The sequence below is a fragment of the Erythranthe guttata genome, chromosome 8 (assembly GCF_056151865.1).
Source record: "Erythranthe guttata isolate IM_541 chromosome 8, IM_541, whole genome shotgun sequence".
Lineage (NCBI taxonomy): Eukaryota > Viridiplantae > Streptophyta > Magnoliopsida > Lamiales > Phrymaceae > Erythranthe > Erythranthe guttata.
In genome coordinates, this window is record NC_142540.1 from 13,669,208 (window position 1) to 13,741,296 (window position 72,089).

At 34.8% G+C, this 72,089-nt stretch overlaps 2 protein-coding genes, 3 long non-coding RNA genes and 1 pseudogene across 6 annotated transcripts; 1 reads left to right on the forward strand and 5 right to left on the reverse strand.

Annotated features, from left to right (window-relative positions):
• Positions 1–10,756: 10,756 nt before the first annotated feature.
• Positions 10,757–16,805, reverse strand: LOC148768554 (uncharacterized; annotated as a pseudogene).
• On the reverse strand, positions 12,500–13,322 carry LOC148768555 (uncharacterized). Of its 2 annotated transcripts, none has more exons than XR_016033158.1 (2): positions 13,186–13,294; positions 12,500–12,689 (listed from the first exon to the last, which is right to left on the reverse strand). It is a non-coding gene; the product is annotated as an uncharacterized LOC148768555 (long non-coding RNA). The 2 variants fall into 2 exon arrangements; XR_016033157.1 differs by lacking the exon at positions 12,500–12,689 and adding an exon at positions 12,980–13,037 and having other exon boundaries at positions 13,186–13,322.
• Positions 13,576–15,563, reverse strand: LOC105973811 (uncharacterized). The gene is made up of 5 exons (XR_001174282.2): positions 15,228–15,563; positions 14,624–14,720; positions 14,266–14,356; positions 13,877–13,931; positions 13,576–13,779 (listed from the first exon to the last, which is right to left on the reverse strand). It is a non-coding gene; the product is annotated as an uncharacterized LOC105973811 (long non-coding RNA).
• A 528-nt stretch (positions 16,806–17,333) lies between the features above and the next one.
• LOC105973857 (uncharacterized) lies at positions 17,334–22,069 on the reverse strand. The gene is made up of 7 exons (XM_088821262.1): positions 21,577–22,069; positions 21,256–21,498; positions 18,630–20,333; positions 18,248–18,513; positions 18,027–18,091; positions 17,793–17,945; positions 17,334–17,742 (listed from the first exon to the last, which is right to left on the reverse strand). Exons 1-7 carry the CDS (start codon positions 22,067–22,069, stop codon positions 17,334–17,336), a joined length of 3,333 nt encoding a protein of 1,110 aa, XP_088677388.1.
• Positions 22,070–38,127: 16,058 nt separating this feature from the next.
• Positions 38,128–40,564, reverse strand: LOC105976309 (uncharacterized). The gene is made up of 6 exons (XM_088821919.1): positions 40,327–40,564; positions 40,087–40,219; positions 39,893–39,996; positions 39,581–39,752; positions 39,358–39,492; positions 38,128–39,232 (listed from the first exon to the last, which is right to left on the reverse strand). The coding sequence occupies exons 1-6, from the start codon at positions 40,365–40,367 to the stop codon at positions 38,333–38,335; spliced, it is 1,485 nt and encodes a 494-aa protein (XP_088678045.1). The 5' UTR covers positions 40,368–40,564; the 3' UTR covers positions 38,128–38,332.
• Positions 40,565–49,431: 8,867 nt separating this feature from the next.
• On the forward strand, positions 49,432–50,330 carry LOC148768556 (uncharacterized). Its single transcript, XR_016032863.1, has 2 exons — positions 49,432–49,624; positions 49,711–50,330. It is a non-coding gene; the product is annotated as an uncharacterized LOC148768556 (long non-coding RNA).
• Positions 50,331–72,089: the final 21,759 nt, after the last annotated feature.

Below are 72,089 nucleotides of genomic sequence, written 5' to 3' on the forward strand. Positions count from 1 at the left end.
CTCTCTCCGGTGGTCGGAATTCGATGGTTTAACTACCGTTGGATTCCTCTCGTCGAGCTCTTTCTTTTGGTGGTGATTTCATTCAGTTTCGAGCGCGGATCTGTTTCTGCAATTTTTTTTCATTCGAAGACGGTGGTCTTGCCGGAGCTTTATTTTGTGTTCCACCCGTCGAAATTTGACGGGTCATCCACCGTTGGATTCCTCTCGTCGGATCTATATTTTGATGGTAATTTCGTTTATTTTTATCTTTTCAGATTTATTTCTATATTTTTTTGCATTTTCCAGCAATAACCTCTCTCTCTATCTCTCGATCTCTTAATAATGTTTGGTGATTTTTGAGTGTTTTGATGTTTTTATTCAAATTTGTTGATTTGCACTAAAGTAAATGCAGCTTAATGAAGGCCATTGATCCTTTCCTTGAAGGTGTCAATTTTTTGTTTTTTTTAAGTTACATCAGATCTGTTCAACAGACTGTATACATTACTATAGTAACATGTAGTTACATGTAGTTATATATGCGTATATTTATGTATTTTCGTTTTGTATTTTATTGGTTTTGATGTGATTTATAATAAAAATATTTAAATTTGTAAGTTTTTGTTGGGGTTTTATGAATTTATTTTGTACAAGTCAGTATTCGTGTGTGTGTATACAATTGATTGACTAAAAATATGGGGAAAAAATGAACATAACTATGAATTACTATAGGTAGTTACATGTAGTTATTTTCAGTACTGTAAACATATTGTTTTGAAAATTAAAAAAAAATTAAAAAAAAAAATAAAAATAAAATAATTTTTTTTTATTTAAAAAAAAAATTAAATATATATATATATATATATATATATATATATATATATATATATATATATATATATATATATATATATATATATATATATTTAACAAACAGATTTATAAAAAAAAAAAAAAGAATATAATAATAAATAAATCAGCGAAAATGATAAATGCAGGACCATAAATGCCGAATGCAGTTTGGCCGAAAATTGCACATAAGGGTAGTATAGTACTTTCGCGTCCCCAGGGGGGTATGTCAAAGGATGATTTGGGCTTGGGTTTATCCCTAGTTTATTTGGTGGCTAGGGGGTATGTAAAATAACCCGTTTTTTTATTTTGTTATTAACTTATTTATAAGGGATTTGAATTTTAATACACTTAAACCCCTATAAATTAATACAGTTGGAATTGACAATATTCTATTAATTTAACGAAATATTAAATTATCGAGCTGATAATTTAGTATATTTTTACCGAGTCGGGACATTAAGAAATTATTATTTAAGTCAGGTTATTAATTTATCGAGGTTCTATTGTACCATTTATCTTTTGCACATTCAAATTTACATGTTATTATTAAATTAATCTATTATTTTTTGAATTCAGAAGATACAGTTAGTGTCATACTGTCATTAAATCAGTTTTGGCTATTCATCATTAAAACAGTATATCGCCAAGGGATGGGGGCCTGGAGTGAGGAATTTCACATTTTCGTACAAGTACATCGCCGGTTTAATTTGATTAAACTGCTACCCAAGTCCCTATATATCTTGAGAATGAGACCCCTACCTATTTCGCTGGTACTCAAAAAACGCACACGTTGAGCCTATAATATTGAGATATGATGGCTACTATGAAAATTAAATTGAAACTAATATTAATTGCAAGAAGAATATAAGATAAAATTGAGGAGAGTTTTATGTTGATAGATGGAGATTTGAATGAAATTCTCATTTATTTATTATTCTTTTATATAAAAATTGAAATATATATATGACAATTGAATTTTTGTTTCAGTTTTAACTTTAAAATAACTCCACATCCCCCAAAATTAAACTTATAACATTAATATTACTGACAGTGTGTAATTTTTATTACAGACAAATAAAGTATATATAGTTTTCGATTTCTGTCAATTGTAATCCGAAAAATTCAAAATTTGGAACAATTTTTTGATTTCAATTTCCGATTCTTCCGATTTCTTCTGGAATGAAATATGAATTACCTCTTCACAAAAAAAGAAGTTTTTTTTAAAAATATTAATTTCGAACCGATTGGGTCGAATTTTTTGTTCTTCTTCCAGACGCGCTACACGAACCATAACCTAATAATGGACGAAAATACAAAATAGGAGTGATAAAGGGAAAGAAAAAGAAAAAAAGAGGGAACAATTGGTGGGATGACATTAATGTTACATATATAGGTGGTCATGGTGCTATTTTCAATTTTAGTAAACAATAATTTTATATTACACATGGTTTTTTTCCACATAAAATTAAATGTGTTTGAATGCTTTTCTGCAATTGTAATTACTCCCTCTGTTCCATAATATTTGTCTCTTTTGAGAAATTTTTTTGTTTCATATTATCTGTCACTTTACAATTCCAATGCTGCATTAATTGCTTATTTATCAATTTTACCCTTATTAACTCTATAACACTCTTCCTGCATTAATTAATAAACAAGGGTATTTTGGTCCATCAATATCTATTTTCCTAAAATCAAGACATATTTATTGAGATTCTTAAGATTTGTGCCAAGGTGAAAAACGACACCTATTTAGGAACGGAGGGAGTATTAAATAGAAAATAATAAAATAAAAAATCTTTTATGCCATCATATTTCATGTTATTAGGGAACGAGTCGAGTTTGAGCCAATCTCGAATCAAGCTCGTCTGAGCTTAAGTAAATTTATATGAGTACGAGCTAGCACCTAAGTAATTTTATTTTTTAAACTTTTAAATAATATTATTAATATATTATGAAATATTTATAATAGAAAATAATAAGTATTTTTAGTTAAAATATAAATAATTTTTTTTGTTATATTTTTAAATCTGATAATTATTTAAATATTTTTTTATTATATATTTATATCAAAAAAAATATATAAAAAAGCTCATGAGGCGGGCTCATGAGCTTTCAAACAAAGAAAATAAGCTCAAGTTTGGCAGAAAGCTCAAACTCGAGCTCATGTTTTTCAAGCTTGCACTCGAGCTATTATAAAGTCGGTTCAGCTCATTTACAAATTACACCCTTAATTATATTTTTACTACAACCTGTGATAATTTAAATAACTTAGTATACCAAAATATGCCGTGCATATGTTAGTCTTTCCTTAATTTGCATTTGGATAACAAAAATTTGGGAACATATATTCATATACCGGGATGAGAAAGTGATTGAAGGGGACAACTTCCTGGTGATTTCGACACTTCGAACACGGAACTCATCATCGCTCCCGTTTGGAGCGTTCATTGAAGAAAGTTTAAATATTCCTAGTCATTTTAAAAGTTGTCATTTTGATTTTGTTAAACGTTTGGGAAATTGCTTGGCCCATACCGTTGTTACTCGATATGGTCATACTTGTACTGAATAATTTTCTATCACTTCTGATTTGTCGAATATTGCCCAATAATATTAGTCATCTTTTCCTTCAAAAAAAAAAAAAAAAAGAAATCTATCACATTAACTCGATAAATAAGGGTTAATCTAAAAAAGGCCCATAAAAGGGCACTTAATTACAAATGGACATCTAACTTTTTTGTCTTTTAACTATTTCCAGTTTATTGAAATCCAATTCAACTCCAATTTCATGATTTACACCTCAATTTAGCCCAATTTCACCAATTAAACAATTTTGACCATAATTTCAATTTTCACCCTAATTTCAATTTTCACCCTAATTTTGACCCGCCACCACCGGAGACCGCTGGTCTCCGGCGTAGACTTTTTTTTTTTTTTGAAAAATTTTTTCTTTCTAAAATTTTTTTCCGGTAGGTCAACCACCGTTGACCGATGGGTTTTCAGCGTTGACTTTTTTTTTTTTAATTTTTTTTTCTTACAAAAAATATTTTACTTAATATTATTGTCTTGCCTGCTAAATTACTGTCTCCAACAGTTATTTAACTGTCGGTGACAGTAATCTAAATATTAATTGATTTTTTTTTCTTAAAAATATATTTTACTTAATATTACTGTCTTGGCTACTAAATTACTGTTTCCAGCAGTTACTTAACTGTCGAAAACCGAAATTTAACTGTTAATTGACCTTTTTTTTTTCTTAAAAAAATATTTTAATTAATATTACTGTCTTGTCTGCTAAATTACCGTCTCCAACAGTTATTTAACTGTCGGAGACAGTAATTTAATTGTTAATTGACTTTTTTTTCTTAAAAAAATATTTTAATTAATATTACTGTATTGGCTGCTAAATTATTGTCTCCAACAGTTATTTAACTGTCGTAGATTGTAATTTAACTGTTAATTGACTTTTTTTTTTTTTTATTTCTTAAAAAAAATTATTTTAATTAATATTACTGTTTTGGCTACTAAATTACTGTCTCCGACAGTAATTTAGCTGTCTGGGACAGTAATATTATTGTATTAATTAATTTTGTTGTTTTGGCCTGCATTTTTGCTGTTTTCGACTGCAATATTACTGTCTCCAACCGTAATATTACAGTCTCATGCAATAATATTACTGTTTGGGACAGTAATATTAGTAATATTACTGTTCGAGAAAATAATATTCATAATATTACTGTCCCAAACAGTAATATTACTGTCTAAGACAGTAATGTAATTTAGCAGCCAAGACAGTAATATTAATTAAAATATTTTTTTCTAAGAAAAAACAAAATTTCAAAAAAAAAAATAAAAAAAAAAGTCAACGCCGGAGAACCGCCCGGTCAAAGCGGAAAGTTTGCCGGAAAAAAAAAATCAGAAAAAAAATTATTTTCTGAAAAAAAAAATTCAAAAATGATTAAAAAGGGGGTTAATGCGATATATTTGTTTAAATCCAAGGTCAATGTGTAATATTAAGGAATTTAGAGTATAATGGATGAAATTGATAAAAATTATATTATGGATGGTATTTTAGACTAAAGACATAGGGATTGATTTATTTGAAAGACTGTTTTTTTTTTTGACCAATGTGCATTTAAGTCCCTTAATATGTCTATTTTTGCCATTTGCCCGATAAATGAATCAAACGAGAGTTAAAGGTTGCATATACTGTTAGAATTCTAACATATACATTGTTGGATCCACTCTTTCAAAACCTATTTGGATTGGATGAGAAGATTGGAGAAATGATTTCAAATAACTCAATAAAATGAACTCAAAATGTACTTGAGGTAATTAATTCATCCAACAAAGTTTAATGAATTTGTTTTAGGTCAAATAAAAAATTATATTAGGTACCACTGCAAAAAACAAAGGTAAGGTACACTTTCAGAGTCTTCATTAATCGTAGAGTAAGTTAAAGCATAAGCGAGACAATTGTCTTATCACGTAGCAAATGAAAATGAACAAAACAGAAAAGGTACACTTCAATTAAACAACATTCAATATATGTATTCGTCACGTTTTAAAGCTCTCACCACTTGTAGTAGACAATCACCTGCGACGGCAATCGAGCCCCATCCTTTTGTGCTCATAGCATCAAGAGCTTCAGTCAATTTGTTATCGTTATTACGTAATTTTAGCTCAAATATCAATTTCAGTGAATTTGTTATCATAAATTTGAAATTATACATATTCTTCCATCTAAATAAATACTAACATCATTTAAAAATTTCTAATCGAAAATGTTAATCGATAGTGATGGAAATATCTCAAGAAAAACAAGGGTAAAAAGAAAACCAAAATGGGCCTTTAACATGGATACACGTGTCTGGAACATGGCTCACTTTCGGTGAAGAAATAAAGAATTTTGTAAGATATTTTTGTCCTCAACAACCACCACATAAAAGAAAAAGTCAACCAACATAACTGTGTCTGCGGGAGTCGGTTGGAATAGGCACGTGTCGGTGGTCCACCTGTCACTTCATATAATCATCATTCTTTACTTTAATATTATCTTTTTTTTTTTTTTTTTTTTTTTTTCAGATGGCTCCATATTCCACCCCCTAATTTGCAATATAAAAAAATGGTTACTGTTTTTTTATAAATAAATTGTGTATGACAATATCACAAGAAGACAAATTATATCTTTTTTTTTTTTTTTTAATTGTGTTGAATCCATTTTACCCTTCTACTATCTATGAAACAATTACCCCTTATATTTTAAAAAGTATGCTCGTTTCCTTCAACTTAATTGTCAATCTGTTTTATTACTACCGGTGATAGTATAAAATAAAATTATAATTTTATGGCCAAATTAATTTTATGGTAAAATTTAATATATATATTTTTTAATAATTTTTAAAACTGACACCATGTTTTATTTTAAAAAAATATATATGTTTATTATGGATAAATAGATTAAATAAAATCATTTTGTACGGTTGTAACTTGTATTAGACACGGCCACGGGCCGGTTTTGGGCCCGGAACCGGCCCGTTGACGGCCCAAACCGGCCCGTTGACCGTGTGAACCGGCCCGGAACCGTGAACCGGCCCGTCCTACCCGGGACGGGCCCGGTTCTTAGATTTGGTGAACCGTGAACCGCCGGGCCGGCCCGGCGGTTCACCCGGATTTAAAAAAAAAAAAAAAAAAAAAAAAAAAATTCAAAAAAATTCAAAAAAAAGTGAATAACGGCCGGTGAACCGGCCCGAACCGGCCCGGGTGAACCGGCCCGGTGAACCGGCCCGGGTGAACCGGCCGTTATTTATTTTTTTTTTGAATTTTTTTGAATTTCCCCCCCCCCCCCCCCCAATTTTTCCTATAAATACCCTCACACCCCAATTTTGCTTTTTTTTGAATTTTTTTTACCCCCAAACCCCCCAATTTTTCCTATAAATACCCTCACACCCCAATTTTTCCTATAATTTACTTATTCATCAAATATTTCAAACTTGTTCTTCTAAATTGATTTTTCATTTATTTCCTTTTCCTTTATCTATTTAAAAGTATTTCTTTTAATTTACTTATTCATTAAATATTTCAAAAAAAAAAAAAAAAAAACAAAAAAAAAAAATTTCAAAAATTCCGGGCCGACCCGGAACCGGCCCGGATAGGCCCGTGAACCGGCCCGAACCGGCGGGCCGACCCGGCCCGGTGAACCGTGCACGCCACGGGCCGGTTCCGGTTCCGGAAAATGTGAACCGTGAACCGGTCCGAACCGGCCCGGAACCGGCCCGAACCGGCCCGTGGCCGTGTCTAACTTGTATGTTGAACCATGTCATTTTTTTAAATAATTAATATATTATATATTCTATTATTAACTTAATCGATCGGGCCTTATTTGGATTAAGACATGATAGGCTCAAACTCGGCTCATAAATAAATCAGGTTTAGTAAAATAACTCAAATTTGACTCGACTCAAATATAATTGGCCCAAGTCATCGGGATTCGGTTAGGCCCGACTCAATTGCCGTTCATAGTTGCAAATACATATTAAATATTAATTTACATATTTAATGAATAAACTAATTTCATCCAATACATGATATTTTTTACCAGCTAAAATTTTTATTTGATTTATTCATAGTACAATAGTATATGTTTTTTTTAATAAAAATAAGCTGTTATTTATCAAATTTATTTTATTACTAACATCGCTAATGGTCAAATAAGTTGAACGTTAAATTGAGGGGGCAATTATATTTTTCAATACACGAGGGGATAAATGTTACGGCAAGAAAGTTATGTATGAAAAACTAGTGCATGGTCCATGTTTACTACTAATTATTGATACCGAAATTTATATGAATTCAAAGTTGGACAAGTTCTAAGACCAATTGTTGAGGTTGATTGGGGTAGTTATGGGATGGACAAGTGTCCTCGTTTTATTTATTATTCATGCCCTTTGATTTTGTCAATTATGAAATTTCATATCAATCATTTCATATCATGGATTTTGAAAAATATTACGCGGGGTTGAAAAAAGTGATAGTCCACCAATTAATATTTTGGGCAAACTATATACTAGTAATAGTATGATGAAAAAGCTTTTCTTGGATTGCTCCACCACCAATTAATTTTTCTCATCATAAATAAGTAATCACTTTACATATTCAATATATGTATCTAAAAACCGTCTTCAACAGTGGTGTAGGGGATAAGGGTGTCTAAAGATTCTCGTTCGATTTCTTTACGAATATTTTTAACGTAAATTACGAAAATTCTTCCTAAATTATGAAAAATATCCTCACCTATTATCTTTAATTACCAAAAAATATTATAATATTTGTTTTCGACTTATATCAACCCCTTAAGGTGTGATTGTTTAAATAATTTTTTTAATTTTAGGAAATATTCCCCAAAAAAGGCCGATATAACCTTACAAATGTCGACAAACTGAAGGTAGCCATGCACATTGTTTAAAAAATTGCCTATATACGCTATAATGGTTCATATTAGCAATCGTGGAAGTTTACTGACAATACAATGTGATCTTGAAGAGAAAGAAGTTATCGTAGAAGGTATACCATTGCCACCTATATTTAAGAGGCTCTTATTAGGAGTAGAATTAGGGGTGCAAGTTGGAACGGATTTTCCAATTTCCGCCGGTTCCGATCCGAAAAGTTCCGATTTTGGAACAACTTTTTTCATTCCGACTTCCGAAATTCCGATTTCCAAAATTTTCCGATTTTTTGGATTGGAATTGGAATTATATAAAATAAATTTGGAATTTCCGATTTCCGATCCGATTTAATTCCGAAATTAATTCCGAAAAATTTCGATTTTTTTCCGAAAAATACACCTATAAATAGTATATATTATACAATACTTATTTTCCGAAAAATGCATCTACAAGTTTTGTTTTAGGATTTTGACATAATGAATTGTTGTTAGAAGTTTTATTGGATATTATGATGTGTTTATTTTTATTTATTTTTTTGAACTGAAATTTAGTAGTTATTAGTTTTACTTTTATCGACGTGGATGCTCTTATTTTCGAAAAATTATGAACATTTTAGAAATTTTCGGCTAAGTTTTGAAATTTTAAAGCTTATGTGATTTCCGATTTTTTTCCGAAATTCCGAAATTTCCGGGCCTTTTGGAATTGGAATGAATTTTTAGATTCCGAAAATTTTGGAATTGGAATTGGAATTGATTTTGTAGTTCCGATTTTTTTTGGAAATTTTCCGAAAAGGCTAATTCCGATCCGATCCATCCGACTTTCACCCCTAAGTAGAATCGATATTATTACGGCAAAATTTTACAAAGAAAAAAAGATCACATGAAAAATCACACTGTTAGGGGTCAGTGTAAGAGGGAAGCAAGCGTCAAGGATATTTCGATAATTACGGATGGATGGGTGTATTTTTTTTAATTTAGCCTAACTTTAGCGGAATTTTCGTAATTCACCCATATTTTTACGTCGTGTTACATCTATCATCATAGATAGATAGGATTTGGAAGTTATTATATGATCGAGAACATAATGTAGCCAATGAGGTGATCATAATGCATTTATTAAATACCTAATGAGGTGATCATAATGCATTTATGGTGTGTGTGAAGCAGCTAGAGGATCGTCGAGGGGATTAAACCTCCTATATATCGCAGAAAAAAATGTTAAAATGTTTACAAACGTTCTCGATTAATCATATAATATGGATGCCGAGTCGAATGTTTCTTCGTGTTTTACCGGGTTTTATGGCGACCCCGGCCCGATGATAACTTGTATCATCAATCACGGTGTCTCTTGCAGCAATTATTTATAAGTTATGCTGCACGGACACTTTTAGAAGGTGAAGAGTCCCCGTATCCGACACCTGGACACTCGGATACACCCGGACACTTCTCGGACACCCGTGTCAGACCGTGTCGTAATTTCGCTAAAAGTAGGACACCCGTATCGAGCAGTGTCCACAATTTTAAAAAAGTTGGGACACTTCGCTTACGTTTTAAGAGAATGCCCTAATAAAAAAAATGCGCGTTTTCTATTCTCTCTAATACATATTTCCTCTGTTTTCTTTGTGTGTCCACCCAAAACTCCAAAAGTCTAGCATGTGACGGCGACCAAGAACACGAGCAACAAGGGCGAGCGGTTCTCTTATGCGATGACGACTTATACATATATATTTTTTATAATTTATAAATGTACCCCTATATTTTTATTATTTATAAATATACCCCTATATTTTTTATATTTACACGTATCCCCGCGTGTCCGTATCCTTGTTTTTTGGAAATGCCGTATCACCGTGTCCGTATCCGCGTATCGCCGTGTCCACGTATCCGTGTCCGTGCAACATAGTTTATAAGAGATAATTAATGCTTATAGTTGAGTTAATAAGGTTAAAACAGGAAAAACTTATTCAATGCAGTATTGGAAATGTAACGTAACATATAAAATGGAACAAAAATAATTTTAAAAATAGACGGTTATTGTGGAACATATGGAACAATTGCCTAGGATTTTGGAAGAGTTTATTACATCCGCCATATTGCTGATAGTATAAACTGTGAAACACCTCATTAATAAAATGATCAAAGTTTGGTTCTCAAAAAAAGAATTTATTTATTTACTGAATTTCTTATTATATTACCAATTTATTGAATTTGTAATTATCAAGATTACATTTGTGCAATTTTGTTTTCCTATTAAATTCATTTTTTCGTATTTTAATCAAATTGGCATTTTCCCTTCTCATGACTTCCGTTCTCAACCAAATATAATCAGACGCAACGCTCTGATTCCCATACAAAAAACTTCTATGTCAAATAAAATATACAGAACTATATATATAAATGATCACTGAATTCTGATATTCATCAAATAATGCTATATATTATATAAACATTCCTACAAAAAGAATTTTAATTAATTAAACCGAATGTTTATGCATAGTTCAACTGTTGTTTACGTAGAAGGTTTTCTCTCTTGAGCTCCATGAATTTGGCAACTAGTTCGTCACAATCCGGTAGCTTCTGGCGTATATTTTTACACGGAGAGTTTGATAGTTCAGACGAAAACGATTTTGATCTATTAATGTTTTGTGGAACACTCTTTTTATGCCTCTCGATCGATTCTCTGATTCCCTTTACGCAGCCATCTTTTATGAGCAGTCGACCTCTTTTCCGATTCCCCATAGTATGTTGCGCATTCAACGTCTGCGATATTTTGATCTTCTCGACACAACAATAATCTTCTTCTTGTTCTTGTTCTTCTTTTTCTTGTACTTGCTTTCTTCTTTCTTGCAGGGCTTTTTGACATCAAATTTTCCGAGAAAAGATTTTGGTCTTCAATATTACTGCACTTGATTACGTAATCCATCTTCCCGACTGACTTGAACATGAATAATCTCTTGTCTTGGAGATTCACATCTTTGCTCGCGTGGGATGACTCTATCTCTTCAATTTCGTCATCGACATATACTATTTGGTTCGGCGATCTTGCTGAAGTTTCCGAAGAAGTCTCGTAATTTGGACGAGAAACTGTGAAATTGCAGTATTCAGACAACGCTAGATTCTCTGTACGAGGATCAGAATCTTGTATCTGATTCGAGGGAGTGAGCTCTGTTTCCAGCGAATCGGAATCCGTATAAACAATCTTTTCTTCCGTCTCTCTCTCAATGTAAAGCTCGGATGGATCAGTACCTTTTGTTTCTTCCTGTTTGTCAGTTGAAATAATTTGAACACGTCAGAAAACAAGTAGTGGGGACTGTCCCGATTTTCTTAAATAATATTCAGCAAAAAATACCTCATCTTGTCGGAATTCCGGTTTGTACTCGAGGAGCAACTGGCTTAACCCAAGTAGCAGCTATTTCATCTAGTAATTTGTATTTCACATCATCAGACACATTTTTATTGCAAAGCTTCTCTTTGATCTGCAAGAAGACATGAAATATTATATTGCGACTTCGATATTGAGGCTAATATTTGTTGTAATTGACAATTACACAATTTTTGAGGACCAAATTAAACCTGATTATTGACAAGATTTCCAGGGAGTAATTCAATTGCGTTCGTTACAATTTTTTTTCCATAACGCTTTCCAAACAACTTTCGAATAGGTAGGAGCTCCGGCAACTCTGGGATTCTTGCAGATGAGAAGATCAGACTTGATATTGCTTCATTAATTTTATCATTATTGAGGCAGTCCCTGAAATATTAAAACATTATCAGATTCATATTAACTTGTCCGAAAAACAGTATATATATATATATATATATATATATATATATATATATATATATATAGATTTTAATTGTGACAGGGTCACTACAACATTTAAGGCATTATACGACACGAAAAAACCGTCAGGAAAAGTGAAAAAACCGTCAGGAACATTATTCGTGACGGTTTTTGACCGTCACAAATCCGTCAAGAAAAAGGCCGTCGTATATACTTTCACGTGTAAAAAAACCGTCAGGAATAATATTTCTCGACGCTATGATAACCATCGTAAATACTCATACATATTTTCAAAACCGTCGAGAATACATTTCTCGACTGTTGAAAACCGTCGGGAATACTGGTACATATTTTTTCTATATTTTTTTTTGTAATCAATAAACCTTTACAAAAATTTAAACGCATGCCAAAAATTCGTATAATTTTCCATTACGAATATAAACACATGCTAAAAATCACTCGAATTCCCCAAAACATGAATTCTTGCTTTCCAAAAATATACAATACCAAAGTTCCAAAAATCTATCTTCAAAACAACACTTGAAGTAACCTACACAATACATTTACTTTCAAAGTCTACATATTCTTAGTTCAACAAAATGTCCTTGCTCCCATGCTCCAATGTAAAATGTGTTCCTGAACAATCAAAGAAGAAAAAAAAGTTAGTGTTCCTGAGTAAGCAAAATTCATGTTTTTAAAGCTTATAAAATTTGTTGTATACAACTTCAGATATTACTGGAAGATCGTAAAATAATAGAATCTAAAAAAGGAAATCTTTCAGGCAATCTCAAATTATATCCCATATAGTGTTGCTCAAATATGAATCCCAGTAAAGTAATTTTTGTACAGAAGACCATCAAAATCTGAAACCCCAGAGGTGGTTCGGCACAGATGACAATGAGATATCAAGAAAGTTTTTTTGAGAATTTTTATGATATTCGGCGAAGAATGTTGCAACCCACAATTACGATGCTAAACTACAACCTACAAAATAAGAGACAACAGTGAGCTGCAATGTAAGAACTTGCGCTTGCATTATATCGTAAAAGCTACAGCTTGTACTCTGGATAAAAACACCAACGAAATACTATATGTTATTTTTACCGTGAATAAATTAAGCAAGAACGAATACCTGGATATAAGCATATTGTCACTAGCAATCCAATAACTTTACAAGGTAGAACATTTCGATACAATAGAGCAGGCCATTTATTGCTGCCAATCTTTGATCTTAATCCTCTAATCTGTAAAGTTCATCGTATAGTTTTCACTGCCATAAAAATTTGAAATTAGGTAGAAGGCTGAACAAAATTAACTCATTATATATTTATGAAAAGATATTGAAATGACGTAAGATATATCAAACCATTCCAACAACTGAACCATGGCAAGTCCTCCCTGCACATAATTAATATATGTAAAATGAGTTTAATCAATTTTAAGGGTATAATCAACTCAACCATTTATAATTTGCAGCACAGCTAGGAAGAAAAAGGATTCTTAAAAGGAGAAGTCACCATACCATACCGTTATAATGTTATATTTTTGTGAAAAATATAACATTATAACTAAAATAAATAATATTTTATTAGGTGGCGTCGATGAAGCCTCATTTGCGTCACTATCAGACTCCATAAATTCAGCATCGCCATTAAGTGGAATATGAAAATGAGATGATGATGGTCTTTCTTGCGAGCACGATATCCGAAAGCTTCGCACGGAACTTCTGCAGGGATTCAAGAATGTCACTAACTACACGAATCAAACTCACTAATGACACACTATATTCAAAAAAAATTGACAAAGACAAAAAAATAAGCTACATTCTCCATCTCCCTGTGAGATAGATTTGCGTTGGCGCTTTCCACGATTCATAACCTGTGTGAACGAAATAGATTTCTTAAGAACATTTTTTTACAAATTAGAATTTATAGAAGAAACAAAATAATCAAAATTCATGTGCAGAAAATCTAAAACCCCAAAATTATTGAATCATCTGATGAAGACCTTATTCAGAGAATTAATCATCAAATAGGCAAAAATAATCAGCACGAAACCAAACACTTGAGTTGAAAACTAAAAAGCGCAATTTTGTTGGTAATCAGGCCAAATTTTAAGGATAAAACGATAATGTATCTGTATGAATGATGAAGTTTATAGACTAAGTTTGCCAACTCTTTTAACTCTTCCATTAGATAGAGAAAAATCTTACTCGAAATGGGTTAACTGCCTTATTTTTTATAGCAATTAATAGCCTTATCCTTGACAATGTTCTACATCAATGCTAGCTCACCTGTATGAAACTAAAAGAACCAGAGATTAGATTAAGTTCAACACATTTTGAAAAGAAACAATAATACCCTTTTTTCTATTCATTAAACTCTGACATGTAGTGCACGGACACTTGATTTCATCACCTAAACTCCCATTCCTATATGCAAACTTAAGAAAGGCATTGACACCATTTATGTACTCGGACTGGAGTCGGTTTCGAATTTTAATCCAGCTTTTTATCCATGAATATGCAAGTTGTAAAATAAAGTTCAGTATATATGTTAATGGATTCTCACCATTTTTCAAAACCTCGAAAGATGACTTGAGTTGATTCTTGATATCCTTGAGTTGATTCTGGAAAACTGTTTTAACCTCGCTGATATCGAAACATAACTGCAAAATTTGTAATCAAAATGTTAGAAAGTGGACAATCTAACTATTAAAAAAACACAATATAAACTCATTCAATTGTGATTTATTTGGTCATATATATATATATATATATATATATATATATATATATATATATATATATATATATATATATATATATATATATATATATATATATATATATATATATAACTATGCTTTAATTTCTACCTCTAAATATCTAATGGTTCTACAACAGTACCATATGAATAAATTAATTATAATCATATGCTGGCAGATTGTACAATTAAATATCAGCATTAGAATTAGAAACTTATTTAGAGATTTATATATAATCTGACTTGTTAGTATAAATTCACAAGTATTTTCACTACAGTTTTTTCTATTTTTCTGAACCATATGAATTCCATAACTAATTTGTAGAAAACCCACAATATCAAAACTCAATCAAGCCAAAAAATAACACCAAGCGTAATTGGAAGAGATGTATATGTAATTTTGTCATACCTAATTCCAATTTATGCCTCGAATTCGTAATGGTAGCGTTAGTGGCGCGTCGGAAGCGGTTGTGCGACCATGGAAGCGGATGTGCGACGGTGGAAGTGGATGTGCGTCGGTGGAAGCGATTGTGCGTCGGTGGAAGCAATTGTGCGTCGGCGGCAGCACTCTCGGCACGGTGGTAAAGGTCGCGGTGCAGTCGCAGCAATCGCGCGCAAGTTGAAGCGGGACGGTGGAGGTGTTGTAGCATCGGCGGTGATACTGCTGAAAAAGCCCTAATTGTGTTGTTTAGAGCTGGAGAGTAATTTTTTTTTTTATGTTTTATAATATAAGATTGTGTTGTTTAATTTAAATCATTTAGTTAGCCGTTTTATTTTACTCAAAAAAAAAAAAGTTAGCCGTTTTATAAAACATTAAACGGAGGTATAATCTTAAGTAGCAATTTTATTTTATCAAAAATAAAAAGTACCAATTTTATAAAACTTTATGTGACGCTTATAATTCGTCGAGATTGGATTAAAAAGTGTCAAGATAACCAATATATTTGACGGTTTCTATGCGTCAAGAATCTTATAAAACCGTCAAGAATAACTTTTTTTACGACGGTTATGAAACCGTCTGGTAAAAATTGCGTCGTAAAAGCCCCAAAATGTTGTAGTGGGTGATACATATATACAACAGATACCTGTGCTTTAGGATAGAGCGAATATTAAGTAGTAGTATAAATTCGCAAAACTGGTCGAGAAGATCATATACTTGAACATTACTTTCCTCGATGATAACCTCCTCAACCTGAAAATATAAAGTTTAAAATACGAAAAAAATCAATCAATGAACATGGAAACATAATCTCAAGTAAGTAGAAAAATTAATACGAAAATCGAAGATAAATAACAAATCAGCAAAATATACGACGAGAGTGTAGCGTACCGTTTCGAAGGCAGTATGATGAAGTCCATGTTTAAGAAGCTCAGCCACAGTGTTTCTCTGTTGGAAATGAATAAGCTAGATTCATTAATCAAGTTCGAAGTATTGAAGGTTCTAGAATTCATGAATGTGTCTTTTGGAGAGATTCATGTATAATGCTATGGAGGAAGAATATTATTAATTATGTGTTCATGTATTTGTTTAGATACATGCTAGAAAAATCCTATAAATAGTCTATGTAGTTTTTTATTTGGAGTATGTCAAAAACAAGAAGAAGTATTCTAGAGAGAATCAAAAGAGAGTTCTTGAGTGAGTTTATATATTCGTGTTGATTGAGTGAGTAATATAATTTTATCTCCTCTCCACTACTCCTCCTCTCTATGTTAAGTTATTCCGCTGCGTGTTTTTCACTCTATATTATTAAACCGATCCAACATTCTCAACTGATTCACAACACAAAGTCTTTTGTTTTTGAGTAGCTTGAGCCGACATTGGACCGTTTGGACGAGCTTCTTACTGCGAAAACAGATAACCAAAAACATATATAAGTTTAGATATTGATATATTAATCAGCACTAATAAGAAAGATAGCAAATTTTGTTAATGCAAATATATATACCACTTTGAATCTTTTCCACATCCAAATAGAAAACCAAACATTGTTTCAAGGAAATACGACCGGGTTCGATACTCAGACGACTCGGATCTGTTTTATAATAACATAGAATGGCGGCAAGATATGGTAGGTTTAGTTTCTTTGAGAAACTAAAGCTAGTTTTGTTTTCTAACTTATAAGCCAACTTGTAGTCTTTCCAGCTTATAGCCTTTTTCTCGAAATTGCCTGTTCTTCATCAACAAGGGATCGGAGATTCTCTTTCCGTTGCATGTGATTTAAAAAAGAATAAAAAGTTGCCGGAATTGGGAAAATTATTAATTATTTATAAGTAATATAAGGAGATTTGGTAAGGCCAATTAATTAGAAATTAATAAAAAAAATATTTTTTTGAGAAATTCAGTAACTCCTTAATTAATTGTAAGTAATATAAGGAGATTTGGTAGGTCCAATTATATTAAATACAATAAAAAATAATTTATTTTGTTTTTGTTTTGAGAAAGTAGTTAATTAATTAATTCCTTAATTAGTTTATTGTTAACTAATTTTTTTTTGAGAGTCAAAAAAAACTTCATTTATAAAGCCAATTCGGCAGAAATAATAGAACGGATACTATCTGATAATACTAATATGTCATAAGTTTCCTTTTTCGATAATCTTGCAATCTCGTGCGCCGCCTTATTGCCTTCCCGAGCAATATGCTGGGCTCTGAACACCATTAGCGTAGAACCTATTCGGATAATATCGCTAACAATCGTGCCGTAGTCTGCGTTGCAATTTGATTCTCCGATAGCGGCGATGACAACACTCGAGTCCCTTTCAAGTACAATCCATTGCCAATTGTTATCTCGAGCCAGTTCAATCGCCATTAAAGCTGCTTTAGCTTCAGCCGCGGTTGGTTCAAGATGTTGTGTAATGCATTTTGTACGCCAACCAACACACTCTCCGAACTCCGACCGAGCTATCACTCCAAGACCGCACACACTATCAACGGCATTAACAGAGGCGTCAAAATTCAACTTCACCAAATCTACCTCGGGGGTTGCCAACGAACTTCCTTCCTAATTCTCCTAATATTTGGAGACAATACTTCGGTTGTGGCCGTTTGGAGATCATTCCACATTTTGTTCATAAAGAATATAATTGTCCCCGGGTCTGGAATATTCCCCTCGAACATACATTTGTTCCTTGCATTCCAAATTGCCCAACATTACAATACACATCGATCAATAATCAATGGATCAGATTTACGTTTTATCTCGCGCAACCAGCCAAGGAATTCGGATATCGCCGTATGGTAGACCGAGAATGGGACCTGAGAAAGAGCCCATACCTGATGAGATAATGGACATGCATAGAAACAGTGCATCACATTTTCTTCTCTCTCATTACAAAAAACACACCGATCATCATCCAAGGCTCTTCGCTTAAGTAGGTTTGACCGGGTAGGTAATAGGTTTTTGCATGCCCGCCATAAAAATATCTTAACCTTATTCGGAAGATGTAACCTCCATATCCATTTCCACTCTCCATGTCGTTGGGTATTAGAACTATTACCTACTCTCCCATTAATGTCAGCTTTAATTCTTATTGCAAGATGGTAGGCACTGCGGACTGAAAAGACCCCATTCCGGTTGTAGTGCCAGATATAACGATCATCATTAGAATTACTGCCAAGGGGAATAGAGAGGATGGATTTGCTATCTTCTTCGAAAAAAACTTCACGAATAAGTGTTGCATTCCACTGCCCGGTATCTTCATCAATGAGCTCGTTAACGGATAAATCCCACGGAAAATCTCCTCTGGGGGTAAATATTTGAATGTATTCTCTCGTGGTAGCCATCTATCTCCCCAAACCTTAATCGACTTACCGTTACCCACGCGCCATCTGATGCCCGCCACAAATAATTCTTTCGAGCTCCATATGCTTCTCCATGTGTAGGAAGGGTTTGGACCCAGAGAAGCCCCTAGCACATTTGATGTTGGAAAATATCTGGCCTTGAGTAAATTACCCAAGAGGCTATTTGGATTTTCTAGCAACCTCCATAATTGTTTCGCTAGAAGTGCCTCGTTGAATAATTCTAAATCTCTAAAACCCAGACCGCCTGTGTCTTTACTATCACACATTGTCTTCCATTTAACCCAGTGGACTCCTTTTCCTTTAGAATCCTCCCACCAATATTTAGCCATATGGCTCTCCACTTCCTTGCAAAAATAGTCGGGTAATCTGAAGCAGCTCATAGCAAACGACGGAATAGCTTGAATAACTGATTTTAAAAAGATTTCTTTACCTCCCCTCGAGATCCATTGTTCATTCCAACCCTTTAGACGCGAGGGAACTCTGTCCCGAATGTTGGCAAAGACCTCTCGCTTGGATTTGCCGATAATAGATGGTAAACCGAGGTATTTACCATGTTTCTCCACTATCTCCATGGGAAGCATAACACTGACCATCTCTACCACCTGTCTCCGTGTACTTTTGCTAAAGGCAATACTCGATTTCTGAAAATTAACAACTTGCCCCAACGCTACTTCATAGATCTTGAGAACCCGTTTGACGCTCTCAGCTGATTGAGTACTTGCTCTGCAGAAGATCATTGTATCATCATCAAAAAGTAGATGTGAGACCTTAGGGGCTCCTCGGCACACTGAAAGACCCTGGAGATTTCCTCTACTTTCCTCTCGGCGGAATAAAGCACTCAATGCCTCGGCACAAAAAAGGAATATATATGGTGAGAGAGGATCTCCTTGCCGTAACCCCCTACCCGGTATAAGAGAGCCAAAGGCGCCACCATTAAGAACAAATGAGTAAGTCACTGTGGACACACACTTCATGATAAGCTCGACTACTCGAACATCAAGCCCCAACTTTAGCATCACCTTTTGTAGGAATTTCCATTCTATACGGTCGTAGGCCTTACTCATGTCGAGTTTTATCGCCATATGTTCTCCCTTGCTACGCTTCATATAGTGAGTGATTTCGTAGGCTATAAGGATATTGTCTGTGATTAGCCGCGATGGGACGAAGGCAGATTGAGAATCTGAGATTATTCGGTGCATGAAAGGTTTCAATCGATTGAGAATTGCCTTAAATGCAATTTTGTACACGGCATTGCATAGGCTAATCGGGTGGAAATGAGCCATAGTTTCTGGTTTAGAGCACTTGGGAATAAGAACAATCTGCGTGAGATTACCCATTGACGGAAATTCTTTATGGTTCAGCAGCCTCAAAACCCATTTGGTTACGTTATTCCCTACAATTCTCCAGAATCTTTGATAGAAGATAACGGGAAATCCGTCAGGGCCTGGGGATTTTAAAGGGTGCATACCTTCTAGAGCTCTGTTAATCTCATTTGCCGTATAATCCCTAGTTAACTCGTAATTAATTTTCGGACCAACTCTCAACTCAATTGACTCTAGCACTTCATTTAGCTCATCATCTGATGGGTTACTAGATGTGAAAATATCTCTAAAGTATTCCAAAGCTATGCTCTCAATATCATCATCCTTTTCACGCCAAACCCCAGCCCGGTCCCGAAGACCCGATATAGTATTCACTTTCCTTCTCGACGAGGCTTGATACGAACCCCGTAGAACTTGTTACGAGACCCTAATATCCTACGCGGAAGCAAGATCGAAAACATCCAAAACCAAAGATTCAAAGGGTGGAACCGCGACCCGTTGCCTATAAAGAGACAAGAACCTTGGTATGTGAAGACGCCACAATCGATTGTGAAAGATCGATTGGTAAGTCGGGGTGAACACACGGAATCCACCGATATGTTTGAAGAGTTCTTAAAGAACCAAAGAGAATATTCTCAATTAAATCATTAAAATTCGTCCTATGAAATAAGCCAAATTGGCAACCTATTTATAAGATCTAAAAAGACTCTTTTTTCACAAGGAAAAGGACTCCTACCTAAACTATAATAAGGAAATAAATAAATAAGCAAATCCTAACCATAAAAGACTCCAAAATAAAAAAAAACATAATAAATACTAAATTAAAAACGTGCATAAATAAATTAGATAACTTGATCTTCAAGTCGACTTCTCGATCACCCTTCTTACTCGCGACATTGGGCTGTGCACGTGCATGCAAGTAAAGCTCAATTTCGACACTGTTCCACTTCGAATATCTCTTCGCTCAAAACATGAAAGTTGTAGATCTTTCAGTTAGATTTCCGAATCATTTTGAATCAGCTTAAATGGACTTCAGATGCGAGAGTTATAACTCGAATGGTAAACTCTACCAGAATAGGCGAGAATCTCGGATGCATGGAATTCGACTTGTCCAACGAATTCTTCTCTTTCTTTTCTTCCAATTCCAAACCACGGACTCTTCAAAGGCCTGATTCAAGCCTTTATTCTTCAATCCCAACACGAACGGCTCCATTAATCTCACTCGCTTTCTCTTCTTCCACTTCTTTGTCTTAGAGCTTGTGCGGATCGTATCATTCTCCACCTCTTCAAAAGGATTCGTCCTCGAATCCGAACCTTCAATTTCTTCTTTAAGCGGTGGCCCGGGTTCGCAATTTTCTTCTCCCTTGGACTCGACGTCAACATTCTCACTTAACTTTTCCTCAATCAGCGGTTTATCACTTGCTAGATCGGCTACAATGTTCTGATTCTCAAAAGCTTGACGAGTATCTTCCTTTCCAAGTGACGATAAAGAATCACCCTTCCTCTTCAATTCCTCGTACTCCGGCCGCAAATTCATGAATGGCTTATCCAAACAATCTGAAGCGACATGACCAAAACCCAAACACCAAAAACATTTAGTATTATGAATTGAACGAGATTGAGAAGAATAATAACCTCTTTCTTTAGTCTCATATGGAGGATCGAACGTGGCCTCTCTCGGTATTGATTCCCTATCTCGGTTTGATGAAGAGTTCCACCGTGATTTTCGACTCGGCGATCTCCTTTCTTTTAACTCAGTAGCATAGGATGAATGAACTGAGTACTTACTTGATCTAGGATAATCATCTAACTCTCGCTCGTAATAATCGGAATAACCTCGTCTTGGTCGATCGAACTGAGCCCCTCGCCGCAAATAAACATCTCTTGGTGTTGCTGCAGTGACACCATATCTTACATCACCATAAACCTCCTTATCACGATGAGGTAGAACCGGTTGGTGAACTTCACGTCGTAGGTATGGCCCTCGAACATGTTGATCTTTGTTTAGTTCCTTTAGTTGGGTAACAATTCCTTCCATCCGATCTTGGAGTTCCTGGAATCGTTTTGCCATTGACGACATCCTACGCTGCTCAATTCTTTCTTCTTTATAACCGGCCTTCTCAGACATGATCAAAACAATTTATTTTTTTTGACACTAATAAACCCTAACTTGGGCTGTAAAGAACTCTAAACAAGAACAAAATTCGACTTTTTTTTTTTTTTTTTTGACACGAACAAACCCTAACTTGGCTGAAAAGAAATCTAAAAAAATAAAAAATCGATTTTTTTTTAGCGAAGACTCTAAATAAAACAACTCAAGAAAAGATGAGATATACTAGAAGACACAACAACAAAAATAAAGATAGGTGAAACCTGTTTTGGATGTTGGCTCTGGTTACCAACTGATACGAACCCCGTAGAACTCGTTACGAGACCCAATACCCTACGCGGAAGCAAGATTGAAAACATCCAAAACCAAATATTCAAAGGGTGGAACCGCGACCCGTTGCCTATAAAGAGACAAGAACCTTGGTATGTGAAGACGCCACAATCGATTGTGAAAGATCGATTGGTAAGTCGGGGTGAACAAACGGAATCCACCGATATGTTCGAAGAGTTCTTAAAGAACCAAAGAGAATATTCTCAATTAAATCATTAAAATTCGTCCTATGAAATAAGCCAAATTGGCAACCTAATGACTCCTACCTAAACTATAATAAGGAAATAAATAAATAAGCAAATCCTAACCATAAAAGACTCTCAAATAAAAAAAAACATAATAAATACTAAATTAAAAACGTGCATAAATAAATTAGATAACTTGATCTTCAAGTCGACTTCTCGATCACCCTTCTTAACTCGCGACATTGGGCTGTGCACGTGCATGCAAGTAAAGCTCAATTTCGACACTGTTCCACTTCGAATATCTCTTCGCTCAAAACATAAAAGTTGTAGATCTTTCAGTTATCTTTCCGAATCATTTTGAATCAGCTTAAATGGACTTCAGATGCGAGAGTTATAACTCGAATGGTAAACTCTGCCAGAATAGGCGAGAATCTCGGATGCATGGAATTCGACTTGTCCAACGAATTCTTCTCTTTCTTTTCTTCCAATTCCAAACCACGGACCCTTCAAAGGCCTGATTCAAGCCTTTATTCTTCAATCCCAACACGAACGGCTCCATTAATCTCACTCGCTTTCTCTTCTTCCACTTCTTTGTCTTGGAGCTTGTGCGGATCGTATCAAGGCTTTAGCATGAAAATATTTTGTATTCTTATCCCCCTCCCGCATCCAGTGAGTTTTAGCTCTTTGACGCCACATCATTTCCTCTTTATCGATCAACTCCTCCAATTCGGTAGATAATTCTCGAATTCGCTGTACAGATTCCTCTGTAAGTATCTCTTTCTTCAACTTCAGGATTTGATCTTTTAATATAGAGACCTGTTTGGTGACTCCTTTAAACGAATGGCTGCTCCAATTAATAAGCCCCTGTTTTCATTGTTCCAGTTGAGTCCATAGACCAAGGTTGTCGTTATAATCTAAGTTATTCGTCCATGATTCCTCAATAATTTTCGGGCAATCCTCCGATTTTAGCCATATGGCCTCGAATTTGAAACCTCTCTTCCTTCTGCGGCCTCTACAATTGGGACTATTCTTCATATTGTTGGGAAAATTGGTTAAAAAATTGAGTCATGAACATTTTTTTATCAATGTTATTGTATGGTCTAATTGATTATATAAATCAATTTTTGGATTAGATTAATATAAAATCAATTTTCCGGTGAATGAAAAATTACTAGTCCAAAATATAAGGAAAGTGAGATTTTGAGTTATCCCACACTGGAAAAGTAGAGAAGTACTGAGTTGTATATATATCTAAATGTTGGGACAAAGGGTCACGCCCTTTGGGCATTCAACTTTGTTTGGGAGAAAGACCTATATGTTATGTGTTTCGAATCGTGCCTGTGCGCGCGCCGCCGCCGCCGTCCGACCGGCTCGGCTCGGCTCAGCTCGTTTGTTCGGACGGATCGGATAGGATTGGATTGGATTGGGATTTGGAACCAAATCACTATATTATTTTTCTTGTGCCAAAAACATTAGGTCGTGGGCCGTCAACCCATTGGACTCTCCTTACCCGAAGCCCATCTCGAATGGTCTGACTGGTTTGAATTGGTGCGGCCGAACCAATGCAAACCAATCGGCTCAACTCAAAATGGTGCAACCATTCAGCTAAAAGACTCCTTATGTACCTTTCTTGCTCCAAAGGACACTACTTTTCAAACCCTATAAATAGACCCCTGTCTTTCCCATAATTCCTCAATTCAATCCAAAACAGCCTACTGCATATTTAGCCTACCCTTCACAGATTATCTCAAAAAGTTCTACACAAAGTACAGTTCGTCGTACTTGGGATTTGGAGTGCTCCTATTCCAAGTCTTTGCCGTTGTATCTTGGGAGACGATTTCCGTTCAATCCGTTAGCACCGTTGCAGGGAAATTTCATCTTAAGGACAGAGTCAACTCGCCTCGGCAAACATTCATTAGTAGAAGATTTTTCCAACAATCTTAAGACGAAATCAATCTGCAAAATGGCCGAAGGAGACAACGACGACAACAACAACAACCTGCCGCAAAACCAGATTGTTGTTCCACCAACCCAAGGAGTGCAGCCCCCAAGTGTTCCTGTTCCTCCCTCAAATGGTGCTGTTCCACCTCCGGTTCTTCCACTAACGTTTCATCCAGCCCCATACCCTCCTGTCGTCGCTCATGGATAAAAACCGGAGAAGTTCTAAGGTATCGATTTCAAACGTTGGCAGCAAAAATTGCTCTTTTACCTCACCACTATCAACTTGGTTGTTTTCGTTACGGAAGCACCTCCCGCTGTGCCTAATGCCGACGCTACTGTGGAAACAAGAGTTGCGTGAGATGCTTGGTTCCATTCCGACTTCTTGTGTCGGAACCACATCTTGAATGCTCTAGATGATTCACTATACAATGTGTATAGTGCTATCAAAACCGCTAAGGAACTGTGGGAGTCCTTAGAAAAGAAGTACAAAACCGAAGATGCCGGGTTGAAGAAATTCATCGTCAGGAAGTTTTTGGACTTCAAAATGGTGGACACCAAGACTCTTATGGGCCAAGTCCAAGAGTTGCAACTCATCATGCATGATATTCATGCCGAAGGAATGAGGTTGAGTGAATCCTTTCATGTTGCTGCAATGATCAAAAGAAGCTACCACCGCTTTGGAAGGATTTCAAGAATTATCTTAAGCACAAACGCAAGGAAATGGGGCTTGAAGATCTTATCGTGAGGTTAAGGATTGAAGAAGATAATCGAAAGACCGAGTCCAAAACCGGCAAGCAGCAAATGGAGGCTAAAGCACACCTTATGGAACCAAACATGCAGGTTAGCAAGAAAAGGAAGGTTCAAGGAAGTGCTAGTGGCGGTGGAAATGGAAGCAACAACGGCAAAGGAAAATGGAAGCCAAAGAAGTTCAAGTTCAATGGAACGTGTCACAATTGCGGCAAGCCAAATCACATGGCAAAGGATTGTCGTCAACCCAAGATGCAAGCTAACATGGTCGAAGACAAAAGTGTTCCTATCGACATGTCCGATCTCAACTTGTGTGCCGTAGTCTTTGAAGCTAACTTGGTGGACAATCCCAAGGAATGGTGGCTCGATACGGGTGCAACTCGCCACATTTTTCCAACACATATCAATTCGGATAGGGACATGGTCCGAGTAAAGTGTCTCCAGGTGACTACTTTGAAATCCGGAAAGAGGCTTTGCCACTCATTCGTCGCACAGGCCCTATCAATGCGTTCCCTAATTGTGAACGGGTGTTTTCTATTGCTCGACCAAGTGAATTGGTAACCTGTAAAACCAAGATCGAATAATCTTGAATCCCTTAAGCATTCACTAAAATCTTGAAAATCACAATATGCTACCGCTCTTCCCCCACTTTTCTCGGTTACGGAAACAAGAGAATTGAAATCACCTGCGCACATCCAAGGAATGTTTGATTGAGTGGATAAGAGTCTCAAAAGTCTCCAAAATTTATATCTAAACTGAGCATTCGGCTCACCGTAGAAGCCCGTGAATCTCCATGTCGTATTAGCATCATCATCATACACAATTACATCTATATGATAAATCGAGTAACTCTGTAACATGACTGTGATATCCTTAGTCCAAAGAAGACCGAGTCCACAGGACAAACCCCTCGCCTCCACCGAAACTCCATACATTCCCAATTTCTTCTTTAAAAACTCAAATCCCTTACTGGAAATTTTAGTTTGCGAAAGGAATATAATTTTGGGGTTATTATCTCGGATGAGATCACCTAGGGCTCGCACTGACCGCGGGGCCCCCAAACCTCTACAATTTCAGACGATACAATTCATGGAGAACCTCAATTCAGATGTTTCGAAATTACCACAAGATCTAGCAAATGAGCCGTCGTAACTCCAAGAAATCCACAAACCCTAATCAGCCGCCAAAATTATTAGCCTTGGATGAAGGAAATAACAGGCTACAATCTTCGGCAAGGAATAACACACCAGAATTAGCAGATGAAGAAGGCATCGAAAACACCTCTCATATGAGAGAAATATGGCCTCTCATTAGAGAGAGAAATTTTTTTTACTGAGAAAATGGAGCATAAGCCGTAATAAAAATTTCCGAATTACACTTTGTGAACTAATTACCGATCACTATATTTTAGACTAGTTTATATTGCACTTTTTTAAGTATTTTCACTGTAAATTAGTTGTGTTGGTTTTCGTCATATTCTTAATATAATTTTTGGACTTAAATTTTTTTCAAGTAATATAATCTCAATGTTTTAGAGTCTATTTTATTTGCAGCTCAAATACAAAATTTGCCCTCAATCACCAATGATGTTTATATTTAAGTTCTCTTCTCTAATGTTTCTTCGCCACCCGCTCCTCTTAGGGTGAAAATTGGAACAAAATTTCGAATTCCGCTAATTTCGCTTGGAATATTTACGATATTGGAACAAATTATTATTTCGAATTCAAAGGACCTGTTTTTTTTTTCTTTTTGTTTTCCATGTTTATTTGGAACATGAATTAAAATACATATTAGATTCTGAACGATCCAATTTTAATTTCTAAAAATTCTGATTTTTATTTATTAAAATTGCTATTTAATATCAATATTCTATATACTTTATGTTATTGGTGACTAAAAAAATGAAAATTCTGAATTTTGCCGATTCCATACTATAAATTTTAGGGATGGCAATTTTTACCCGACCCGCGGGTACCCGTCCCGACCTGCCCCGAAATTTCCGGATAATGCCCACCCCGTAAATAAATGGAGCAGGTACGGGTCCTAATTTTTCCCCCGAAAATGGGTTTGGGGCGGGTGCGGGTTTGTGTATACCGCCCCGTAGATCCGCCCCGTACACACCCCGTGGACCCGCCCCGGATATATATATATATATATATATATATATATATATATATATATGTCAAATAATATATATATATATATATATATATATATATATATATATATATATATATATATATATATATATATATATTATAATATTATTATATTTTAAAGTAAAACCCTAGATATTATTTGCTATCTTCTTCTATTTCTTCACACGCCGTTTTTTCCAGTTTTCTTTTATTTCTCGAAACTACTTCTTCTGTTCTTCAAGAGTCACCCTCACCAGCCCGTTTTTTCAATTTTCTTTCACTTCTCAAAATTTCGTCTTCTGTTCTTCAAGAATCACCACTCGCCAGCCCGTCAACTGACAACTGCCGAGCCTTGCCGCCGTTCTCTCCATCACCGGCGTTGACTACCGGTGGTCCGGTAATTTCTATCGTTTTCTTCTCTCACTTTAATTTCTTTCGTTCTTATAAAAAATTCCAAAACCCCTAATTTTAATTTCTTGAAAATTTAATTTATTTAGATTTTTTTTTCTATTTATTTATGTTCTTTGTCTCTGATTTATTATTTGTTTCTAATTTTCCAGGTTTATATTTTGAATTAGGATGTCGCAAGAAACGAGTTCATCTCATGCTAATCCCTTGCTAGATGCAAGTACAGAGGAATCTCCACAAGGAATAAATACTCCTACAACTCCTAGCACAACCACTCCTAGCACAACTACTCCTAGCACAGCTACTCCAAGCACAACTACTCCCAGCACCACAGATGAGAATGTGGTTATCGTGAAGAGAAGAAAAACATCGGATGTGTGGTTCCACTTTGACAGAGTAACAGTTGGGGGAGATCCAAAAGCATAATGCAAGTATTGTAAGAAATATCTTGTTGCAAAAAGTACAGATGGAACAACTCATTTACGTGATCATGCTACACTACGGTGTATTAAAAGAAAGTTTAAAGACATTAGAGACATGAGGCAACAAGTATTGGTTAATGAGCAAAATAAGGTCGATGGTAAGATGGTCTTGAAATCTGGTCAGTTTGATCAAGAAGTAGCTCGACGGGAACTTGCTTGTATGATTATCTTACATGAGTTGCCTCTAAGCATTGTGGATTATATTGGCTTTAGAAACTATTCTCTTGCTCTCCAACCATTGTTCAAGATGATTTCTAGGAACACAATCAAGAGAGATATACTTAAGATTTACGAGGCCGAAAAAGCGAAGATTATGCGTTTTGTTGAAAAAAATGCAAGTAGAATTGCAATCATCACTGATATGTGGACTTCAAGCAACAGGAAACGAGGTTTCATGGTTGTCACTGGTCATTATATTGATGAATGTTGGACCTTACACATCCGTGTGTTAAGGTATTACCTTTTACAGTTTTAATTTTTTTTTTGTCTTTTTTTTTTTTAGTATTTTCTAGCTGATAAATGATTCTAATAACTTGTTTTGATTTTTAATACGTGTGCAGGTTTCTTTACGTTCTGTCTCCACACACCAGTGAAGTTCTCTCAAAGCCTCTTTTCGATTGTTTGCTAGAGTGGAATGTTGATGGCAAACTCTCTACTTTAACTGTTGATAATTGCACCACTAATGATGCCATGGTAAGAGCTATCTCTGAAAATCTTCCATCTAACTCACTATTCTCGCATGTTCCACTGTTGCATATGCATTGTGCTGCTCATGTTTTAAATTTGATCGTTCAAGATGGTTTGGTGATTATTAAAGATTGCATTGAGAAAATACGTGACAGTGCTGTGTTTTGGACTGGTTCAACAAAAAGAAGACAAAAATTTGAGGAAGTTGCTCGCCAGGTTCGTGTTGCATGCACCAAAGAGTTAGTTCTTGACGTAAAAACACGTTGGAATTCAACTTATTTGATGCTTTCTACTGCATCAGTGTATAAGGATGTCTTTTTTCGGTTGAACCAACGCGAGTCGTCATATAATTGCATGCCAAGTGAGGAGGAGTGGAATTTAGCAAGTCTCATTTGTCAAAAATTAGAGTTGTTTCATAGAGTAACTCGGTTATTTTCTAGCACTACTTATCCTACCGCAAATCTTTATTTTCCTCAAGTTTGTCAAATCAAAATTCATTTAAATGAGTGGTCGACATCTACAAATAATGTGATTAAGAACATGGCATTAAGCAGGTTAGAAAAATTTGATTCTTATTGGGATGTGATCCACGGTATCATGGGGGTTGCGACAATATTGGATCCACAATTCAAGATGAAGCTAGTGGATTATTTGTTTAAGAAAATTTACGGGGATCGTGCTTCTATAGAGATAAGTAAGATTAAAACCATTTGCTATGATTTGCTTGATGAGTATAGCTCCAAGAGAATGGATGGTGATGCACTTGTGTCCTTGTCTTCTTTGGATGATAATCAATCCATGGGAGGTGACTTTCTTTCTGATTATGATATGCTTGTTAGTAGCCAAAGAAGGGTTGGAAAGTGGAGTTGGATCATTACTTAGAGTACTTAGAGGATGATGTTCTACCACGGAGTAATGATTTCGATATTTTATCTTGGTGGAAGAATAATGGAGCGAAGTACCCAACTTTGAGATTGATTGCAAGGGATGTCCTATCCATTCCCGTATCCACGGTTGCTTCGGAGTCCGCCTTTAGCACAAGTGGTAGATTATTGAGTCCACATCGTAGTAAGCTTCATTCGAAGACCGTTGAGGCATTAATGTGTTGCCAAAATTGGTTGTGGGCTCATATTAAAGGCAAGTTATTCATATTATTTTTTTGCTTTTGTGTTCTTATATATTTTATTTCATGTGCTAATTTATTCATAATTTTATTGTTGTAGGTACATCTTTGCAAACGGTACTTAATGAAGTAATGCAAAATGCTTTTGATGGTGAAGCCGACGACGACGGTGATGATGGTGAAGCCGCCGACGACGGTGATGATGGTGGAGATGAAGTGGATTTGATTGATGACTAGTAACGAAATAATCTAGTTTTTTCTTAGTTTACTTATGAAGTGTTTAACAAACATGCGTACTTAAATTTAGTGCATCGTTGGTAATATTTTTTATTTGTAGTATGTTGAATTGTTGGATGTAATATTATCGCCTATCGGATAGTTGATTTGGTATTATTTTTTAGCTAATTTGAATTTGATATTTGGTAGAAGAATGGTTTTTTCAATTAATGAAGTCTGTACTGATAGTTTGTTCTCTTTTTTTTTTTCACCTTTTTCTTCAACTTTTACGGGTTTTTTGGCGGGGCGGGTACCTGCGGGTTTTCTATGGGGCGGGTGCGGGTTGGTAAATTTTAGACCCGTTACGGGGCGGGGCAGGTGCGGGTGCAACGGGTTTCTTAACGGGGCGGGGGCGGGGAATGCAAAACCCACCCCAAACCCGCCCCATGGCCATCCCTAATAAATTTGTGATTTTGAAATAATTTTTCCGTTCCAATTAGAAAAATTCTGATTTTCTAAATTTCTTTTTATCTTTCTTTTTGTGGGAACAAATGAAAGTAGTTGTTAACTTAAATATTTCCAAAAAATATTTAATTTGGGGAATATGTAATCCCCTCAAACGGAAAATATTATGAGTAAAACCTATTTGACTTTCAAGACTTTTACCCACACCCACACTCCAATCTTAATTAGTGAAACACCCCTCAACAAACGTGATAAGACAGAAGTAAAATTTTAAAATAATTGAAATATTTATTCACGATATATTTTCCGAAACCGTTTACGTGATTGTAGTTTTACGTGATATCATTAGTTGCGTCCGCAAGTCTAATTGGCTAAAATTGAGTTGACTCGTCATCGGATTTTTATTTCTCTATGTTTGTTGTTGAGGGAAAGCAATGTGGAAAAGGTTAGAGTCATCTGGATTGTTTTGTATTTTTTAACTTAGTTATGGAGGACATTTGTTGTTTTTTGATGTATCGACGGCGTATGTTTTTTTAGAAGAACATGTTATGGTTTTGTTTCGTTAGTGTTGAATAAAAAGAATTGTTAGTCATATGTAAATTTGACTTCGGTTTACAGAGTAGTCACGTTTGCAACGATATGTGTGTTTTTTAAATGTTGTTTTTGTTGTGTTACTTGATATATTAACAAACGTTTGATGTTTTGCTTCGTCAGATTTGAATTCAAAGAATAGTCACTTGTTTTAGGTAAATTGCAATTGAATTCACAGAGTAGTCATTTTGTCATTGTTCAAACCATATATATCAAGTTAGATGATAATTAGTATTCATGGACAATTGACTAAGTGAAGTTCTTTTTTGTTTCATTTATGTAGTATTGCGTATTATGTCGTCTAATAGTGATGCTTGTGTTGAAGTACGGAGGATATGCCAGGCTGATTTTGTGTATGAAGACCACATTGGACTTGTCACAGACAAGTGTGCAGTTTGAATGGGAGGGATGTTTCAATGATTTACAATGTTGATGGGTATGCCTAGGGCATGATGGGTGATAACGATGAGGTTTTATTTATGAAATTGTTGATTCGACAATTAGGTCTTGACCGTGTTAAATCAGGCCTTTGAAGAGTCCTTGTTGAGGAATTGGAAGAAGATGAAGAAGAAATTCGTTGGACAAGTTGAATTTCATGCATCCCAAAAGTCCCATATGATTCTGGCAGAGTTTACCATTTGGATTATAACTCTCTCATCTGATATTCGATTAAGCTGATTCAAAATGATTCAGAAAGATAACTGAAAGATCTACAACTTTCATGTTTTGACCAAAGAGAGATTCGAAGTGTGACAGTGACGAAATTGAGCTTGAAGTGCTTGGACGTGCACATCTAAATATCTACGCGAGTTTAGAAGGTTGATCGAGAAGTCGACTTGAAGTTCAACTTATTTAATTAATTGCACGTCTTTATTAGTATAAGTTATTATGTTTTTATTATTTTAGAGTTCTTTATGGTTAGAATTTGCTTGTTTATTAATTTATTTATTATAGTTTAGGTATGAGTCATTTTCCTTATGAAAAATGAGTCTCTTTAGATTTTATAAATAGTTTGCTAATTTGGCCAATTTGAAGGGACGAATTTTAATGAATATTTGAGTATATTGAGAGTTATCCTGTTCTACACCAAACTTCAGGATTTTACAAGTGGATTCTTGTAAATTTCTTAGCGATATAATATTGGTTTCTGGTTCTTAATAACCACGGGGTCAATATTTCACCTTGATAACAGTGTTCTAAAAATCGGCCGAGGCGGCCGATTAATCGGTCTCCGAGGCGGAGGCGGTCCAAAACCTTTACGATTTTAGTGTAAAGGTTTGAAAAATCGCTTTTTTGCCTGTGAGGCAGTTTTAGGCGGTCTGAGGCGGTCCGAGGCGGTTTGAGGCAGTCAAACCTTTAAGGCGGGTCAAACTCGGTGGCAAAAATCGGTCAAAAATCGGTTAAAAATCGGTTTTTTTTTTTTTTCTTTTTATCATTCAAAATAAAAGTTGGATTTTAATAAAAGAACATATGAGTTTATGCCTTATTTTGTTATGTTAATTGTTATTGTTAAAGAACTAATGATGTATGCCAGGAGTTCAAGAATAAATGTAAATTCAAAAAAATTGTTTTTTTATTTATATTTATAAGGATATTTATGTATTATGATCTTATGATTATTAAACTTTTATTATGTTATTAGGATATATACATGATGGAGATATAACTATGTTTAAATATCTTTTTATATATGTTTGGAGTATTTATAAATAATATTTAGAAATATATTATATTAAATTTTAAAACCAATTTATTTCCGATTTGTCACCGATTAATCACCACCGCATCGATTAATCGTGAGTCGGTGCCTGACCAACTCGGACCCGATTACCGCTTTTTACAACCTTGCTTGATAATAATGGTTTCAAGCTCTTTATAGCTATGGGGTCATTATTCCTTGCTTCCGCCAACTTGAATCATTTGTTTTTGGATGTTTTTTATCTTGCTTCTGCATAAGATATTGGGTCTCGTAACAAGTTCTACGGGGTTCGTATCAAAAAACCATATATCTCAGAAATATTAACAAACACTATTTGTGCACTCATTTAGAAATATCCTATAGCACAAGAATACACAATGTGAAATTTGATTTTTTTTTTCTTTTTCATTCTTCTTTTTGTAGTTACTTATTTTACTCTCGTAAAACTTAGTGGAGGTTTGGCTTGAAGGATTAGAAACCTAGTTTGAATGATACTAATGAAATTGGTTCGTATATTGAGAATACTATTGATTTTTATTAGTCATTTAAACTTTAAATTATTCAAATTTTTTCAACAATTCTTTTGGTGAAGGAATTTTCATCTCATGCCCTTCCACCATTTTTCTATTTTTTTCCCACCAAATCCAAATTTTCCTATCAAAAATATACAAGTGAAAATAGGATAAAGACATATAAAATGAGGATTTTAACTAATTGCACGTGATTACCGACTTGTTTGCATATTTATTGTAAATACGTAAGTGTTAATTAATAAATTGATTTTTAAAATAAAAATACATTTTGTATTATTAATAAAAACATTATTATAATAACTATAAATATGTTTATTTTTAATTAATTTGTATACTGTTTTGGTATTAATATTGATTAATTCATTTTGTTATTTCACTAATACCTTAATTGCTATTAGCAATAGAATAATTAACAAAAAATAAACTTTAATTGGTAAAATAATACCTTAAAATTGAAATACAATAATAGCTCACAAAACAACAAATAACATAACATGACAAACCATAATAAACTACAACACAAATTATATATATATATATATATATATATATATATATATATATATATATATATATATATATATATATATATATATATATATAGAAATTCCATAGACATGAGCGGCTCGATTATGGAAGAAAGAAAATTGCATGACGTCATGTTTGCATGCATTAGTATGCATAATATGATCCTTGAAGAAGAATGTAGTGAGTATATCAAAACACTTATATTTTTTATAATTTTCAATCTCCCACCAACTTTGACTACGAAAGTTCGTCATCTATCATGCCGGCTGAGCTTTTGAGAGATTTTAGTAATACGACATATGTTAGTTTTCTTAATCGACATCGAAACCAAATTAAGGAAAACACAATGAACTAAGAAGGAGAATAGTCGCACACCCGTGGGATAAATATGGCCGCATATGATTTTATTATATGTAAACTAATGTTAGTTAATTTATTTCAAGTTTAGATAATTTTTCAAAGTTTATAATATCTTATATATAAAAGAAAGAAACGCTGGCCAACCCTAAAAAACCCTAATGGTTTTTCTGTGATTATTTATTTTTAATATTTTTTCTCTACTAATTTCTAACTATAATTTTAACAATTATCAATCTCCGATTTGTCAACAATACATCTCAAATCTGAAGAGATAAAGATAATATACGATTTTTATATCTTAATTTATATATTTGGATTATAAATCTTAATATGTAAGATTTAAAAAAATCAATGTTATATAAAATATGAATAATACTACATTATTAAATTTTACTATGTTAATTAGTGTACGATATTTTCTTATTATGTATTAAATTGATAATTTTTTTCGCTTTTGAAATAATATCCCGTGCATCGCACGGGGAGAAAATGCTAGTAATTCTTAAATGATATAGTTAAACAGTACTTAAAATTGCGCCTATAATTGATATTTAGAAAATAAAATATACTAAAATTATGATAAACATTGAATCTATAGTTTTGCGACATATATAGTGAAATGATATGGGGGATGAACCTATTTGTTCACCATAAAAATAAAATTTGGTGAAAAAAATGGTGAAACCGGTGGGAGATGCTTTTACAAAGTAAAATTGTTGATAGTAAATTAATATTTAGTGGTATATGTATGATTATAATTTTGTTGAGAAAGAAAATATTTGAAATTATTATTAGGATAATACCATTTGACCTCTTTGTTGTTACAAGTTAAAAGACAATATTGAGACTTTAAACGGTTTGTTCTAATTAAAATGACATTTTTCGTAATTGATATACAAATGTTAGTAGAATCATTCATATAAATAGAAATATTTTCTTTATGTACATCAGATTATGGATATTTTAGTTTAAAAGTTAAAAAAAAAATATATTTGTTCATATCTTTGATTAGTAATATATTAAATTAGCAATTGTCACTGTGCGATGTACTTGATTGCAAAAAATGAAGAAAAATTGAATATATAATAATTATATCTTAAAAGAAAAAAGAAAGCCACATCCGTGTGTATAAGAGAGAGAAAGAGTAAAAAGATATACCATCCGAACGGATTAGAATTTTGCTAGCGGATTTGCATATTCGATTTGCTATAAACGTCATTAGAGAAAAAAACTGAAAAATACGAGATGAGAAATACTAATAATTAATATTAAAAAAAATTAAAAATATGCCATTAGGTTTCTTAAGTTTCTCCGGCGTTTCTTACTTTTATATATAAGATTATAATGAATTTCTGACAAGTTCTTAGAAATTCGAATTGCAAGATAATAGGTTCTGAAAAGTTTGCTCCAACGGTGGTATGAGGTTTAAAATAGTAGCTCTATGATTTATTTCATTTTCAAGTTGGTTTATGATCGTACCGTGAAATTTAAAATATGGAACTTTTAAATTAAAAGCTCGTGTTGAATTCACACTATTTACTTAAAAAAATTTAATACTTTCTTCGTCATATTAAATTATGATAAATATACCAAATTCAAAATATATAAAAACAAATTAACTAGACACGTTTGAACGTACACCTACCTAGTAAGATAAAAGGGGAGAAAATGAGAGTAGTAATTTATTATTGAATAGATGCAAGCAAAAATATACCTTTTTTTTTAATATTAAATAAAGTTATATTAACATCACATGTACATTATATAATTATTTTCTATTATATGGGGCTTCTTAACATTTTCAAATGTGTATTATCTTATAAATAGTGAATTATTAATTTAGCACGTTGTCCCTAGTCAAGACTGGAAAAATTTATTATTTACAAATGTTAGTAGAATGATTTATGTGAATGTTAGTAGAATCATTCATATAAATAGAAATATTTTCTTTGTGTACATTAGATTATGGATATTTTAGTTTTAAATTTAAAAAAAATAAAATTGTTCATATCTTTGATTAGTATTATATTAAACTAGCATTGCACGGGGTAGCACAAAAGGAAGAAAAATTAAATATATAATAATTAGACTGTTTTAAATAAATAAAAAAGACACATCCGTGTGTATAAGAGAGAGAAATAGTAAAAAAAAAATGAACGGATTAGAATTTTGCTAGCGGATTTGTAAATATGATTTGCTATAAAGGTCATTAGAGGAAAAAAAACTGGAAAATAGGAGATGAAGAAATACGAGTAATTAATATTAAAAAAATTACTAATATATCATGAGAGTTTCTTAGGTTGACATAGCGTTTCTTACTTTTATATATAAGATTATAATGAATTTCCGACAAGTTCTTAGAAATTTGAATTGCAAGATAATAGGTTCTGAAAAGTTTGCTCCAGCGGTGATATGAGGTTTAAAGTAGTAGCTCTCTGATTCATTTCATTTTCAAGTTAGTTTATGGTCGTACCGTGAAATTTAAAATATGGAACTTTTAAACTAAAAGCTCGTGTTGAATTCACACTATTTGTTAAAAATATTTTAATACTTTCTTTGTCATATTAAATTATGATAAATATACCAAATTAAAAATATATAAAAAAAAAATTAACTAGACACGTGCGAACGTGCAGTTACCTAGTAAGATTACCTAGTAAGATAAAAGGGGAGAAAATGAGAGTAGTAATTTATTATTGAATAGATGCAAGCAAAAATATAAGGTTGTTTCTTAATATTAAATAAAGTTATATTAACATCACATGCACATTTCTATTATACTTATAATCTACAATAATATATGGCTTAATCCCACTTTGCACCCTTGAAATATACAATTTTGGCACTTTGCACCCTCGAAAAGTAATAATAGCACTTTGCACCCTCAAAACACAATCAATCATTCACAATGCACCCTGAATTAAATAATAAACGCAATTTCATTTTTCATTGGTGTTTTTTTTTTCGTGGTGCAAAATAAAAAAAAAATTGTTATTTTCTTGAACCTCCAACATAATTTCGAGCGGACAAAGTACGAGAAAATAAAAATTACATCGGATTATTTAAAAAAAAAACTATATTTTCTTACAAAAAAATAAAATAAGCTTTTATCACTAAATTATTCGATTGATGGATCTTTTATTGTAACTGGTTGAAAATATTACGTAAAAATATTTGGAAGAAAATATGATTTTCAGATAACTTGATAACGGAATAGCTGAATGAATTTTTTTCGTAAAGTATTTTATTTTGATTAAAAAAATATAATTTTTAAATATGATGATGAAATGTATTTTTATTTTTGCACTTTATAGTTTCAAAATGATTGATGAGTAAAAAAAAATATTTGATATTTGGCAATTGGCATCCTAAAAAATATCACTAAAAATATTAAATTACACGTTTTAGCTTTAAAAATTCATTTGGGGTGCATTATGCATAATTTATTGTGTTTCGAGGGTGCAAAGTGCTATTAATTTATTTCAAGGGTGCAAAGTGCCAAAATGGTATATTTCAAGGGTGCAAAGTGGGATTAAGCCATAATATATTAAAGATGCAAAGCCAAACAGTATTAAATGAAGGATCTAAAAATAAATTATAAAATCATTGAATTGATGCAAATAGCAACAATCCTTCCATTCAGTTTTGATAATGAAGTATTCCATAAAACCAAATATAATCCAATCCAAATAAAATAAATCTAATGAACAAAATTTCATGATCCATCAATTCAGCTATTCACCAAATGAAACTAAAAAGTTAAAAAAAAAATCCCTACAAAAAAATTTTAATTAAATCCCTGCTGGCAAAAACTAAAAAATAAAAAATCAAAAAATCGTCGACTACGTTTATGCATTGTTCAACTGTTGATGTTTACGCTGAAGATTTGCTCTCTTGAGCTCCATGAACTTGGCAGCTAGTTCGTCGTAATCCGGTAGCTTCGGGTGTATATGTTTACACATTGAGTTCGATAATTCAAACGGAAACGATTTTGATTTGTTAATGTTGTCTGCTGTAATAACACTACTCTGTTTAGGCCTTTCAACTGGCATAGTCAAACCCCTTAACGGAGGCACCTCAATCGATTCTCGTTTCCCGTTATTTTCTCGTTCGTCCGTCTGAGAATACTTACACAATTGTAGACCGTACTCAACATTTCTCTCGTTTTTATCGCTACACTGATATACGTAACCATCTGACTTTCGGCTTTCGCGCACTAAAATCTTGCTCCTGATCTTGTTTGATACGCCGTAGTACGTTGCGCTTTCAATATCTGCGATATTATGATTTTCTCGGGATAACGAACTTCTTGTTCTTGCTTTTGTAGTTGCTTTTTTCTTTGTTGATATCAATTCCTCTTGGTAAAGCCTTTGTTCCTCGATTCCGTAATCCGTTTTCTCCTTTAAGCGAATCCCGAATGATTTGAACACAAATAGTCTCTGATCTTGGAGATTCCCATCTTTGCTCAAAGGTGAAATAAACTCCTCAATGTCATCAAGATACACTATTTCCCGATCAGGCAATTCGACTGAACTTTCCGAACTAGACTCATTGCATTCTGCAGACATTATACGTTTTTGCGTATGAAGATCGGAAACTTGGATTGCAGTCGAAAGAACGAGCTCTTTTCCCAGTGCAAGAGATTCTTCTTTCGTCGGTTTTGTATACGAATCTGTATATGTGATATTTTCTTCTGCCTCTCTCCCAATGTAAAGCTCAACTTCACCTTTGGTTGCTTTCTCGAGAGACTATACATTGTAGGTGAGTTAGTTGAGATAGGTGAGATTATTAAAAAAAAAAAAAAAAAAAAAAAAGAGGAAAAAAAGAGAGATAGGATGAAAAGATTGTGTAAGACGAATGCGCGACAAATTACCTTATCTTCTTGCAACTCGGGTTTGTACTCGAGGAACAACGGTCCAGCTGGCTGAACGAAACTACGACCTATTTCATCCAGTAATTTGTATTTAGCATCATCAGACACCTTTTTAATGTAAAGCTTCTCTTTAATCTGCCAAAATCATGACAATATTAAGACTCCTCAATCAATATTCAAATATTAAAACTTTGATATTGATGCTAATATTCGAATATTAAACCTGACTATTGACAAGATTTCCGGGAAGTAATTCGATTGCGGTCGTTACGAATTTGTCACCGTAACGCTCTCCAAACAGCTTGCGAATAGATACAAGCTCGGGCAACTGCCCGAATCTTGCTGATGAGAAGATCAGAGTTGATATTGCTTCATTAATATCATTCGGGCAGTTCCTTACAAAAACATTAATTATATAAGATTCATAAATATAACTGTATTTTCATTGAGAGAGAGAGAGAGAGAGAGAGAGAGAGAGAGAGAGAGAGAGAGAGAGAGAGAGAGAGAGAGAGAGAGAGAGAGAGGAATATAATACCTGTGCTTACGAATATGACGAAAATTAAGTAGTATAAATTCAGAAAAGTGGTCGAGAAGATCATAAATTTGAACCCAACTCTCATCCATGATAACCTGCTCAGCCTGAATAAAAGTTTGAAAAACAAAAACTTATATATACATACATATATGATGTATACACGCACAGTAGAAAGAACGACGAACGCGTATTACCCTTTCGAAGGCGGTAAGATGGTGACCGTGTTTGAGAAGCTCAGCGACATCTTCTCTCAAGTGATTCACAACACAAACCCTTTTGTTCTTCAGAAGCTTCAGCCGGCATTGTACTTTTCTTACAAGTTTCTTACTGTTGAGAAAACAATTCTTACAACATAAGTTCAGACAGACATCAATCATCACTTGATTCAAGAATCAGAGAGAAAGAAAAAAGAAAGCCCATTAATTATATTGTACCATTTTGAAGCTTTTCTCCATCCAAACAGTATCTCAAACATTATAATTTCAGTTGATTTCTTGCTATTCTTGGTAAACCAAACACTTGATTATTGTAATAAAGGGGCATGTGTGATGTTTTTTTCTCTTTTTAGCTACGCTGCTGCAGAGGATTTTAAAAAATAATAATAATATAATCTTTATATATATATATATAAAAGAAATGTTTTACCTAAAAAAACAGTTTTTTCTTGAAACATAAATCCCTCTGTTTTCTCCTTTATTTTCTCCACTTCAAGACACGTTTGTTTTTATTTTTATATAATTATTTTCTTTAAAAACAAATCCCTTTCTTTTCTCCTTTTTTTTCTCCTCTTCAAGACACGTTTGTTTTTATATAATTATTTTTAATACTTTTCTCCACGATCTGAAAATTTTACAGGTTTCCTCTTTTATCGTATTATGGGAAATGTTTTAATAGCAGGTTTTTTTTTTTTTTTTTTATGTAATTAATTATATTTGTTTTTTCTTATTTTATCCTATTTTCTCCTCTTTTATATCTTACTTTTGAAATAGTTCTTATTGCACGTTTCTAATCCTTTTCTTATATAATTATTATTTCTTTGTTTTTTCTTTTTTTTTTTTTTTTTGATTTTTTTTGTCATCTTCAACTTCTTTTCTTAACTTTCCCACTTTTCTCCATCTCAACCCCCATAAATTTCTCTATACATACATATTACCAAGAACATCGAAGAACACTATAGTTGTATAGAGATTATTATTATTACTAGTAATCGATACACGTGCGATGCACGGGAAATAAGTAAAAGGATTCGGAAAAATCGCTGATTACATCTCTAAAGTAGAATCAGTGTAGTTAAACTCGTGATATATAGTGTAGTTAAACTCGTGATATATCCGTACAGTTTCAATCAAAACAACATAACGCAAACGCAATATTCATCTCTGAAAAACAGATTTGAGGCAAATAAATCTCTTCAATTTTCTTGAATAATTCAAAACCTAGTGATATACTGCTATCTCTTCAATTTTCTTGAATCATTCATCGAAATCTCTCACATGCCAAACAAACTAAATTAAAAGAGCATATACTGATGCTATATATTACCAATAAATTACTAGTATACAAACACAGTTTCAGCAATCAAATACATCTTAATTCAGAACACGATTAGCACGCACTGGAATCATCGATCATATGCTTAAATGGTATAAATATAACCCATGGTAAAGATACGGTCAACTAAATACATTTATGTATATGTATGTCTAGAAAATGAGGTGAGAATTGTCGACGGATAAATTCATAACACCGTACACTTCAAATTAGATCCTCAATACCTCGTGAAATGACTACATATTAAATTATTTTCCCGTAAGGAATTCAAATGGTAGCATGTTATGAGCATCTTTAAAACGTTAACAAAGAACGATCATATCGAATAATGATATTATCATAACTTGGAGTTTTATGTTAAACTGGAATATAAAAAATTAAAATAGTACCTTCTTTAAGATGGAAACTCCGGGGTAAAACAGAACCATGGCGAGCAAAAAACCCGACAAAAGGAAACATATGTTACAAAAAAATAAGAATGGGTATCATATCAAGTTTCAAATCAGATATTTACATATTGTCAACAGAAGCCAAGGGAAAATTAGATCTTTATTTCTTGATTATTGATTCAATTTCGTAGAAAATAATGAATGGGGAATTGTTGAGAATCCGTGAATAAGTGATTTTAAACAACTATTTTGAAGACGACAATAACCGAAAACGAATAAGAGAATAAGTGTTAATGAGAGATAAGCGAAAACAACAATAACCATTTTGAAGTTTCAAACAACTATTTTTTTTCCAAACAACATACAAAAGGTGGGAATTCAGAACTAATTTTTGGAAAAACAAGGACAAAAAATGTACAAAAATCAGATTTTTTTTCTTCAAATTCATACCGCAACCACAACATCTCATCCAATTTCTTCAAATTCAACCCGTGTCTAATGACCCAATTTGCTTGGTTCATTAGAAATAACAACCATCGATCACTAAGATGATACTATCAAAAGATTTATAAAAATAGCTTGATAGAATATTGTGAAGAAAACTTTTCAACTCTTCAATTTCTCGATAATTACATAAATAATCAAATAATTGCTTGGGCTTCTTCTATCTCTAGTAATATTTCTTGCCTATCGCTATCAAATAAAAAAAATATAAAATAAAAGCCTCCGACCATAGCTACAAATCCAAACTCCAAATGGAGTCCTATGTAAGTCGCAAATAAAAATCCACTTTACATCCCCAAATCCCAACAATTATTATAAATGTTTACGGAGAAAAGAGTTGAATCTGTAATCTCTTCATTTTCTCCATCTGTTTGTGAGAGGAAATATTTGCTAGACAATTAATACGTGAAAGAAAGTTAAAAGGAATTAATTAATACGTGAAATATCATTTGTCAATTTTCTAACTTCCTAAAAAAATCGAAACTCTCTCAACTAAAAAAAGTCGAAAACTTAGAATTTGAAGCTCGTTCGACAAATTCGAAAACGAACAACAACTTCTTCGATGACCGATCCGGATAACTTTTATGAGAAAAAAAAAAGAACGAAATGAAGGGGTAATCGTGTTGTACTGCACAAGAAGTATAAAAATAAAAAATAAAAAAAAATAAGTTACCCGTGCTGTAGTGTACAGGAAGGTACTAGTTCTCATTTTTTTTTTCCTTTTTCTTTTTTGTTTTACAGTATTTTTTAGTATTATTAATATATTAATTATAATTTGATAAGGTGATGATAGTGAATCCGATGAAGAATTTGACGGTGACAATGTTCCTTAAATTATCTAAAAATTCGATATTAAAAACAAAAATAAAAAAAAAATAAAAGAAAAAACCAAAAATTTTGAAGCTCCCGTTCTGCAGAGCTTCAAAAAAATTAGAACTCTCTTTCTGTACAGGACGAAACACAAAAAAAAAAAAAGTTTTGAAGCTCCCATTGAGAACGGAAACTTGAAGATCTGCAAGTTTGCGTGCTCTACAGAACGGGAGCTTCAAAAAATTTTGAACTCCCCTTTCTGTAAAAGACGTAATCCCAACAATTTAAAAAAAAAATTTTGAACTTCCCGTTCTTCAGGGCACGAACTTGAAGTTCTTCAAGCAACCGTTCTGCAGAGCACGATTGCTTGAAGAATCTTCAAGTTTTCGTGCCCTAGAGAACGGGAAGTTCAAAAAAAAATTATTTTTCGAAATTTACCTAGATCTAATCCTAAACATGCGTTTGTACCGGAATCGAGCATCGTTTGCTAAGTCTTCAAAGTCGAAATATTTTCCGAAATTCGAATGTCTTGAAAGAGTTTGAGAGTAGAAGAGAGAATTTCTTTAAAAAAAAATTAAATGAAAAAAATTCCGCTGCATTTAGTAAAAGTCCTGATTCAAATAGCAACACCCTTTTTTAAAGAGCGGACAGTTAAGTGTTATTGGATAATGGTAAACATTTTATAAAATCGGTTCCTTCGACCCTAAACCCGGTGAAAAACACCGGGTGGGTCTTCTGCTGCCACGTGTTCTTTTTTTTTTTCTAAAACCCCTAAAGGTAAACCCTAGCGGGGAATATATTATAAAATACAAAAAAGAGACACGTGACAGCAGAAGTCCCACCCGATGTTTTTCACCGGGTGTAGGGTCGAACAAATCTTATAAAATCAGATCGTGTATTTGTAAGTAGTGGACAATTAACTAAACTATTAAATTACGTGTATAAAAGGGGAAAAAAACTGTCAAAATAGAATGACTGAAATGCCCCTAAAATTAGGGTTAGGGTTATAGGTCAAAAATCTTTCTTTTATATATAAGATTATTTGTTTGTCCTCTCTTTCATCACATCAATAATCTTCAACGTAAGAAATTATATATTTTTGTCTTTGTTAACAATTCAATTATGTTTTTTGTTTTCGCTTTCTTAACATTCTTTATTACTGTACAAATTTTGTAAGAATATTAACGACTTCACAATTTATTTTTGGCTATTAGGTAATTTCTCCAATCAAGCAATTATAATCAACAATGCCAAATTCCTTTGCTCCTGCATCAATTATTATGGCGTTCGTTCTATTTCTTTCATTAATCTTGGTATTTTTTTGATTTCATAAACATATTTTTACCATGTTCTTCCGTTTTTTTACTCTTTACATGTTATTTTTCAGGCTCAAAGTTCTGCCGTTCGAATTGGAGTCCGTAACATACCAATTTATGGACAACATATTTTCATTGGCATTGTAATTTTTTATCGGACAACGATCTCCTAACTTTCTTCTTCTGTAAATACATGTTTCATAACTTTCGTATTCATAACTTTCGTAGGCAATGTCACTTTATTTCACAATCAGTCAACCCAGAAGACCACCAAGTTGTTTTACCAGACTATTGTGAATCAATTGCATCAGGGTATCTAGAAAACTTCCGAGGCTCAATTCGTTGCAAGCTGCAAATTATGTATGAGGTGCAATGACCGTGCAAGGTCTTATGTAATAGTGTGTTGCACTCATTGTAAATACACCACCATGCACCCAGACTGTATACGAGATATGCCATATGATGTTACGCTTAATTTTTATCAACCGGGTTGGATCTGTAGGTTTTGTGCCATTAGATTTGCTGCTTTTTATCGACTTTTAGCTGATTAAACAACATGTTTTGATAGTTTCAAGTGCATTTGCGAATAACGTAGAATTTCGCAATTTTCTTCTTATTTTTTATTATCATGTTGCACGGTTGATCACATATTCCATTTTCGTTTTGTTCCTTTGTAAATGTTTTCAATTAATTATTATTTAATGCTCAATGGCTTTATTGTTACCATACGAAGACTTTTCCATGCATGTGTTCAATATTATTGCATTACATAGACTCAATTATAGTCCTGACATTCTGATATATAATAAAGTACAAATGCCAGCATTAAATTATTGTTAAACTACTCCTAATATTGAGTTGTTGAGTTATTAGTATTATTATTATTATTTAAAAAAGTTAACATATAGGTCAAATGTTAGCTAATATATAATGTGCAAGAGGTATAAGTGATTTTTGATATTATATAAGTCTGTGTAATCATATATAATCTCATGAATGCAGCTCTAATTAGACCAGTAATATGGATCTACAAAGTGCTAATGTTTTGATGTGTTTTAGAAAATCATATGATTGGTGAAATTTAATCGTGTAACAAACAATCGGCTAAAGATAATATACGTATTTTATTTTTTAATTTACTTACATATTATTATATATATATAAAGATATTAGCGCTATTTCCGCAGGAAAATATGCAACCTTCATTTTAATCATGACCATGTCTTCATTTCCCGCATAAACCATTTGCTAATTTTCAGTATTTATATCATTCATTTGCTGATTAATTAATTAAACCCTTAAACACAATTAGTGTTGATTTACTTATATATATATATATATATATATATATATATATATATATATATATACACACACACTAGGGGTGGGTGCACCGCGCAATGCGCAGTGCCGGTGCCCAATCGATCTAATCGTACGTCAATAAAATCGTAAATTTGCAATGAATACCACATTTTGGTAGCAAGGCAGCTAAAATCTATTCCAATATTTCCTTTTTCCAGGCTCAAACCTATATTATTCTAATCTTCCAAAGGCGGAGGAGAAGTAATTATTTGAGAATGGCAAAGATTAGTACAAAATTTCATAGGTTCATCCTCCGATTGAACCCACATTCCAATTCTGACTCCATTCACTATACCAAACTGTTGAATAAGTTTTGGAAGAGCCAATATGCATATAAATTGTACGGCATCACAAATAATGGTGCAACTTAATTAACTAATAGTGTAACGCATATAGAAAAACAAAACAAACATTCCATTTCATCTTCATAAAATCCACGTGGAAAAAAACTGAAGCAAACACAAATATGATAGAAATTAACATCCGATTGATGATATGCACACAATTCAGCATGAATAAAATTCACAATCATTAATCCATAACTGAAATCAAAATCATCTTTCTCAACAATTACATATTTAGGAGTAGAGAATTAAACAGAATCCATGCAATCTTTACTTTCGCCGAACAACAAACTCTCTTGCATTCAACTTGCTGGATGAAACCTAATGAAGAAAATAGGTCCTAGTAGAAATATATATGTCTATATTATTTTAGGCACAAAGAATTTATGATAGCAAACACCTAACAGCTTTTATAACCTTATAGATGAAACTTGAAAGGCGTTCATTCCATTAAATTAGCTCTATGTTCAATGAGTCGTAAACAAAATGAATTCATGTCAGCCATATAATTTCTGATCAATACAATTAAATGATCAATAAGATTTAAATGATCCATGAAAAGGTTGAAAGAAATTCTTACTTTTGACGGAGGAGTTAACCCATTGGTGATTGTCGTTATCCATGTTTGCGCACATTTAAACCCTCGTGCTTTGAGCTTTATACGGAGAAGGCCACTGCTTCGGTGGCGAAGAGTTTGAACAAATACTTGTTTTGTTAAATTCTGGTCATTGAACTTGAAAATATATATATATATATATGTGTATTAGGCAGTAATTTGTAATTTAATAGTCAAACTGTTTAATCATTGATATTACCCCTTCAGACATTAAATCAAACATCTTATAGGCATCCATCACCAAGTTAGCAGCTCTACAACTACCCAAAATCAAACAAGTGCAAAATAAAAACATTGAATTTGACAAAAGAAATCAAAAGCGAGCTATAATAAGGATAAATAACAATGGATATATAAGTACGCAATTAAGCGAATCAATTATTCAGAAAGAATGATAGCTTACAGGGAAATCGAGAGACGTGAGAACAACGGCGTCTGGGATAGGAAACCCCTCTAACGGAGGTGCACAACAGCTTTTTTCTGTCGGCGGTAGAGAGAGAGAGAGAGAGAGAGAGAGAGAGAGAGGGAGGGAGGGTATGAGAAGCAGCTGAAACGAAAAGGAGAAAGTAAAAAAGATTCAACGGGATAAATACTATGAAACCACGTCGTTTTACAGGAGTTGTGACAAAATAAAGGAAAAGAAAATAGGAGAGGTAATGATGAGAAGTTCCGCTCTTTATTTTTATATATATATATATATATATATATATATATATATATATATATGAGAAACTAAATAATATTTTAATATCGTTCGCACTCTCCGTCTCTTTCACTACCAGGGTGGTTATTTTCTATAAAACAGGATATCGTATATATCTTTATAAATAAATAGATCTATACACTTATTATTGGTGTTATTATATTTTCTCCCTTCTTCTAACAATTGTCTCATTCCTTCGTATTTTCTCTGAGTTGCTAATAGTTTGTACATTTGTTTGCCTTAATCGATTTCCTTGGTGGAGAATAGCCCGAAATATCTGTTGATTCCCTCTTGCCGGTCAGTATTTTCTTAGCTGCTAACAATTTTAGTTTTTTTGCAGTTTCTTGAGGCTGTGTAGATGAATCTGTTTTTTTTTTTTTTTTTTTTTTTTTTTTTTTTGTGTGTGTGTGTGTGTGTAGGAGTTTTATTGTTTGTAATAGCTATTTTGTTAAAACATTGTCATTCTCATGATTGCCTTATTGTTTATCTACACATATATATCACTTTATTGTATCAACATTTTTTACTAGAGATATAACATTTTCCAACTACAACTTTGAAATAAATCTTTCTCTTTTTAATTTTAATCGAAGTATTTCATAATTCAAGGTCCCCCATTCTTTTTTATATGTCGATCTTTTAATTATTTTTTTCACATCATCTAATTTTTGTTCCCCTTCCACATTTTTCAGCTTTGTCTAGATGGAAATACACTTTTTGTATATGTTGTCGGCTTTCCACAACTACTTCTCCGTTATGCTTATCTGTCTCATTGCATTATTTTTATTTATCTTCATCAATGTTCGATTTTTTCGTTATGTTTCAAGTAAAAAAGAAATGCGTAACGTATCAAGCAACAATGAAGATGGTATTGTATGGATCAACTGCCTTACTTATCGAGAAGATAATGAGCAAAAAATCTATTGCACTCAATGCAAAGAAATTGATTATCGATCAAGATTTTAAATTGACACCGAGTATGATCAATTCGATGATGTGTTTTCTCATGGTTGGGTCTGTATGCTCTGCGCAATCGAACTAGCTAATTTTTATCCACTTAAATATGATATGTAAATTTTATTTCTTCTTAGGTTGTATTGTTCTTCTAAGTTCTTATAATATTTGTATTTACTTTAATATTATCATATCAACTTAATTCGATAAATTAGCTTCTGATTACACGACATGCAGTTAATTCATTACAAAATATTATCATACAACTTAATTATCTTAAAGATAAGAAACACATTCAACTTGGCAACCTCCTGTATTCTAAAATTTATAAAATATTATAAGGTTGCAGATAAATTTTTAAATTTCAAGTTCTCAACAAAATTACATGACGGAAAAAATTAAAAAGTAACAAACAAACACCTCATAAGATGTAGATATTTTAACCTAATTGAAAATTCTTTTTAATTATGAAAACAATATTATTATAATTAATTCAGTTGATTAGAATACAACTTTTGAAATTTCTATAATTAACGTAACATCTAAAGACTTAAATTACCAATCTTAATTCTTAATACGTTTAAAAAAACTGAAAAAGGGAATAAAGAAAAACAAATAAAATAAAATGAAATAACCGATCTAAAGGCTTAAATTACAAATCTTAATTCTTAATACGTTTAAAAAAAACTAAAAAAGGGAATAAAAAAACAAAAAAAAAATGAAATAACCAACCGAACGTGTTCAAATAAAATCAGGAAAAAGATGGAAAATAAAACTTCCCAAACGTGTGCTAAATAGATGGAGAAAAAGAAGAGGATAAAGAAAGAAAAAAAAAATAGTGATTCAATTATTTTGACCACCCTTCACATGATGAAAAACCGTCCACTTCGACCTTTATTTTAGACACTACTTTCTATCTACAACCGTCCATTTCCAACATACGCACTATCTACCACTCTATAAATACAAGTTCAACACTTCCAAATCATTGGCCCGATAATTCTTAATTCGTAAACATTGTTATTCTTCTCATTATGCTCCAAAGTTTACATGCATAGCTGATATTAGAGTTGGGGAAATTGAGTGGAAATTCATTGCCCGTATCATGATTATGCGGCTTGTTTCCCGTTCCAATGGTTCAAAGGAACCATATACCATAGAGATGGTGTTAATGGATGACAAGGTGATTCTTAAATTTTACATATATTTTTCATTATTTTACGAAGAATAAATGTATACCTGTATAATAACGTCTTCTAATTATGACAGGGAGGGAAGATACAAGCTTCGGTCACACAAAAACACTTCAACAAGTTTAAAAAAAAATTGAAAGAAGGAAAAACTTACATGTTGTGTAATGTTTTGGTTGCTCAAAATGATTCCACTAACCGTGCTACGCTACATATGAATAAAATTACCTTTGTAGGCGCTACCACGGTCACCGAGTTTGCTGCCAACATGATCCCTACCCTGAGCCCTTTATGAGTTTCAGCAAGATCATAAATGGTGCAGATGAAAGTTTGCTCATATGTAATCAAAAACAGTACTCTTGCATTAGTTAAATAAATATTTTTTTTAACATTTCATCATATTTTGTACCGTGTTCTTTGATATATAAATATGTTTTTTTTTTTTGGTTTTTAAGATATCGTTGGTCATGTTATTGAAAAAACCAATGAAGGACGTATCGATAAATGGAAGGAAAGACAACCTAATGTAGGTGGTTCTTCAGGATTTAGAGTATGTATTTTCTTTTTTGGTTTAATATTTTTGTAATTTTGTATCCATGTATATTAACAACATCATATTGGACAAAAATATTTTGTACATTTTTAGAGGCAACCCTCTTAAATGTGCACTGTGGAACAATTATGTTGATGATTTCGAAAGTTTTCTAGCCAAACATGATGCACAGTCTCCCGTTATTGTTATTTTACAACCGTGTCAAATAAAGAGCTTTAAAGGTAAATTATTATTTTTAAAATTGCAATCGGGCAGTTCGTTAAACGATATCTGTATAATGAGTACCTCTTCTGAAGCCATACCGCGAATCTCTTGTCTTCTGGTAAACGGAATGACTTCCTTCTTCAAATTGGAATCAGTCCACAGGGGTCGAGTGGCACAAGCTACTAGACGTATAAATATACTTTATTAGTGCATTCCAAAATAGAGGAAATAGAAGTTACCTGGGGCCAAGCTTAGACTCTTCTGTGGTGAGGGTGACCTTGTTCAAAAAATGGTTTGGTGTGCCCTTTCCTATGGTGTCTGTTCTGTGCTAGCTAGGGGTAAGTCTTTGTGCTTTTGTTTGAGTAAGGCCAGTAGGATCCGGATTCAATTACTACAATATATATCCACTTTCCACATATTATTTTCATTATTATTCTTTATTACTTATTAGTCAAAGATGTTATTTTTATGTCCTAAATGATTTTATATGTCCCGAATTTTGAAAGGAGATATGACATTCACCCAGTCGATAAGCATATCAAGTAAAGATTCTAAGTCTACGTTTGCTATCATTCACTATCATCAATTACATGTGTTATTATTTTCGAACAACAAATTAATTGTATATCGATACTGCAGGAATGTGATGTATTGTTGGTTGCAAAGGTCATCAAAATAGATTCCGATAAGAATTGGTGGTACGTATCATGCGGAAAATGTTGCAAAAAGGTTCAACCAGCTGGAGTGAAGTACTCCTGCGACAAATGTGATAAATATATCGTTGTTGTTCCAAGGTATTTTTCACATACGTTTGACTCAACACAAAAAAATTAATTAATAATTTATAATTTTACAAATACACACACACACACACATAATAACACACACACACACACACACACACACACACACATATATATATATATATATATATATATATATATATATATATATATATATATATATATATATATATATATATATATATTTATATATATATATATATATATTTATTTATTTATTTTGTACAGATTTCGCATTGAGGTTACGGTTATAGACAATACTTGGTCGGTTAATTTGGTCATTTTTGATCGAATCATTATCCAATTTATTGGGAAATGCGCGTCAGATGTAATTGGAGATTCAAAAGCGATAATAAATTTTGACAAATCTGTTTGCTCAAATTATTCAAAATTATTTCATATATATCATTAACACAATGTATCACGTGTAGTTTTTATGTAGGAAGATTGTGCTAATAAATTCCCTATTGAGTTTGACACAATACTTAACAATGAATTTCTTTTTAAAAGTTCAAATTCTTGCAATGAACATACAAAATAATTGGCCCCTCTATACTACTATTAAGTCGATGCACGATGAAGAAGAACTTATTCGCCAATTTAAGGCTATGTACTGCATCAAGGTGAATACCAAAAAATTACATATTCTGTACGTTTTTTTTTTTTTGGCAATTAGCACATCTATATTTATTTATTTATATTGCAGGAATTCGACGAAGATCACGAATCCATTGAATATTATGTTCAACATTAAGATGACAGTTCTAATGTACTACATATATATTATCTAATTAATTAAACACATGTTCAAATATATTTGATGAATCTATAAATTATAAATACTATTAACATATAATTTTCGTGTAAATATTTTGTAGGAATTGAGTATAAGTATTGATGACAATACTCATATCATTTATTTGGTGGAGAAACGAGTTGACGAGGGTGCTATATCTAATTTATCTGACGATGATACAACGCAGATGTCCTCTACTACAGCATTGAAGAAGATCAAGATTGAGAAGCTTTTGAAGTGATTGTCGTAGAATTTGATTTTTTTTTAATCTTTGCATATTTTAATGTTATGTTTTGTTTGAACACTTTCGCTATCAGTTTTAGACATTTAGTACTTAGTTTAGTTATGTTTTCGAATTTTATAATTTTTAGTCGCTACTTTAGTTGTAGTGTTTGAAACTACGTTCCAGGTACTTTTATCATGTCAAGTAGTTTTAATTCCATGTTTTTATCATTAGTTTGTTCGGTTTACTCATGTATTTACTATATATGTCAAATTTAATTTCCATTAGGATTTATATTCTTCACCAACGTACCAAAATATTAAGAAACTCAGGATTTATTCGATTTAACACCGGTCGTCCATCTAACAAATATTAAAAGTTTGTCTGTTAATTTTGAATTTAACTCTATTCACAAAATTAAATGTCATGAAAAGGTAATGAAACCTCATGACATGTTGAAAAATAACATAATTTCAAATCTTATTTAACTGTTGAAACTATTATTATTAATTATTAATTTATTTTAGAATTGATTTTTTTAAAATTACTATAACTAACTTTACATTTAAATGTCGAGGTTACCATTATTATTTAAATTAATCCAATTAATTTAGTATTATTTTAGTTTTTTTACGAAATTACATTTAATTTTTTTTGTTTTTAATTTGCAATTTATTTATAGAGATTTCTTATTTAAATTAATCCAATATGTGGACGACTCCCATATATTATTTTAAGACCCTATGATTTCTGATCACACGTATTTGTATTTACTTTTCCAAAAATACAATTCCATTATTTACTGTTATTAATGTTGCGCACCATATTACAGTCTTAACATCCGACCATTGTACTCACGGGATTGATCGCAATGGTTGAACTTCCATATATGTTTCTTCTTGACCATTTTGTCTTTTTTTTTTTTTTTTTTTTTCATTCAAGTTTTACTGCCCACTGACATGTTTTCATATATATTTATCTTAACATTATTTTACAGCTTGAAAATTTCTTAATATCTACGCTTTCGTGTTTCGATGAAGAGAACTCCATGCTCCTTGGTGTCCTTTGCGTTATTGCATTTCGTCATTCCATTGTATCTCTACATGAACCGATTATTCCTTTGTCTCTCTGAAAATCTAAATGGTACTCCATGTTTTTTAGAAATCTCCTTTGGTGAAGATGAGACAACCGTACACAACAACAAGTCATCTATTTCCCAACACACGCTAATTGAAAACACTGACTTAGGATACTTAGTTAATTTCGAGTATGGATTTGACAGTGAAACGAATGATAACCCACCTCTACTATGTATGGAATGCCATAAAGTAGGTCGGTCTCCAGCATAAATTGATTATGTGCATTCTATGCCATAAAACAATTGTGCACTCATACTGCTTACCCGATTACAACCTCTGTGATGTTGACTATGAGTTTACTTATGTATTGATATGTAACAAATTTTCAGTATAGTTATCAATTCTGTTTTAAACTATTTTTCTATTTGAATGCAATTGATTATAGTTTATGCAGTATTGATAAACATTTTTTGCATTCTATATTTATGGATCTTATATGATATTTGGTCCTTATGTTAATATATGTATATGATAGTTTGGTTAAATATTAAATAAATCATTGATCCTATAAAATAAAATTTTCTAATTAAAATATTTGGTTAAATATTAATTTTTTCTTAAGAAAAAAGGGAGAAAGGAAAATGAGTACAAAATAAATAATAAACAATTAATATAGTTAATTCTTTTTCATTAACAGACGATATATCAACGAAATTGAATCAATGTAATTCCCAACATAATAGGCAATTTTTGTGTTTGCAATTATGCACAATTTATATTTGCACATAAAATTATATGCATTTTATATGTGTTAAATAAAAAATACATTAAAAAGAGACTAAGAAAAAATGAAGAAAATGTGAACTAAGAATATGCACATGCCCATGATTTCTCACGTCAAAATAAACCTCCACCCCACTACATTACAAAATTTTATCGTGCTTTCAAAAATATAGTTACATTAGTTACATGCCCCCGAAAAAAAACAAAAAAATTTAAAAAAAATAAAAAAAATTTCTTTAAGCTGAACACTCCCATGATCATCATGGCAACAACAGTTACCATTACACCGACGGTTGTTCCACAATTAATGAACGTGGGAATAACTTTTTCCTTCTACCCATACGTTCTTATGTGTTAATTAAGATTAATCTCAAAATTCTGCACCATTTTTTCATTTCCTCATACTAACAAAATTTCTGATGTCACCCTATTTCTCAACATGTTGTCTTCTTTTATGTGCTAATTAACTTCACTTGTTTGTCATCCTTTTTTCAGCCTTCATCTTTACTAACTGATGAAGATGGCTATCCACTCTACCGAAGAAGAGATAATGGAAATGTGGTCAAAAAAGGCAAAAATGTTGTGAATAATAGATTTGTTGTGCCTTACAATCCACATCTCTTAAAAATGTACAATGCCCATATTAATGTTGAGTGGTGCAACCAATCCAGGTCAATTAAGTATCTTTTCAAGTATGTCAACAAAGGTAATGATCGCATTACTGCTAGTTTTTATGAAACCGGATCAGACAAGATTGGGTCAGAAGATTTTGATGAAATCAAGTCGTACTTTGATTGTAGATACTTATCACCGTGTGAAGCAGTGTGGAGACTATTTTCCTTTGATATTCATTTCAGGGAACCATATGTTGAACGTTTGCCTATTCACCTGCCTGATGAACAGATTGTAATTTTTTGGTGATGATAACCCTATTGAATCAGTTATGGAAAGGCCACATGTACACCAATCCAAGTTTCTCGCATGGATGCACGCAAACAGTATATATAGTGAGGAGAGTTCATTATTTACCTCCAGGGAGTGGCGAGGTATATTATTTAAGAATCTTGCTCAATACGGCTAAAGGGCCTTCTTCTTATATTGAGTTAAGAACCGTCGATAATGTAGTTTACCCTATATTTAGAGATACTTGCTTTGCAATTGGTATGTTAGATGATGACAGAGAGTACATAGACAGTATTGAAGAAGCAAGCAGTAGGGGATCTGGCACGTACCTGCGACATATGTTCTCAATATTATTGTTGTCGAGTCAGATGCACGACCAGGAATTGTCTGGGAAAAAACGTTGCGTTACTTAAGCGATGATATTTACGTAGGCAAAAAAGGTTACATCGGCGTGAAGGTAATATTTCATTTATTGTTAATATATTATATGTTTATATAGTATTTTTTTCATTTTTCTTGAAATGTATTCCAATTTATATATAACACATTTGCAACTTGATGAAGATGACTTGCAAAATTTTGCTCTTGCGGAAATAGAAACTATTTTACGAAGTAGTAATAGAAGTCTCTCAGATTTTCCCACAATGCCTTTCCCAACTATGTCTCTTATCACCCAAGTTCAAAACAGACTTATCTATGGTGAACTGAATTACGACAGAAGTGAATTAGCTACCGGACATGCTAGATTGTTCTCAAGTCTTAATGACGAACAAAAGATGATATATGATAATATTATGCTTTGTATAAATGAGAAACGGGGAGGTTTATTTTTCCTTTACGGTTACGGGGGTACTGGTAAGACATTTATTTGGAGAACACTTTTGGCAGCATTAAGATCAAAGGGTGAAATAGTGTTGTCAGTTGCTTCAAGTGGGATAGCAACTTTGTTGATTCCAGGTGGAAGAACAGCACACTCTAGGTTTGCAATTTCTTTCAACATTGATGATGAATCAACTTGCAACATTAAGTGTGACACTCCTTTGGTTGATCTTATAATCAAGGCGAAGTTGATCATTTGGGATGAAGCGCCAATGACTCACACGTATTGCTTTGAGACCGTGGATAAGAGTTTCACGGATATATTAAAGCACTCTATTCATGATAGTAAGAACAAGCCATTTGGTGGGAAAATAGTTGTTTTCGAGGGTGATTTTAGACAAATCCTACCTTTTATTCCAAAAGGAACAAGACAAGAAATTGTATCTGCAAGCATAAATTCTTCATATTTGTGGTATGACAGTCAAGTATTAAAATTGACGAAAAATATGCAGCTTTGTTCGAACAATTTTGATTGCGCTGATGTGAAGAAATTTTCAGATTCGGCGTTGAGTATAGGTGATGGTGTTGGTGGTGAAGCTAATGATGGGGTGACAGAAATTGAGATTCCTGAAGAACTACTCATACTATCATCAGGTGATCATATAGCTTCTATTGCGGAATCTACGTATCCAAACCTCATGGCCAATGTCAAAGATTCTAATTATTTACGAGAGAGAGCTATTTTGGTGCCTACAAATGAAATTGTTGACATGATAAACATCTATATGCTATCTTTGATTCCGGGTGATGAAAGGACGTATCTTAGTTTTGATAGTCCATGTTACTGCCAATGGGAGTTCCTTCATACATAATGACGTATATACACCAGAATTTATGAATACCATTACATCTTCAGGTTTTCCAAACCATGAGTTTATGTAGTTGAGGAATATTGGCCAGACAAGTGATGAGTGTTCATTTTGCACGATTTTTGCTTATCAAATCTTCGAGTTTTGGTCTTCGTTCGTCCGAGTTTCGGCTTTATTTGTATATATTATTGCGTTTCTTGTTTTATTTCCTTTTTTTAGGTTTTGTTAGCTTTTGTTGCCAAGTCGAAGCCATTTGAAAGCGAAACCGATTTTTCAAGCCGAGAAAGTGGTCCTTAAGACCCAGATCGCGATCCAGGAAAGTCGGATCGCGATCTGGATGCAAATTCCAGTAGCAAGCAAGTTCAGACCCAGATCGCGATCCCGGAAAGTCGGATCGCGATCTGGTGACAAATTCCAGTACCATCGTGATTTTGGGGCAGATCGCAATCCGCACTTCCTGGATCGCGATCTGGGATGGAGGTTCACGTTTTTTCGAGAAGCCAGATCGCGATCTGACTTTATTGGATCGCGATCTGGCACGATTTTCGAGGGCAGATATTTTAAAAAGCAAAGCTTCTTAGGAAGCTTTGCAATTTACTATAAATAGAAGCAAGCCCTCACTCTTCGTTTTTCTTCGACTTTTTACGGTTTTCGACAGTTCTTCGCGGGAATCATCAACGGGGGTTCCGACTTGGGTTTTTCTTACGCAATTTCTTTACGTTTTGTTCTTCATTTCCTTTGTACATTCTTTTGACACTATGTTTGTTATGAACTAAGAACATTTTCTTCTAGGGTAATGAAGCCTTGTATATATTGATTTCGATCGTCATTTCTGTTATCTATTTGTCGTGTTTTGATTTCGTTTATGTTTTCCTGTATTAAATGCTTCTGATTGTGTTGATCAGCTCTCAGATTGATATTAAATAGGAATGAACTCGAGAGAGGATTTCTTGTTTAAAGTTAGGAAAACATAGCTCGGGGTGTGGAAACGGAGACGTGATGCACTTCGGGTAGCCCTTAAGGACTTGACCTAAATGCTCTCTTAATAGCAGGTTCTGAACAGAGACGTCGGACCTGTGGGTAGACTCTAACTACACTGGAGACGAGGGTTAGAGTACATTAGCGTCTGGGTTAACGAATAGGAATGTGACATTAGATAACGGATTTGTAGATCGTTGTTGATTATACATAGGTGGATTTGGCCCTAGAAGTCCCCTTTAAATCGAAGTCCCCCCGCGTTGAGTTGTCGTTACTTTATTTACGTACATTCTATATTTGCATGTTTACGATCTTGCATGCTTTCAAATTAGGGTTTCTCACAATTCCAAATATTTACGATCGGCTAGATAATATAACGATAATATAATTACACTACTCAGCATGTGAATCTACAAGGTCCCTGTGGATCGATATCCGGAACCACTGTTCTGCAAAATGCGATACTGTATACTTGCGGTAATTTATACATGAGGAAAACGCGTATCAAGTGTTTGGCGCCGTTGCCGGGGACCAATTTGATTTTATCTTTGTTGATAGTGTTACCAATTATCTGACTATTACTTTAGCTATTTACCTGCTTTATTTTCGATTTATACCTTGATTTTAACTGATCACTTTGTTTATGCCCAGGCGTCGAAATTTGGAAATCATACCTTACGATCCCGAGATTGAAAGGACACTTCGTAGACTAAGGGCCACGCGCAACCAACAAAGTGAACCAATGGCCGACGATCAAGGAAATCTAGAGCACCTGGCCTTTGAGTACGATCGAGAGCCAGGACGAGATCACGAGCAGCCAAGACCGAACCTGCCACCTGAGCGAACAATGCGAGAATACCGAACTCCAGCTGTGAATGAGAACTATTCGGGAATCAGGAAACCGACGATAGCCGCAAACAATTTCGAGCTGAAGACGGGGCTAATCAACATGGTCATGGCGAACCAATTCTCCGGAGCAGCCACTGCAGATCCAAATCTCCATCTTGCCAATTTCTTGGAGATTTGTGACACGATCAAAGTTAACGGTGTTTCTGATGATGCCATCCGGTTGAAGCTATTCTCATTTTCTGTCAGAGACAAAGCAAAGAGTTGGCTTCTGAGTCTTAATCCAGGATCACTCACCTGTTGGGAAGAATTATCGCAAGCCTTTCTGGCACGATTCTTTCCACCCTCGAAGACCGCACAACTACGAAGAGATGTGGGCAATTTCAGACAGATGAGCCAAGAGCCGATGCACGAGTCTTGGGAGAGATTCAAGGACTTATTACGACAATGCCCTCAACACGGATTCAACTCGTGGGATCAAATGCAGTTATTCTACAATGGACTCGATCAACCAGCCCGCTCTCTAGTCGATGCTGCCTCAGGTGGATCATTGCAAAACAAGACTCCCACAGACGCTCGAGACATTGTCGATCGAATGTGTGAGAATGCTTACCATTGGCCGTCCGAACGGAGTGGTGTACAAAAGGTGGCCGGAGTCCACCAACTCGATCCTTTAGCCGCAGTTTTAGCACAATTAGCTACTCTATCAAATCAGGTCGCCCAATTATTAGTTCGAGGGCCACATACAGAAAGAGTAGCAGCAGCAAGTACCTCACAAGCCACAAACGACGATTGGGAGCAGGCACACTTTATGAACCACCGATTCAACAATTTCCGGGGAACCAACAATCAGAACCAAAACCCTACTCATTACCACCCGGGAATTCGGAATCACGAGAACTTCTCCTACGCCAATCCAAATAATGCTCTACAACCACCTCCCGATTTCAACCATCAAAGAGAGCAGCGAGGGCCAACGTATGACGAGCGTCTTCACCGACAAGAACAGGAAATGGAGGGCCTGAAATCAACAATGAAGAACATGGAAAAGCAAATAGGGCAAATCTCCCAATCCATGTCCACAATGGCCAATGGTGGATTTCTGAGCAATACCGAAGTCAATCCAAAGAAAGCTGTCAAGCCATAACCACCCGAAGTGGTCTGCAAATGACCGATCCTCCTTATCTGACTGACGAGTCACCAAGGCCACCTGTACAACCGACCCCGGTCGAGCCGGAAATCACCGTTTCAGGGAGTAATACAAAAGAGGCTAGTAAGCCCAATAACATTTCTTTTCCTAATAATCCCCCTCTAATGATAACTCCTATTCCTTTTCTAGAAAGATAGAAGAAGAAGAAGTTCAAGGATCAATTGAAAAAGTTCATTGAAAAGATCAAACAGATTCGAATCAACATCCCTTTTGCAGAAGCCTTGGAGGTAATGCCAAACTACACCAAGTTCATGAAGGAAGTCCTATCCAAGAAAATTCGGATCGAAGAAGACATACCAGTGACACTCACGGCAACTTGCAGTGCTATTCTTCAGTCGAATCTACCACCGAAAATGAAAGATCCAGGGATTTACGCTATTCCTTGTATTATTGGAAATTCTACTTTCGATAAAGCTTTATGTGATTTGGGGGCAAGTATTAATTTGATGCCTATGTCTGTGTTTCTAAAACTGGGTTTAGGAAATTTGAAACGCACTCGCATGACTTTACAACTAGCTGATCGTTCATTGAAATATCCTGATGGGATTGTAGAAGATGTGCTAGTTAAAGTAGATAAATTCATTTTGCCTGTTGATTTTGTGGTACTTGAAATGCCTGAAGATGATGAAGCACCAATCATTTTAGGTCGTCCATTCTTAGCCACTGGTAAGGCGATGATTGATATGGAATTAGGATCTTTAATGCTTAGGGTAAATGGGGAAGAAGTTGTTTTTAATTTGACAGATGCATTTAAACACTCTGAGCATATTGAGCATTGCAGTAGAATAGACGTGATCGAGGACTGTGTTTCCTCCTTTTTTTGATTTGTATGAATTATGTGATTATATTGAGCACTGCATTGTTAATTCTATTGATTTGCATTCTGCCTCCCCTGAAACTCCTATTAAAAATGATGTGCTTGATTGTGTGTTGTTTCTTGAGTGTGCCGAGATTTTAGGCGTAGACGAGGTAGGAATCGTCCCCGAGATACCAGTTAGTGTGAAAACGGCCCCCATACTGGAATTGAAGCAATTACCGGATTATCTTTGTTATGCTTTTCTTGGAGCAGACAAGACTTATCCGGTGATTATTTCTTCTAGTTTGAGCGAGGCCGAAACAAACACACTGCTGGAGGTCCTTAGAGAATATAGGTCAGCTATAGGTTGGTCTATTGAGGATATTAAGGGAATTAGCCCGTCTATTGTTCAACACAAAATTCTAATGGAAGACGTCTATAAACCGAGAGTCCAACCTCAGAGGCGGTTAAACCCGTCAATGAAAGAGGAAGTCAAAAAAAAAGTCTTAAAACTGTTAGGCGCTGGTATAATTTATGCAATTCTGACAGTCCGTGGGTCAGTCCGGTGCAGGTTGTGCCAAAAAGGGGTGGGATGACGGTTATTGTGAATGATAAAAATGAACTTATTCCGTCTAGAACAGTCACTGGGTGGCGTGTGTGTTTCGATTACCGATTATTGAATGCAGCCACTAGAAAAGACCATTTCCCCCTTTCCTTTATCGATCAAATGCTAGACAGGCTAGGAGGTTTCGAGTATTACTGTTTTCTTGATGGTTATTCGGGGTACAATCAAATTTCAATCGCCCCGAAAGACCAAGAGAAAACTATTTTTACTTGCCCCTACGGTACTTTTGCATTTCGTAGGATGCCTTTCGGTTTGTGTAATGCGCCTGCTACCTTTCAACGATGTATGATGTCTATTTTTCACGATATGGTAGAAGAATTTCTTGAGGTGTTTATGGATGAGTTTTCTGTGTTTGGATCGTCTTTCGATCATTGTGTGCACAATCTAGAACTTGTTTTGAAAAGATGTACAGAAACGAACCGTGTTTTAAATTGGGAAAAATGTCATTTTATGGTTCGTGAAGGTATTGTTCTAGGTCACAAGGTCTCGAAAAAGGGTCTTGAGGTGGACAGGGCAAAAATCGAAACGATTGAAAAATTGCCTCGACCGAAGGATGTCTAGGGGGTTAGAAGTTTTTTAGGGCATGCTGGGTTTTACCGTAGATTCATAAAAGATTTTTCGAAAATAGTAAAACCATTATGTCATTTACTTGAGAAGGAAGCTGTCTTTGATTTTGATTATGCTTGTTTGCAGGCTTTCACGTTTCTCAAGGAGAAGCTAACCCAATCACCGATCATGATTACTCCCAATTGGGAGGAACCATTCGAGATCATGTGCGATGCGAGCGACTATGCTGTAGGTGCAGTATTGGGACAAAGAAGGAACAAAATTTTCAAAGCCATATACTATTCGAGTCGTACACTTGACCAGGCATAGAAGAACTATTCAACGACCGAAAAGGAAATGCTTGCTGTCATTTATGCTGTTGACAAGTTCAGACCGTATATTTTGGGGTCTCAGGTGATCATTTACACCGACCACGCAGCTATTCGATACTTGTTCGCAAAGAAGGACGCCAAGCCCCGACTCATCAGATGGGTACTCCTACTCCAGAAGTTCGACTTGGAAATCAGAGACAAAAAGGGGAGCGAGAATGTGGTAGCAGATCATCTTTCCAGACTCATACTAGAAGAAGTTCCAGCCGAAGGAAATATTCAGGAATCGTTCCCAGACGAGCAACTGCTCGCCATTAGTACTCACACTCCGTGGTATGCTGATGTGGCCAACTTCTTGGCCAGTGGAATCATTCCTGACGATCTTTCTTATCATCAAAAGAAAAAATTCCTTCACGACAGTCGTTTCTATCTATGGGACGAGCCGTTGCTTTTCAGAACCGGCCCCGATCGTGTCATCCGAAGATGTGTTCCGGAAACAGAAGTACGTGAAATCCTCACACATTGCCACTCTTCACCTTGTGGCGGGCATCATGGGGAATCTCGCATAGCCGCCAAGGTTCTGCAGTCAGGCTTCTTTTGGCCAACCCTATTCCGTGATAGTTATGAGTTCGTGAAACGGTGTGATCGATGCCAACGAACAGGGAAACTATCCAACAAAAGCCAAATGCCTTTGAACAACATGCAAGAGGTGGAGCTTTTCGATGTTTGGGGCATAGACTCCATGGGACCATTCCCTTCTTCGAACGGGAAGTTATACATTTTACTTGCCGTGGACTACGTGTCCAAATGGGTCGAAGCGATTGCCACCACTACCAACGATGCTCGAACGGTCCTCAAATTCTTAAAGTGTGCCTGCTCCCAATCGTCGTTTGTGGCTTGTGAGATACTTGCTGCTGCTACTCTTTTGGTATGTAGCCCTCGAACTGATAATTGGGCGACCTGATTTGATAGAGTAGCTAATTGTGCTGAAACTGCGGCTAAAGGATTGAGTTGGTGGACTCCGGCCACCTTTTGTACACCACTCCGTTCGGACGGCCAATGGTAAGCATTCTCACACATTCGCTCGACAATGTCTCGAGCGTCTGTGGGAGTCTTGTTTTGCAATGATCCACCTGAGGCAGCATCGACTAGAGAGCGGGCTGGTTGATCGAGTCCATTGTAGAATAACTCCATTTGATCCCACGGTTTGAATCCGTGTTGAGGGAATTGTCGTAATAAGTCCTTGAATCTCTCCCAAGACTCGTGCATCGGCTCTTGGCTCATCTGTCTGAAATTGCCCACATCTCTTCGTAGTTGTGCGGTCTTCGAGGGTGGAAAGAATCGTGCCAGAAAGGCTTGCGATAATTCTTCCCAACAGGTGAGTGATCCTGGATTAAGACTCAGAAGCCAACTCTTTGCTTTGTCTCTGACAGAAAATGAGAATAGCTTCAACCGGATGGCATCATCAGAAACACCGTTAACTTTGATCGTGTCACAAATCTCCAAGAAATTGGCAAGATGGAGATTTGGATCTGCAGTGGCTGCTCCGGAGAATTGGTTCGCCATGACCATGTTGATTAGCCCCGTCTTCAGCTCGAAATTGTTTGCGGCTATCGTCGGTTTCCTGATTCCCGAATAGTTCTCATTCACGGCTGGAGTTCGGTATTCTCGCATTGTTCGCTCGGGTGGCAGGTTCGGTCTTGGCTGCTCGTGATCTCGTCCTGGCTCTCGATCGTACTCAAAGGCCAGGTGCTCTAGATTTCCTTGATCGTCGGCCATTCGTTCACTTTGTTGGTTGCGCGTGGCCCTTAGTCTACGTAGTGTCCTTTCAAACTCGGGATCGTAAGGTATGATTTCCAAATTTTGACGCCTGGGCATAAACAAAGTGATCGGTTAAAATCAAGGTATAAATCGAAAATAAAGCAGGTAAATAGCTAAAGTAATAGTCAGATAATTGGTAACACTATCAACAAAGATAAAATCAAATTGGTCCCCGGCAACGGCGCCAAAATCTTGATACGCGTTTTCCTCACGTATAAATTACCGCAAGTATACAGTATCGCATTTTTCAGAACAGTGGTTCCGGATATCGATCCACATGGACCTTGTAGATTCACATGCTGAGTAGTGTAATTATATTATCGTTATATTATCTAGCCGATCGTAAATATTTGGAATTGTGAGAAACCCTAATTTGAAAGCATGCAAGATCGTAAACATGCAAATATAGAATGTACGTAAATAAAGTAACGACAACTCAACGCGGGGGGAATTCGATTTAAAGGGGACTTCTAGGGCCAAATCCACCTATGTATAATCAACAACGATCTACAAATCCGTTATCTAATGTCACATTCCTATTCGTTAACCCAGACGCTGATGTACTCTAACCCTCGTCTCCAGTGTAGTTAGAGTCTACCCACAGGTCCGACGTCTCCGTTCAGAACCTGCTATGAAGAGAGCATTTAGGTCAAGTCCTTAAGGGCTACCCGAAGTGCATCACGTCTCCGTTTCCACACCCTGAGCTATGTTTTCCTAACTTCAAACAAGAAATCCTCTCTCGAGTTCATTCCTATTTAATATCAATCTTAGAGCTGATCAACACAGTCAGAAGCATTTAATACAGGAAAACATAAACGAAATCAAAACACGACAAATAGATAACAGAAATGACGATCGAAATCAATATATACAAGGCTTCATTACCCTAGAAGAAAAAGTTCTTAGTTCATAACAAACATAGTGTCAAAAGAATGTACAAAGGAAATGAAGAACAAAACGTAAAGAAATTGCGTAAGAAAAACCCAAGTCGGAACCCCCGTTGATGATTCCCGCGAAGAACTGTCGAAAACCGTAAAAAGTCGAAGAAAAACGAAGAGTGAGGGCTTGCTTCTATTTATAGTAAATTGCAAAGCTTCCTCAAGAAGCTTTGCTTTTTAAAATATCTGCCCTCGAAAATCGTGCCAGATCGCGATCCAATAAAGTCAGATCGCGATCTGGCTTCTCGAAAAAACGTGAACCGCCATCCCAGATCGCGATCCAGGAAGTGCGGATCGCGATCTGCCCCAAAATCACGATGCTACTGGAATTTGTCACCAGATCGCGATCCGACTTTCCTGGATCGCAATCTGGGTCTTAATGACCACTTTCTCGGCTTGAAAAATCGGTTTCGCTTCCAAATGGCTTCGACTTGGCAACAAAAGCTAACAAAACCTAAAAAAAAGGAAATAAAACAAGAAACGCAATAATATATACAAATAAAGCCGAAACTCGGACGAACGAAGACCAAAACTCGAAGATTTGATAAGCAAAAATCGTGCAAAACGAACACTTATCACTTGTCTGTCCAATATTCCTCAACAACATAAACTCATGGTTTGGAAGACCTGAAGATGTAATGGTATTCATAAATTCTGGTGTATATATGTCATTATGTATGAAGGAACTCCCATTGGCAGTAACATGGACTATCAAAACTAAGAGTTTTTTGAGAGTTCAAAGCCAATGGAGAAGAAAGGGAAATACATCTTTTTGTGGGGGGTAATTTCGCAATTTTTGAAAATTGAAGTGGTAGTGGTTCTTGGGTGGTTCAAGCTTGAGAAAATGGTGGTTATGGTGGTGGTGTTATGGTAGCCGAAAAATGAAGGGGAGATGAAGAAGAAAGACCTTTGGTCTACTTAAAGTGGTGTGTGGGAGTTGAAAAGCATGCCTAGTCTAGAGAGTAGAGATGTTAGCTTTAGGTATTTCTTTCTATGCTCAAAGTATAACCACTCTAATGCATGTCTTTTCTTAATTAATATGCAAATTTTTAAATCATGTGTGTGTGTGTGTGTGTGTGTGTGTGTGATGTCCGAAAATTCAAGAAAAATGAGGGGAGGATTTTCTAATTTTTTACACTAATTAAAAATCCTCAAATGCATGAGAAATTTATTTTTCTAAAATTTTGTCAATGCATAAATATGATAAAATGCTCACTTATTTCATATGCAAGAATAAAATTCTAGTTTATGAAAAATAATTTATTTTGACATAATATCTCAAAAGACTTCCTAAGCACATAATTCACGTAATCACATAATTCACATAATCATATATTTGAAAAATCACATAATTCACATAATCACATAATTCACATAATCACACAATTCACGTAAATACTAACCTTGCAAGAATTATTATAAATTCTAATTTCACAAATATGCACATAAATGTGGTAAAATAAAATAATAATATTTTACCGAAAATGCAGGGTGTTACAAGTGGTGGTCTGAACTACCGGTCCACGAGTGACAGTTAATTTATGAGGAAGAGTGGGTTTGATTAATTTTTGAGATCAGAGAGAGGAATTATCTGGTGATTCGCCACTCCATGAAACTACTCCACTACATGTCTCTTCTTCAAATTTTTCTCCGTTTTGGTAATCTTTTGCCTCCTTTTTTTTTCCTATCCTATACTACTCATTCATCAGGTCAATTTTTGAATTATTGTAAAACCAAAAACTATTTAGAAATTATTCACATATTGTTATTAATTATTATTACATTTTTATTAATTTTTTAATATGTATTTAAAATAATTAATAAATTATATTATATTATGTACAAAAGCATAAAATAATAGATGTATGCAATAATATAATTTATATAATAAAAAATATAACTTTTTATTTAATTTTATGCTGAAATATATTTTAATTCTAAATTATATTATGTATTTAAAGCTATTGTTTAATATAGCTAAACTAACAATTAATTCACCTGTTGGATAAACGGTAGGTTCAAATTGCTAATGTAAGATTAAATAAAAATATAAATGTATATTTATGCATTTTGATATTTCTATTTAATTGTTTCAATGTTTCATTTCAAGTCCGTACAATCATTTATAAATAATACAAGATAATGGAAGCTTTAATATGTAGGTTATAATTGATTGCATAGATTTATGGTGGAAATCATAAAGGTTTAAAATAGGACTTGTCTAGGGTGAGATCATATCAACACAATTTATATGGCATATCCCCACCAAATAGCGAGCAACACAACTTATTTTTTCGTGATTTATGTATTCTCGTAAATACCATTTGTTCACGTATTATATTACAAAAATCGGAAATTATTAATTTCTAACAAAATGTCTATATTACCCTTTATATTTTTTATACAATTTAATTTGTGTATTATTGATTTTTTTATTACTTTGCTACAAATTTGAATTGGTGCATTGTTACTCGATATCATCATAATAAGCTTATTCAAGGATGTCTAATTCCGAAGAATTAGGTGTATTACTTGTAGTTCAATAATTAAGGGTTTTATCGAAATCCATAATATTTTTCTCACTTTAATCTCATATTTTTGCTTAAAGGATAGCGTCGATGGCGGTTTTTCTTCATCTAATAAAGATCCAAGGTATTCAAATTGTAATTCACAAAGGAATATCGAAGACGAAGACGAAGTGTTTTGAATTGCAATTTACAAGGCAACACCGGCGACAAAGACGAGAACGATGATCGTCTGCAATTAGTTAAACTCATGATGTCATTAACCTTTACTGATGTACATGAAGCTGATCAATATTATTTTAGGTACGGTCAGTTAACATGATTTGATGTTCGCACGTACTCTTTGAAAAGAAAGAACAAAGATTCAAACATCATTATGAATAGGGTTTGGGTTTGCTCTCGAGCTGGGTATAGTGACACATGCATTAAGAATTATGATCGATTGCGTTAACCAAAAGACGAGGCGTGTTGTGGATACCCTGCCAAGTGTAGGGGTCTGGGTGTTTTTCCACCGGCAACTTCAAATAATCTACCAGTCTTCTCGCAACAAAATTTTCGCAACTACCATTGTCAACTATCAGATCGCACACCTTCTTATTAACTGAGCACTGAGAACGAAATATGCTATTTCGTTGGTTTCGCTGCATCGCCGTACAAAGAACTCGTTGCACCACGCAGTTAACTTGCTCTCCATTCTCCTGACTATGATATTCTGCCGTATCCTCTTCTTCTTGAAAAACTTCATCATCATAACCTTCCTGATCACTCTCGCCTCTCTGCTCCGACCCACCTACTAAGTTCACGGGTCTTCTCTCAGGGCACTCGTTGGAGCGGTGCCCAGGTTTGTGACATCTAAAACAGTTTCCAGGGACTGGTTTCGCATAAGGATTGTTTGTTCGAGGCTGAACGGGCGTGCTCGAACTACCAGCACCGGCTCTCGTCTGGATCTGTGGTGCCCGTGTTGGCGGGGCAACAGGATTAGGGTTTTGGGATACGAACTTACCCCTATCAACCGGCGGTGGTGCATAATTTGGCGGTCTACGATAATTATTCACGTTGTTCCGTCGCTCAAATTCTTCTGCTCGCAACGCCATACTCTGCGCATCCTAGATGGTATAAACTGGTTGCAAACCTATTCGGTCACGGATATTAGCTTTCAACCCGTTCAAATACCTGGCCACTTGCTGGTTCTCCGACTCCCTTAAATTATTTCGATCTGCCAGTTTCAGGAATTCCGTGGTGTATTCGTGTATAGACCTACTACCCTGTGAACAATTATGGTATAAATTGTATAAGTGTTGTTCATAGTCGGCCGGTAGGAATCGATCGTGAAGAAGCCCCTTCATCCTCCTCCAAGATTGCACTGGGCCTTTCCATTGTCGAGTCCGTGATCGGTGCAATAGGTCCCACCATACAGCCGCACCACTTTTCAACTTGTACGCAACCATCTTGACCATCCTCTCAGGTGGGGTGTTCATCACATCAAAAGCACTCTCCACTTCGACCACCCAATCCAGAAAATCCTCTATGGAGAGGTTTCCATGGAAAGGTGGAATCTCAGCCCTTGTCGGATAATCGTCGTACTGCCTCTGTCCCTGCCTAGGTTGATTTCCGACGACTATTGCTCTATCGTTCTCATCCAAGTCTTCGTCACTGTCCGGGTGAGGACATGGTTGGTTACGAATCTGATTCCTAACATGCGCACCTCGGGCTAATTCCCCAGCACGCGCTATATTAGGTTCGCCCCTCATGTTGTTGCCATTGAGGGCAATTCCCTGTAGCAACTCCCGAAGTTGCTGCAGCTCACCTCGAATCTCTACTCGAAGTTCCTCTATAGTCTGTCGAGTTTCTTCTCGAGCGAGCTCGACTGCTGCCTGAATGTTATCAACCTCGAGGTCATCGCCATCGCGGTTGTCGTCTCCTTGTTTCGCACCTTTCGCCATCTAACCAGGAAAAACCTCGCTACTGATGCCAACTGACGCAGAACGGAAGCACGGTAAAGAATTAATTTCTACGAATTAATCCTATAGAACACGAACTTGCGGAATTCAAATCTTATTTTTCTAGAATTAATTATGAATTATTTAAAACTTTCCTGAAATAGCAAAAACGTCGTTTTGAAGGCCTAAACGACCTCGAAACGCAAAAATCCATCGCACATCACAGCGCTGTGAGTTTGACTCCCCTCGTCGTTCCGGTTCGGAAAAGCTTGGCCCCACCCAATTCCGACTCCGCCACCTCTGCATCAATCCCCTCTTCTTCGAAAGAGCTCGACCTCGAGCTTGTATCGGGATAAAGTGGGGTATTCTCCTGATACTCGTACAAGTCCGAAACATTGAAAGTCTTCGAAATACCCATGTGAGCCGGGAGGTCGATTACGTAAGCATTATCATTAATTTTCTGAAGGATTTTGAACGGTCCATACTTCTTTGGCTTGAGCTTGCTATACGTTCCCACCGGGAATCGCTCCTTTCGAAGGAATACCATGACATCGTCCCCCTCATGAAAAGTCTTCAACCTGCGATGCTCGTCCGCGGTAGCTTTATACTTGGCATTCTTTTGCTCGAGCCTCTCCTTAACCTCCGCTTGCACGTCTCGTACTTCATTAGCCAGTCGCTCAGCCGCCACACTTTTTCGGTGCTCTTGAGGGAGGCGTATCAAATCCACTGCATGCTTCGGAGCTGTTCTATAAACCAACGCGAAAGGAGACATTCCAGTGGCACTATGCACAACGCTATTGTAGGCAAACTCCGCTTGTGATAAAGCATGATCCCATTGCCTCGGGCGATCGCCGCAAATACATCGTATCAAATTTTCCAAAGTCCGATTAGTCACCTCCGTTTGCCCATCAGTTTGCGGATGTGCTGTGGTGCTTCGCTTGAGGGAGGTGTCAAACATCTTCCAAAGGACAAGCCAAAAATGGCTAAGGAACCGCACGTCTCGATCGGATGTGATTGTCTTCGGTACGCCGTGTAAACGGACTACTTCTCGAAAGAACAGTCTCGCAATATGAGACGCATCAGAAGTCTTTCGGCACAGAATGAAGTGAGTCGTCTTGGAAAACCTATCAACCACCACGAAAACCGAATCAACCCCCCGCTGGGTTCGCGGCAAACCCAACACAAAATCCATCGATAGATCTTCCCAAATACCACTTGGGACCGGGAGAGGTGTATACAACCCCGTATTTTGAGATCGACCCTTCGAAACTTGGCAAACATAGCACCTTGCAACTATCTTACCAACATCTCGTTTAAGTTGAGGCCAATAAAACCGCTCCTCGACGCTGCTCGTCGTCTTATCTCGTCCCAAATGACCGCTTAGCCTGCCCGCATGCAGATCCACAATTAACTTTTCGCGAAGAGAAGTCCTCGGAATGCACAGCTGGTTACCTCTAAATATGAATCCTTCACTAATATAATAATCCTCCATCGGCTGTCGCGCAACACACTTAGACCATATTTCTCCAAAATCCTCATCTCCCTCGTACAGCTCCTTCAAACACTCCAATCCGACCACTTCTTCACTAAGAGTGGTAAGTAATGCAGCTCGCCGACTTAGGGCGTCTACGACACGGTTCATGACTCCACTCCGATGCTTGATGACAAACGGAAACTTCTGCAGGAAATTCGTCCACCTCACATGCATGTTGTCGACACTTTTCTGACTATTCAAAAACTTCAAAGCTTGGTGGTCGGTGTATAGTACGAACTCTCGCTGTATCAAATAGTGTTCCCACTGTTTCAAAGCTCGAACTACTGCATAAAATTCTTGATCGTAAGTGCTCCACTTCCTTCGTGTGTCACTCAATTTCTCGCTGAAGAAAGCCACGGGACGTCTTTCTTGGGACAAAACAGCTCAAACGCCTACTCCACTGGCGTCACATTCTACTTCAAACACCTTCTCGAAACTAGGCAAGGCCAGGACAGGTGCATTACTTAATTTCTCCTTGATCACTGCAAAACTCTGATCTGCCTCGTCACCCCACATAAATTTTCCCTTCTTCATACATTCAGTAATTGGTGCCATGATGGTGCTGAAATTCCGAATGAACCGTCTGTAGAATGTCGCCAACCCATGGAAACTCCTGACTTCCGAAACATTCTTAGGCGTGGGCCACTCACGAATTGCCCGAACCTTTTCATCATCGCCATCTAACCAGGAAAAACCTCGCTACTGATGCCAACTGACGCAGAACGGAAGCACGGTAAAGAATTAATTTCTACGAATTAATCCTATAGAACACGATGACTCTGGAATCCACCAGATAATTGAGAGAAAACTCAGAAATTTTATTAATAATGAAAAGATGCTGAAAAATAAACCCTAGAGCAATTATTTATACTAAAGAAAAACGAAAAACCTAATCAAACTAGGAAAACGAGAAAATTACCAAAAAAAAGGCAAAAACGAAATCACTCCTAAACCTAATCGAATACCGAAAGTTGGAAACAACCCAACTTGCGGAATTCAAATCCGATTTTTCTAGAATTCATTATGAATTATTGAAAACTTTCCTAAAATAGCAAAAACGTCGTTTTGAAGGCCTAAACGACCTCGAAATGCAAAAATCCATCGCACATCACAGCGTGTGAGTTTGACTCCCCTCGTCGTTCCGGTTCGGAAAAGCTTGGCCCCACCCAATTCCGACTCCGCCACCTCTGCATCAACTCTATTAATTATTATTACGTTTTTATTAATTTTTTAATATGTATTTAAAATAATTAATAAATTATATTATATTATGTACAAAAGCATAAAATAATAGATGTATGCAATAATATAATTTATATAATAAAAAATATAACTTTT

What these genes read in the sequence shown, in the direction of transcription:
- LOC105973857 (XM_088821262.1), bottom strand. Translation starts at nt 22,069, where the DNA reads ATGTCTGAGAAGGCCGGTTATAAAGAAGAAAGAATTGAGCAGCGTAGG. An exon ending in GCTTAAAGAAGAAATTGAAG is followed by an intron (nt 20,334 to 21,255) that starts GTTCGGATTCGA and finishes GTTCGTATCAAG; the next exon opens with CCTCGTCGAGAAGGAAAGTG. An exon ending in ATATCCGAATTCCTTGGCTG is followed by an intron (nt 17,946 to 18,026) that starts GTTGCGCGAGAT and finishes TTGGAATGCAAG; the next exon opens with GAACAAATGTATGTTCGAGG.
- LOC105976309 (XM_088821919.1), bottom strand. Translation starts at nt 40,367, where the DNA reads ATGTTTGAGATACTGTTTGGATGGAGAAAAGCTTCAAAATG. An exon ending in ATCTTACCGCCTTCGAAAGG is followed by an intron (nt 39,997 to 40,086) that starts GTAATACGCGTT and finishes ACTTTTATTCAG; the next exon opens with GCTGAGCAGGTTATCATGGA. An exon ending in CGTCATATTCGTAAGCACAG is followed by an intron (nt 39,753 to 39,892) that starts GTATTATATTCC and finishes TGTTTTTGTAAG; the next exon opens with GAACTGCCCGAATGATATTA.